The following is a 72,089-nucleotide window of genomic DNA, read 5'->3' as shown; positions in this document are numbered from 1 at the left end:
TCATCGGGAACTTTGTATTCGGAGTCGATCATGCCGCGGTATGAAAGGGCCGATCTGCAGAATAAATGCTCTTTCCATTCTGCCCACCATAACTTGTATGCTTGAGTGATAAAGGCAGCTGGGACCCATTCTGACAGATCTACATCTGTATCGGCATTTGGTGGTAGTTGGGCTACTCGAATCCACTCAAGAAAGTTGGTGATGGGTTCTCTGGGTTTTATCACATCGGCATAAGGAAGTGCAATCGGCAACTGGCCGAAAGCTAGCTGACGAGCTAATGCCGATGGATTGTAAAATTCATAGGTTTGGGGGGAGGTTTTTGTGCTACCAAAGAAATTCACTGGTATTACTCTGGGAGTCACAATTGCCATCATCACCTCATTATCCCTGTCAAGAGCTTCATCAAATAGATTGAAGGTTAGAGGGAGCATACTGTCTGGGTCATCATAAGCCAACCATGTTCGTTCATCTCTGGCCAAACCCTCATACAGAGTCTGGAAGAATTGGCCGATCTGATCCGGATTACTCCCTGAACCAGGTAGAACTATGACAGCTTCGCCAAAGTTCAAGGGGGCACGTGTTGCCGATTCCTCTTCACCCAACACATGATTTTCGGCTATATCTCTTGGGAAGTGTTGTGTGAACAAGTTGAAATCAAGGCGCTTATGCAGGTGCAGATTGAGCCACATGTTAATAAACCACCAAGGGCCTCCCAAGTTGCCGATGGACTGGCCAAGCAGGAGTTTCTGGGCTACCTGATGGAGAAGATGGTAAACAGCGCCAAGCAAGTATCGGCCGAGAGGAAATTGGCCACCGTTAGCCAGTCTCTCTGGTGCCGATAGATAGACGGAAGTCGGTCCTGCCGATCGACCACAGAATACAAACTTGTCCAGCCACATGTTCAGAAAGGTGGTTTGCTCCTTTATGGTGACAGGCCCTTTCCCACGATACTTCTGAATGTACCCTGACCAACCGCCGATAGCGCGAGTCTCCACTTTGGCACTAGGGGCAGTATCAAAAAAGTGGGTCCTATCGGCAGAAGATATATCTAGACCAGTGAGCATGGCTACATCGGCAAGGGTAGGAGAAGCAGGGCCGTGGCCAAAGACAAAAGCATTGAGGGTGTCTGACCAAAAGTAGGACGCAGCTATCAGCAGTGACTCGTTCCTGTGCATATCGGCAATGGATAACCTAATGCATTGGGCTAGCTTCCTTTCGCCCCACTGGACTTCATAAGAATTGCTGACTCTCAAGAACCAGTCTTTCCACCCTACGGTAGGGCTAGGCCAAGACCGGAAGGTGTCTTTCCACAGATCTGAAGAAAAATTTTCGGCTCTAAAGGGGATCCTGTTGGTTTCTGCATTGATAAGGTCAGTTGGATCTGGATCTCCTAGAGGGCCGAGACATTGGAGGTGTGGTTGATCGGTGGGGATGACAATTTTATTGGACAACTCCTAGTGATTTTGGGCGTAAAAGAAATACACAGAAAAAAAGGGAAAAGGAAGATATTCAGTAAAATGAATTACGGATGAACAGGGATACGAGGAAAAATATATAGGAGACGGGATGGAGATCTGACCTCAGGAACGACGAAGCTAATGACCATCTTGCCGCGAAGAGAGCGTTTGAGGGCACCAGAGTTGATGAGTAGGAGTGCTTGACGGAGGTCTTGGGAGTTTTGAATGGCGCCGCCGCTGGAAAAGTAAGGTTGGGTGGTGGAATGATGTGATGGGGAAGGAGTACCCGAGAAGGAACTATTTATAGGACAAAATGGGCAAGGGCAAATCTGACTTATCTCTTTGCCAAATCCGAGAAATCCGAGGGTACTCAGGTAGATATGGTAACTGTTCGCACGATAATCGAGGGATTGCGCAGGTGATTTGATGGGAGGCGGTCATTATCTGAAGATATTTTACTGTGCGAGATCTCCTGGTCGGTCCATCAGCAGCGTTCTATAACGGTCATATTGCCTATGGGCGGATAGAGGGGAGGTAGCCGTTTGTACGAACATCCTGGTCAGTACATCGGCAAATCTTTGTAACGGTATTATTGCCGATGTACGGTTGAGAGAGAAATGCCCGTTTAGGAAGTTGGGGATTTCGAGGAATCTGCGAAGGAATAGGATCAGAGTTGTTCAGATTGAGGTTGTCGGTTACCAGATTAGGAGCATTAATTGCGGGAAAAGGTATCATTACTGTAGAGAATTTTGGAGCATTAATAGTTTTTTACTCCGAAATTGGGGGGCATGTGTTGATACCGTTTTTGGGCACGTGTCTAGGATGACGGGATAAGGTGGCAGTATGCGGTTTACAGGGTGAGTTGCCGATGAGGATGGTTGCCGATGAAGGAGAGGTTGAATGTGACTAGGTCCGCAGGCAGTGATGTGTTTATGCCGATGGCTATAAGGGGGAGTCTGCCGATGACCATGGTAAGAAGTCTGCCGATGACCATGGTAAGGAGTCTGCCGATGATACGGAGGAGGAGTCCGGAAACTGCTGATCGGTTTATGGAAGAATTTTAGTTCGTCACGGGAGATAGCTTTGTTATTTCCTTATTTATTTAAGTTGTTTTGTATACAGATTCCGTGTAATTTGGAATTCGAATTCTAGTCGTGTTTAATTGTAGCTCTTTGAGCAGGGTATAAATATGAACCCTAGGGCCTTGTAATGAAATCAATCTATCAATCAATCAAACACACGTTTTTTACTCATATTCCAGCATCTACTTTTCGACGACTTCGTCATACTTTTTCCTTTTATTACGAGTTCTTAGGAATTCGTCGACATAAGCTCGGCGTGTTCTCGAGTTCCGCGTGAGTACCTCTTAGCCGTGACATCCGGGCGCATCGCTGTTGTCATGACTAAAGTATTCGAGTTATCACCTTTGCCGATAGTGAGGTCAAATCGGCTGGCACGCCTTAACGTTTGAATCGGGTATTAGCCCTTTGTGTTTGCAGATCAGTTTTGCATCAACACACGCATTTCTATAGGATGAACTTACAAATGTGCGCCTTGATTTGCTTGAAAGCGTGTCGTTCATTCTTCATCGTCTCTCCACAATCCTTCACTGTTTTCTTGAGTTTCTTCCAGCTGTTGGTGTACTCCCTGCTTTCCCTTAGGTTCTCGCAAGTATACAAGCCACCTGCCTTTGATCCCAAGGGTTGTTTGGCACACTGCACGATCGATACAAAAGCATTAGAACACGTATGTACCAAAAGCATGATGGAACTGCCTTCGTATTTAAAAAACTAGACGTCCTGTGGGCTCCCAAATCGAAAAACTTGATGTTGCACGCTCGCGCGGCCCTGCTCGGATGGGTTTACCCTGCTCCGCGTTCGTTTGGCTCTCGCCATTAATGACTCGATGCCTTGGTACTCGTCGTCGCCCAGCTCTTGCACCGTCGCAAGTAAAAAAGGCTGAAGCACGCGCGTCACGCTCATATCGTCCTCCTACAGCAGGCGTTGAGCGCACCGCGTCCCAACGTCCTCTCTACAGTAGCACTGAGCCCACCTCACCTAGCCAAAAAAAACATGTACCTAGCCAAAAAAAACACGTGTGACCAAAAAATGGAGCCGTTAAGTGCACCGCGTCCCATCGTCCTCTATGTAGCAAGCGCTCACCTACGACTAGGCAAAAAAACACGCATGACTAAAAAAATGGGGCAGGAAATTAAACCCACCACCTCACGGCCAACGCCTCAATGCACTAGCCACCTCAACTACGACCTATCTCGCTTACATTGCACCAACAACCCTATTCAATAGAGGCACCTCAACTACGACCTATCTCGCTTACAGTGCACCAACAACCCTATTCAAGAGAGGCATAAAAGGAAAAAATACTCCCTAATTAATCACTCCTTGGCTACTGCACTCGTGTCTAAAACGTCAGATTTTTTAGGTATGGAGGGAGTATTATTGAGAATGGTTAAAGTTACCTTGGAGCACTCACAATGCAAGACTCTATCACAAAGTCTAAGACAATTAATTACATATTATTTATGGTATTTTGCTGATGTGGCAGCATATTTATTGAAGAAAGAGGTAGAAAAAATAAGACTCCAAGTCTTATTTAGACTCTAAGTCCACATTGTTCGAGGTAATAAATAACTTTAGACTCTATGATAGAGTCTGCATTGTGAGTGTCCTTATTATACCGTATCTTATTAGGTCATGCATTTATCAACGAGCATGTTTCTGTTAAGGCCATCTTCAATGCAGGTTTCATGACTCAGTTTCCAACACACATATTTTGAAAACAGTGCAAGACTCTATCACAGAGTCCAAGATAATTAATTACATATTATTTATGGTATTTTGCTGATGTGGCAACATATTTATTGAAGAAAAAGGTAGAAAAAATAAGACTCTAAGTCTTATTTAGACTCTAAGTCCACATTGTTCGAGGTAATAAATAACTTTAGACTCTATGATAGAGTCTGCATTGTGAGTGCCCTAACAAAGACTAAAATATAGTGGTGGTTAAATATTTGGTATAGCAAATTGTTTGACGAGTACCAAAAATAAAAACTTATTCTCAAATGGTATATATAAAAACAGTAGCAGTTCAATATTTTTTTCTATAGATAAATCTAATTTTAAGTAAACAAGCAGTTTGTGAGCACCTAACTCAAAGCAATTAAGTATTCTAAAAAGCACCAAAGCAACTTGAGTTCTTAGTTTCAGGTTGATAAAATATGGAAACTAAATTTGATTAAAAAAGAACTTTGTAGATAACTAAACTTTGCCTTGCCTATGGTTTCTAGCAGTATAGATGACTTTCTGGATGTGGGCAGCAGCAAACTAATTACTAGATCTGCAGGTAAAGAAAGCAAATTTGAAACCTTCCCCTTGGTGGAATATGGAACCAATGGATAGTTGGATACCGATCTGAAAGCGATGGATTTGCAGGTAAAGAAAGTAAATTTTATAATTGTTTGCCCCAGTCAAGCATTAGTAGAGCAGGTGGTCCTAAATTTATACTAAATTGAAATCCTTTTCCTCCTTAATTAGCCAGATAGTGAGTAGTGAATGGAGGCATTGATTAAACTGATAGATTGTGTTAAAGAAAAAGAAGTTATGGATTGTTCTCTAGAAATTATGGAACATGGATTATGGGAAAGGTGCTGCAACATCCTTTTTCTGACCTATGGATTGTTCTCTAGAAATTGTGGAACATGGATTGAAAATTCAGTTAGCATTAATATAGAACTTCTACTGATCCCACTTATATAGAACTTCCAATCCCAGCATTAATTATATAGAACTTCCAATCTCAGCGTCCTTTATCGAAATTCAGGTTACCTAAAAGAGAGAACAGATAGAAATTAAGTAGAAAAGATATAAAATGCTTTATTCTTGTAACAAATGAGAAAGAACTAACAAATACTAAAGTGTTATATAAGTAGGCAAACTATGAAAATTGTCTCTAAATCTTGCCTCAAAATGCCATATGCAGTAAACTTTACATTGTTCTTTTAACACCTATCTATTACTTACGTTGACTGCTACAAGGATCGATGACCAAAGTTTTGATGGGAAGTGGGGAGGGTGCGGGAGCTATCAGTGACGAATCTAGGAAAATATTTAGGGGAGGCTTCTGCTACCTTAAGATAATTTCAGCCCCTTCTTAAAGAGTATCAATGATAAAAATTTATAGGAGGGGCTAAGGGGGGCTATGTGGGTTCTACGGCCGTAGGGGGGGCTGGAGCCCCACCAGCCCCACCATTGGCTCCGTCGCTGGGAGCTGTAAAGGTGGAAGTAAAGGCGAGCGATCGAACACGGTGTGGACAATAGGAGTCCAGACGTTTTAGTTATAGAGATATGATGCAAAAGTTTTGAACTTGCTTATGATCTGGACATGATCTTTCTAACAGTGAGATCTTATCATCTGGCAACCAAGCAGTGTCTTAATTTGACATCTTGGTTTAACGACACATGAATTGTTCTTTTTGTCTTGTTTTTAATGTTGAGAGACTCTGCGGTTTAAACCATGGTCTAAAGTCTGACCGAGAGGTTGCAACATCAGCTTCACTCTATGCGGCCATCCTTGCTCCTGCCACCCTCAATGATACACATCCGGGAGTACTAGTTGGTAAGTTCTCCTTTTTCTTATCATTGTGTGAACATCACTCAACCTAGGTTGATAAGGACATGACACCTTCCTATATGACTATTGATTATAAGGTGGGCTCATTTCTATATTTGCATAGTGATTTTTGGTACAATTCACTTGGTTTCAAGTGTACATGTCATTATTTGATTGTAGGTACAAATATGTCTCAAAGTGCAAGTCCATCAAAGTTGAACTTTCGGTTCGTCGGCAGCCCGATAGTGCTTTATTGGAAAGGCCATAACTCATTCATCCGAAGTACGATCGAGGTTAATGAGCACTTAGTGGAAAGCTTGTTTGATAAGCTTTCAAATAGATCTGGTTCCACCTCAATATCACGTTGGCAAGGCCTCCAAATCATCATGATATTCTGTCATTATTTCTACTGGGAGCTACATCATCATCATGGACTTTTTTTTTATTCTTGGTACCCTAGCCGAAGTGGGAGTACACCCCAAGGAGGTAAGCAAGGTCATCCAAGTCAAGTTAGAGGCTTAATCTATATCAACTTCGAGTCCATCTCGGGCTCCAGAAGCACGCTAGAGTAAAATGGACATCTAGGACGCATTTGAACTCTGTTTTCGACGATCCACATATAGATGGAAAGTTAATTTCATAAGTTAACCAATGGCTTTAGTTTGAGGCCCACAAATTCCCTTGGAGTCAACCGGAATTATCAAATCAAGTTGTCGTCCAGAATATGCCATGGCACTCCTCGTTGGCGTCTTTTGGACCGTTGGACCTTTTAACGTGTTGGGGCACCTTATGGACGTGAAGTGAGGTCCTTGGACTTCCCTTAGGCTATATAATCAGTAGCCATCGTCTACGTTAGGGTTTGAGTTTTGCTTTAGATCAATCTGTCATCGAACAGTCACCATTTTTTGTTTGCGAAACCCGAACTTTGAGTGCTTAATCATATATCTGCAATTGTCACTTCAATTGAGTTGCATTAATCTTGTTCTTGCTTGTGTTCTTCGATTCGCAACAAGGATTAGCCTTCGTGGCGAGGTCAACTGAATTGTGATACGGTTGATAGCCAGAGGAGATGTGGTGCTAAGATTACAGGGTTCGAGTCTTTGTGATCTCAAGCCGAATCGGTGTGTCGCCCTCCAATCAAATCATTGTTTATTTTGAACCTGACGGAAGATCAGGAACATGTCCCACCATAGGTTGAGTTTGTGACTAACCATGACATAAGTTAAGTTGTGTGACATGTCTCTTGGCTTGTTGTGTATAGGTGTGGAGTTCAGAAATGATGGTCAATGGCGAGGAGAAGGTCAAGTAGGGACGTGCCTTGCCGATGGACCGAGAGCGATGAAGAACGGACGTGGGGATTGGACCGAAGAATTAGGAGGCTAGGTGTCCAGCTGCAGTGGATGACATCTGAAAAGTGCAAGTATACATAGGAGTGACTGTGTTAACCAAGTCAAGGCAGCAAACGTACAAATCAAGTGAAGCTCAAGAGGACTTGGCCGCCGGCCAGTGGACGATAACTTTAACACGTGTCGAGTGACATGTGTCGAGTGACGGAGGACGCGTATGAAGTAAGCTACTCGTGCCAGTTTGGTGGTACAAGCCTCAAAATGATCGGTGACTGGTGTCATAGGTTTTAGTCTCAAAACCTGAATGACACGTAGAGACCTAAAAAGTTCACGAGGATATCAGCATATAGCCTATTTACAAATCCTTATTATACTTGCTCCCGTAGGTGAGTGATCCCATGATGGCTTCTGGGAACTGAAGCTTTCGTGCTGCCGTAAACCCGCGAGCGTCGCATGTACCCGGACGCCCGTGGTCCCAGAACAGGCGATTGCGAGAAGCACAAGCACGCAAACCTCGTGTTTACGGATAAAAGAAACACGTACGGAGTTGTATATAGCATCTAGAAGTTAAACCACGCCTGTACAAAACTCCGCCGAACAAGTGATGAACAATATATATACAACTTTTGTAGCCTGGGTGATGGACAATATTCAGAGCTCCGGCGGAGCGCCGCCCTTGAAAATATCTCTTCAAATTCCAATCATTGAAACACATTATGAACATTTGTCTAAGTAAAAAATATTCCTTGCAGATCAATAATAACACATCATCTCAAAAGGTCTATGTTCTGGCAATCAAGATTTTAAGCGAGGCCATTAGAGAGACAGGAGGTCCGAGTCAATTTATAAGCATGTATCACGATTCTCCCCTATTTTATAGTTTTATTTCTCCTGTTGTATGGTGTATTTAGTTCCAGAATTGTTTTATTGTTCTAATAGTTTTATGTTAACAGTGATAGCTCACTACCACTATGCTCTGTTACTGATAAAAATAATATTGAGCATTTCATGGTTATTCAGCCTCTCATATACGGCAACCTTTCTATCAGCATTGGTTTTATCTTTTTTATAGTTAACAAAATGATAAATACTTAACATGGATTTTAAACAACAGGAAATTTCTCTAAGATTCTAAAAAAAATTGGTAAAATAGCAATTTTCGTCCCAAAACTATTGCCGAAGGCTCAGTTTGGTCCTTGAACTTTTAAATTGTCCACTTTAGTCCTTAAACAATGGATTTACACCTCAATATTGTCCATACCCCTTCATGTATCGTCACATGGCCAGCACTGCATGCGAAATGTCACCCCTACCCCTCGCTCCCTGCTTTACATGTTGGTCAGGCTCCACAGTGTTTCCAAGAGACTAGAAAAATACTTAACATGGATTTTAAACAACAGGAAATTTCTCTAAGATTCTAAAAAAAATTGGTAAAATAGCAATTTTCGTCCCAAAACTATTGCCGAAGGCTCAGTTTGGTCCTTGAACTTTTAAATTGTCCACTTTAGTCCTTAAACAATGGATTTACACCTCAATATTGTCCATACCCCTTCATGTATCGTCACATGGCCAGCACTGCATGCGAAATGTCACCCCTACCCCTCGCTCCCTGCTTTACATGTTGGTCAGGCTCCACAGTGTTTCCAAGAGACTAGAAAAAACCAAGAAAATAGGAGTAACAATGAGAGGTGGACAATGACAATGTGTCCTAACATTAATAGGAAATTCAACAAGATTAGGCATACCCACTAGACCAGGCGTTGAGCCTTGCACCTTGCCGACCACGGTTCAAATCCTCTCCTGGGCGAATTTGGTGGCTAGAGGTGGTGCAGTTTATGTGCGCGTTGAAAAAATCTCCTCGTCTGTCCCACACCAAAGCATAGGTCAAAGGCTAGCCTAGTCTCACGTGAGCTGCGGTGCCGCTATGGATGGGGCGGAGGTTCGAGGGTTTTCTTGACCAGCGTGAGAAGTTCATCTTCTTAAGCATGATGCTCGGGGGCTGTCTCCCCCCACGGGTCGAGTTTTTTTATAGGACACAGTACATGTCTTGTGAAATGGCGATGCTGGATTTAAATTGAGAGAGAAAAATAGTGGTTCATAATAGACCTGAGAAGCAAGACATGCTCATGTAGGTGATGTCAAATGTCTAGGATTTCATGCTAACATTGTGCTGCCTTATTCAAAAGAGCCTAACAATTACATGCATATGTGCTTATCACTTGAGCACAAGCTTGGTATCAACACTTCCTAGTTTTCATGAATTCGATAAAAACTAGCAGCACAAACTGGGAGTGTTTGGATGCCACCCAGTTTCTAAGAGCCAAATTCTTAAAACCTAGGTCTTGTTTAGTTCACCCCAAAAACCAAAATCTTTTCAAGATTTCTCGTCGCATCGAATCTTGCGGCACATGCATAGAGCATTAAATATAGATAAAAATAAAAAACTAATTGCACAATTTATCTGTAAATCACAAGACGAATCTTTTAAGCCTAGTTACTCTCATGTTTAGACAATGTTTGTCAAATAAAAATGAAAGTGCTACAGTGTCAAAATTCAAAAACTTTTTGATCCAAACAAGGCCCTAGTAAAAATTAGAGGGATCCAAACATGGCCTAAATACAACCTAGGGCCTTGTTCTGTTCTGAAAAAAATTTGGTTTTGGATATTGTAGCACTTTTGTTTTTATTTCGCAATTATTATCTCATCATGGACTAACTAGGCTTAAAAGATTCATCTCGCGATTTACAGGCAAATTGTGCAATTAGTTTTTGTTTTCGTCTATATTTAATGCTCTATGCATATGTTGTAAGATTCGATGTGACGGAAAATTTTGAAAAAAAAAGTTAGTTTTTGGATAAACTAAACAAGGCCCTATAGGGATAAATACCAAGTAATGGTTCGCCCGGAGGATCTCAGCAACTAGTATGTAGAATATCAAATCCAACAACTCCGCTGCGAAGTTTACTGTCAATTACTGCCCAGAACCCGTCCCAGATGCCCTGAAGGCTGAAGGAACCAAGAAACGGCGCACGAAGCCAAAGACAATGCGACCTTTTTGTGGTGGGCACGTACGAGATGTATTCTTCTTGACATTCGAACATGCATGTTCGTCAGCATTCCGAGATTCCCATCCACCGCACGCGCGCGCGCACGAGAACTTCGAGACATTTTCACTCCATAGTGAGCGCGTGAAGGATGCTTTGCTTGCAACGAAGTACTTCCTAGCTAAGCTAGCTGAGCTGTTGTTTCGCGTGACAAAGATTCCACTCATCCACTGGCTACTCAGGTTTCTTCTTTGCGGAAAGAAAGAAAGCTAGCTCATTTCTCGTGTACTCTATCAGCTCAACTGCTCTTCCAGTCCAGTCTTTACTCCAAAAATTTTTGCAAAACAGGCACTGTAGCACTTTCGTTAGTATTTAACAAATATTGTCTAATTATAGACTAACTATGATCAAAAGATTCGTCTCGTCAATTTCGACCAAACTGTGCAAATATTTTTTATTTTCGTCTATATTTAATACCTTATACATACGTCTAAAGATTCGATGTGACGGGGAATCTGAAAAATTTTGCAAAATTTTTCAGGAAAGCCTTCCGTTGCGCCTTCCTCGGTGAGCTCCTAGTAAGTTCGTCGCAATTTACCACGCTATATCCATCCCATTCTCTCCTATAAATTCAGTGGCGCCCGTACCCTAGCTTCTCAATTCACAACCATCACCGATCATTAGTGATCAAGTTCATACCACATACCCCTCCAACGTAGAGACGTACGACTCAGACGAGATGGAAGCTGCAAGGAGGAAGCCGGCGCCGGCGGCGGCCGCGATGGCTCTGACGCTTCTGATGATCGTCACTTTGGTGGCCTCTTCCGGTCGGGGCACAGTCGTCGCGGCGGCACGTCTGCAGGGCGAGGGAGGCCACCACGTTTCTGTCTCCGAGTCCATCCCGCCGACGGTAGCCGAAGGGAAGTACGCCGCCGGGAGCTCCAAGTGCACGCATGATCCCAACAAGCCCAAGACCGGTCCTTGCCCTCATGAGTGATTGACTGCAGCTCCAGTAACCTGATCGAGATACAATTGGTGCTTTTCTCCCTCTTACGTACTAGAAGTAACAATATATATATATAGTAATGATCATCGGTGGTCACCATTAATTATATTAGCCTGATGATATCTTAAAGGTTTGAATGGTTGATAAATGACATAGGACTACATACGTCCCGTCATCATCATCATAATCTATTTATGGTGAACAACTCTACATATTATTATGTATACATGTACGGGGATTTGTAATGCGTCGTGTTAATATTATGTTTTCCAGACTATATATATTGAGAGTGGTTAAAATTACCTTATTCTCTACCGTACCTTAGCTAGCTCAAGCTTGACTCCTCTTGTGTGCTGTTGTGCAAATAAAATAGTCAGTGGGCCATGTTACTACCCCTACCGTTTTCAAATGTATGACATTCGTAACAAACTAATTAGTTCAAATTTTGTAAGTACTCTCCGTTCCTAATTACAAAAAATTTTGAATTTTCTAAATACATTGCTTTTACTATGTATCTAGACATAGTAAATTATATAATATACATAGTGTATATTTAAGTGCATAACAAAAAAAATATATAATATCTAAGTGCTTATATAATATTTTGGCCTCTTGTATATTTAAGTGCATAACAAAAAAATTATATATCTAGACATAGTGTGTAATCTAAATAATTCCTTGAAATAGCATATGAATTAGCCGCTTCTCTATCACTAAAATATTAAACTAAAATAAATTCAAATATAATATACCCTCAAATGTACTTCTAAATTACTAGTGTATGCTATAATTAGTAATTTAAAAAACCTAAACCGGAGCAAATATATGTTGTGTAATCATAAATATCAAGTATACATATAGCTGAATGAGCAATAAATATACATTTATATGTTTCGACAATCATGCAAAAAATATATCAATAACACCAATTACTCGTTTAAAATTATATTAATATCCGTAACAATGATTTGTGAAAGTTGTTTACTTAAATAAATTTATACATCTTGGTATAGTAGTAAGCACTCTAATTTTTTTTTGTAGAAAAGCGTTACCACATATATTATTTTTAGTAGAGGAAATTCAACATCTTAAGCATTGGAGGAGATAAAGCGAAGACCAAAGACGGTTGTGGCCTCCTTGGTTTTTCAAACTCACTTGGAGCAAATAGCGCTTGTTAAGGATGAATATATTATATTCTTAAGGTTGTCATTTGTTGGCCCATCATAGATCTCGCATCAAGTTCTACCACCCGTCTTAATTGACATGATGATATAGGTATTCAAATCCATATTTTTATTAAGCGTTTAGTATAGGTATTCAAATCCATATTTTTTAAAAAAAATATAAGTGGGAATCTTCAAATAAAAGGTACAATAAGCACATGGGATAAGTTATCTTAATATGCAGATGAAAAAATTGTTGGAACTATAAATTTGATAAATACCTAAATTATATTCATGATGCCATCAGACATTCACAGCAACGAGAACCATCATAACTTGAGCTAGTGTTTCAACAAAATACATGTATATTAAAGACACATGTACTGTGATGCAAAGAAAAATAGGAATAAGGATGGATAAAATACATAGTGTCTGTAATATGGGTAATGTGTTAGAAAATGAACAAATTTAGCAAGTTCCTTGCAAGTCACGTCCCCTGGGCAAGCCCATTCCAAATTAGCAAGAACTATCCCTAACTTCGCATCATGCCTTTTGGAGTGCCCTATAGTCCAGAGCCACGACAGTGAAAGTCCCCTTCCCTTATAGGTCCCGTCTCTCTTTTATAATAGCGGGTGCAGACAACATTGTTGGGCCAAACCTCTTATCCACCCATAGTCGTATTATCACTATTATTGATGGGGCGCCATCTGAAGAATGTGCATTATTTAGACAATGCACAAACTTTTCAAATGAGTGTCAAAGTTGATTGTCGTTGACCCCAAGCACTGAGTTTTTGTAGAATATTTATCATCAGTAGAGGAGTTTTCAGTCTATTTGTTTGAGCTTATTTGTCGAATCTGTCAGCTATTTAGTAATATTTTTTTTTTATATCAAATCAGAAAGTAATACTTTCATGACTTTGCCAAGCGAACAAGCCGACGTACCTCTGGTCGCAAATTTACACTATGCACTTCACGTCATATTGCCACGTATACTCGATAAAATATTGTGCTGTGAAACCACGGTGCTGCAGGTTAAGGTCCTGTTTGTTCCACCAACTAAATTTTAGTTACCTAAACTTTAGTCACTTTAGTAGCCAAAGTTCCAAACACATTGACTAAAAGTAGCTAAAATAGTTTAGTTCAATTAGTCACTCAAGAGTAGCTAAAATAATTTTAGTTTACTAAAATTTAGTAAGAGAAACCAAACAGGCTCTAAGATCCCTGATCCAATTTTTGTTGAGTGGCAGAGCCCGACAGGGATCTGTTTTTTCTTTTAGAAATTTTGAAGAGAACATACAGGGAGCCTAGTACTGTTGTGCTTACCGACTCTTGTTGCTTCCATGTGCAACAAAAATAGACTGTGTACCAAGCTTACATTCGTTGGCGTGGCAAATTAAAATGAATCCAAGAAATAACAAACTCCCAAACATAGCCTCCACAAACGTCTCCCCGCCCTTCTTTCCCCGGAATCCACACTCCCCAAATAAACAACCTGTCTCGCCATTGCCTCCCGCCCTTGCTCCATCCTCTCTGCCTTGGATGATGGAAGGCAGAGGGTGACGGCCAGGAGGACGCGGCGGTCAATCAATAAAGGACAAAAAAATTTTGCCCTAAAAAAAGACTAGAAAAACAAGCTCCGGCCATGTCGTCGTCGGCGTTCGGCGACTTCGGTCCGCTCACCGAGCGCCGCAAAGCCGAGAATGCGCGGAAGCAGCGCAGGCGCATCATGATCGCCGCCGGGACCGTCACCATCATCATCCTACTCATCGTCATGGGCAGCGCCGCGGTCGCGTACAACGGGAAGAAGTCGTCCGGCGATGGCGGCGGCCACAAGTCTTCTTCTTCCAAGGGCTCGTCGTCGCCAGCCAAAGGCAAGTCGGACTCGGACTCGGAATCGGAGTCGGAGTCGGAGTCGGCGTCGGACTCGAAGACGGACCTGAAGGCCGTGTCCAAGAGCATCAAGGCGATGTGCTCGCAGACAGACTACACGGCCGCGTGCGAGAAGAGCCTTGGCAAGGCCGCGAACGCCAGCTCGTCGTCGCCCAAGGACATCGTCCGCAGCGCCGTGGAGGTGATCGGCGACGCCATCAGCCAGGCGTTCGACCGCGCGGACCTGATCCTGAGCAACGACCCGCGCGTGAAGGCCGCCGTCGCCGACTGCAAGGAGGTGTTCGCGGACGCCAAGGACGACCTCAACAGCACGCTCAAGGGCGTCGACGACAAGGACGGCATCTCCAAGCAGAGCTACCAGCTGCGCATCTGGCTCAGCGCCGTCATCGCCAACATGGAGACGTGCATCGACGGGTTCCCCGACGACGAGTTCAAGGCCAAGGTGAAGGAGTCGTTCACCGACGGGAAGGAGCTCACCAGCAACGCCATGGCGCTCATCGAGAAGGGGTCATCGCTCCTCTCCGTACTCAAGGGCGGCTCGAAACGACGGTTGCTCGAGGAGGAGGAGGAAGGCGCGGCGTCGGCGTCGCAAGCCGGGCCAGCACTCGACAAGGACGGCATCCCGGAGTGGGTGCCCGACGGTGAGCGGAGGGTGCTCAAGGGCGGCGGCTTCAAGAACACACTCAAGGCGAACGTGGTGGTGGCGAAGGACGGCAGCGGCAAGTTCAAGACCATCAACGAGGCGCTCGCCGCCATGCCAAAGACCTACGACGGAAGGTATATATATATATAGTGCGCAGGGCGTCGTGTCGTGTCGTGTGCAGTGCAGTGGTCAGGGTTGACGAGTGGCCATGCATGCATATTTGTAACTTGTCGGTGAATCGTACTCCTATAGATACGTGATCCAAGTGAAGGAGGGGGTGTACGAGGAGTACGTGACCATCACCAGGACCATGAAGAACGTGACCTTCTTAGGTGACGGCTCCAAGAAGTCCATCGTCACCGGCAAGAAGAGCTTCGCCGACGGGATCACGACTTTCAAGACAGCAACCTTCAGTAAGGACGATCGACGCCGCCGTGCATCATCATATCGGCTGACAAATTCTATCAACTGACGCGCCGGCCGTTTGGCACGTACGTATATATATAGCTGCGCAAGCCGACGGGTTCATGGCGATCGGGATGGGTTTCCAGAACACGGCCGGCGCGGAGAAGCACCAGGCGGTGGCGCTGCTGGTGCAGTCTGACAAGTCCATCTTCCTCAACTGCAAGATGGAAGGGTTCCAGGACACGCTGTACGCGCACTCCAAGGCGCAGTTCTACCGCAACTGCATCATCTCCGGCACGGTGGACTTCATCTTCGGCGACGCGGCGGCGGTGTTCCAGAACTGCATCCTCATCCTGCGCCGCCCGATGGACAACCAGCAGAACATCGTGACGGCGCAGGGCCGCGCGGACGCGCGCGAGGCCACGGGGTTCGTGCTCCAGAAGTGCGAGTTCCAGGCGGAGGCGGCGCTCCGGGACGCCGGCAAGCCGGCCATCCGCAACTACCTGGGCCGGCCCTGGCGCGAGTGCTCGCGCACCGTCTTCATGGAGTCGGAGATCCCGGACTTCATCGACAAGGCCGGGTACCTGCCCTGGAACGGCGACTTCGGGCTCAAGACGCTGTGGTACGGCGAGTTCGGCAACACCGGGCCCGGCGCAAACACGGCGGGGCGCGTCAACTGGCCGGGGTTCAAGAAGGTGATCAGCAAGGCGGACGCGAGCAAGTTCACGGTCGAGAACTTCCTGCACGCCCAGCCATGGATCGACCCCACAGGCACGCCGGTGAAGTACGACCTGTTCACATGAGGCCGGACAGCCGGCCGGCGGCCGGGGGATCGATCGGAGGGCACTTTTTTCACGGTGGGGGATGGGCGGAGGAGGCTGCTGGCGCGCGGTAGCAGGCCATGCACTTCGTTTGTTGGGTGTCGGAGGCAAGGGGACCGATCACTGCATACGTGCTACAAGAGTGGAAAATGCACTGTCGTCCAGTTTAAGTTCGCGTTGGTATGTATACTGGCTGCTATGTGAGTTTTGTACCTGTACATGAAGTTTCTTTTTTCTTATAACACGTATAGCAGATTAATTTGGGGATTCTTTTTACGGAGGAATTGAAGAACAAGTGCATGCAGTGTATACTGGCAATTTGGTGTGAGTTTTGTGTATCACACCACACTGCTAAAACCTTTTGTAGTTTGATTGAAACGTGTCTTTATCCATGTAGGAGTATCCTTCATATCCAACGGTCCACCTTGCCGTTCCTGTTTTGCAACTGCACCGCCCAAGGTGCCCAATGCAACAATGCATACGCATGGCGCAGATTACAAAGAGGCGCGCCTCTCCGTCTTTTTCCGTTCCATTGACCGCAATGCAGAGCCCTGTGATTACAAATACCAGAGCCCCTCGGCCCTCGCGCCTGGCAACGCAACCCATACGGCGCACACCACACAAGCACACACAACCGTGCCCTGATCCCACCATACCACAGCACGATGACGTTCCGCTTCGTTCTCGTCGGCCAAGACGACTCCGGCAGCAGCGAAGCCGGAGCGGGGGACCTCGGCTCCTGTACCGTAGACCTCCCTCGCCTCTCCATCTCCAGCGTCGGCGGCCACTACCTCCCCGCTGCGGCCGTGACGGGCGCCCGCGCCCTCCACTGGATGCCCTTCGCCGCTGCGGTCGCCGCCGCGCGCGCCCTGCTGGGCGCGTCGCACGAGGACCTCCGCCTCCGCGCGCACCAGCTCTCGCACGAGCTGAGCGGCGCCTTCTTCGACCGCCAGGCGGCGGCGGCGGCGAGGCCCTTCGCGGCTGTCTGCGGCGCCACCGCTCGGTTCCCGGAGGACGGCCTGTACGTCTGCGCCGACCTCCCGCCGCTCGCGCCGGCGCTGCTGGACGTGCAGCGGGCGCTGGCGCACGTAGGGGCCAAGGAAGCCAGCCACGCCACCTGCTACTGGTTCTTTGACGCGGTCGCTCTCGTGATGCGGCTCCTGGTTGAGGGCGACGCCGGAGACGGTCGTGGCACTGCGGTTTTCGACCGTTCCAAATTCGAGCAGGTTTTCGCGCTCAAGTGGGTGGACTGAAACTGATCGACCTTGGACACTGCGCTCCAGTAATAAGTCTCTCACCTCCTCCTTCTCCGATTATCTGCCGGCGTAGTGACGGCGAGGAGGTGCCGGTTGGTCAGGATCCCTGCCTTCTGTTTCCTCTTTCCTGTGAGGATGTAGACGCGATGGCTTTTTGATTCCGCCGCCGGCGTACTCGCTCTCCGCCATACGTGGCCGATCTCCCCCGCTTCTCTTGCGCTTTACTCTAGTCAAGTTCTATTAAAAAAAAAAGCTTGTTATCGGGCTACTAGTTTGGTGCTATAATGTTTGTTTCAACGAGTCAGTCGACTGTATTGTGGTAATGCTTGAATTGTTTTATGAATTGATCCAATTTCTCTGCGTTGTTCAAGCTCTCGGTGAGACTACTGCTGATCGGTAGAAAAGTTATACTGCTCCAAGCCTCCAACTACGGCTGTGCACTGGAGACTTTTAGATCTGATTTCTAATTTGATGTTGATGGAAACACATGATATTGTGCATACGACACCTACTCCTGTTTTGTAGGGATCTACTCTGTCTTGAAGGTCCGCACATGTTTTAAAATTCAAAGTTTATTTTGTCACTGACTATAACAATTCATATAATCATATAAAAAATCTATACAAAACTAGTTACTTCCTCCTAGAATATGTGACATTTTAACATGTAATTATTATATTTATCCACAAAAGAATGTAATTTTCTTAGTTAACATAAAGTTTGACTAAACATATACTATCCTCGAAAGAATGCAACTATGGTATGCGTATTACTCTATCCGTCTCAAAAAGACCATTGATGTTGACTTTCAGACATCTTATTTGATCATCCGTCTTATTAGAACTTTTTGTATAAATATCATATATTTTGATATGACTTATTTGATCATTAGAGATACTTTAATAATGATTTATCTATTTTTAGAATTTGCACAAAAAATTGAATAAGACGGGCGGTCCAACATGATTGGTCAAAGTCAACAACAGTGGTCTTTTTAAGACGGAGGGAGTAGTTAAAGTACTTCACATTAAACGAAGCTTCTAGTAAATAATATTCACATTTATGACTTCAAATTAATTTGTAACGAAAATATATTTTATAATTAATTTAATGATATTATAAAGTGTTTATGTGATATTATAAATATTTATATCTTTTTATTTATAAATTAGTTAAACTTGGTACACTAAAACATGACAGTGGGTGGAGCCCTTTATAGTGCCCTAGAAGCATGTAATACCCGATTTTAAGGACAAAACCATATGTGAGTTTTAGAAGTCAAATCTCACATATAGCTACAAATAAGGGGTAATATCAAAAGACAATGCATAAATATATAACGTACTTAGTATAAAAGGGATAACCTTCAGTAACAAACAGCGGATAGACAACTCTAAACTTCGGGTATTAACTCCTCTCCACAGGATCAAACTGACTGGTTGATCACAAGCCCAAAACTTCTCCTGAGGTGTGGGGAAAATTGCAAGAGTGAGCACATATCGTACTCAACAAGTATAACCAGGGGTTCATGAGGCTCAAATAGCTGACACTGGTTTGACTGCATTTAGCTTTTATATGTGGATAGCATATTTATATTTATATTTAGATAGCAAATGTCAAGGTAGCATAGTAAATCCCATAACCACATGATCAATGTATACAAGAATTAAGAATAACACATATAAACAACATAATAAACCATCACTTATCATCATTATTCATGTTCATTAGCGTCCATCTATTCCGCCAGTTTTCCGGGTCGCCCGTATCCGTGGGCACGGCTAGTATACCAGATTTAACACTCTGCAGAGCTTGTACATCTTTACCCATGAGTCATGATTTACCCTTTCGCCCGAGACCCGTCGACCTCTTAGCTCACTTTCAAGGAAAGCCGGCAGGGTTCACTATGAAGTTTTTCAAAGGTTCGTCTAACAAGTTAGGGCCGTAAGGTTTCCTTTGCACGCAGATATAGATACCCCCTTCCAAATGGCACAATGACGCGCAGCCAATACACATAAGGACGGGGGCTCGCACTGTGCCCAAAACGGTTCAGCCCCTCCGCCCTTTCGGGTAACCACTAACAAGCTAGAAAAATTACTCATACTTGACTAAAGCCAGAGCCATATAGCCCTCATGGTTGTACGAGTTGTCCCAGCTTTTGCCAAGGGATAAGTCCTTATGGAGGATCAAGCTCAATCCAGCAAAAGCCAGAGTTCTTTCCACCCTTTATATTCAAGTTGCTAGAAAGCTTATTTTATTGTTTATTGTATATTCAAATATTCATGTTACAAGATCATGGATTAATAATCAAGCACTAGCAAGAACTACCCAATGCATATCCAAATAGGTAACAAGGAATTCAGGATAACAATCATCTATGATTTTGCTAAGGTCATCAAGGTGGACACATGTATATGATAAATGTTATATTAATTGTGTATAGGTGACAAGGATAATCCCAAGTTATACTTGCCTTGATTAAAGCTCTCCTGAGCCTGCTGCTGATCGTCAAAAGCTTGACCTTGATCACCAACGTGCGGCTCACCGTCTAATCCCGATCATCAATCAACAACACGCAATTCCATGTAGACAATCATACACGAAGCAAACAAGCTATAATTAGAATCATACATCAAACAGTGGTAAAACAAATATAAAAGTTTATCAAAATATTCTACGCAGCATTACGATCACACAAACGTAAGGATCACGAAAATCGGAATTAAAACGTAGAAGTTATGAATTTTCTAAGATTTTATATAAAAAAATAATTAATTAAATAGGATCACGAAATTAAAAAGTTTTAAACTGAGAAAATGATGTTACTAACATGTAGAGTTCATTAAAACGAATGAAACGCAATTTGAATATGTCAAAACGGAGTTAGAATAAATATTTTATGAGCAAAACAATTTCAGTGGCAATTCTGTAAATACCTGAAAACGTATTTTGAATCAACTCAGCGGAGTTTACGTTTCCAAAACTGAAAGGCGTATTCCATCTGTTCGCTTTGGACCGCGGGTTCAGCATGAAGTCTTCCAGGGACTCTTTAGCAAAAGTGCGAGTGAAGGGTATCATGAAATCTGGATCGTTGGATCTGCGATGGATGGCTCTGATTAGAAGCAGGAGGGGAGAGAAAGGGTGCTGCCGGAGCAGAGAGAGAGCACGGCGGCTCCATGGCCGGAAAAGAGCCGAGCTCGCCGGAGATGGTGGAGAAGGCACTAGGAAGCTCGGTTTTCGACGGGAAGGGTCTGGGAGCAAGAGAGGACCCTCGCAAACTCACCTAGGGTGCTATTGGAGCTCGGGCGATCTTGGGGAAGGCACGCGACGCAAAACCGCGGACGGCTCTTCCTGTGTAGGTTCGGCGCCGATGTGAGAACAAACGAACGCGGTAGAAAATTAGGGAAGGGACTTGGAAGCTTCGTTACCTCGACGCGAAACTCGGCACGTGGTTGCGGGCGAGAATTGAACAACCCGGAGCGAAACCCACGGCGGCGGCTTCCCTGTCCTCTCGGCGAGATTCGGAACGGAGCTACACCACGCAATTAAGACCGAAAGCATGCAGGGAAAAAGAAACGGAGGCGGTGGAGGTACTGGTCCTACTTAACGGATGCTTAGGCAGGCGATTTGGCAACCAATCCCACATAAATCGGGATGAGCTTCCGATTCGGTAGGAGACCTGCTCGGTCACGTCGAAGAAGAAAGGGGAAGGAGAGGGCGCTGCCGCGTGGGCTCCACCGATCAGTGAGAGAAGGAGTGGGACCCGATCGTCAGATAGATAGAAGAGGGGAAGGCGCGCAGGCTGCCTGCGGGCGCTTGGGCCGGCTGAGCGTGCGACTGGGCCGCGGGGAGAGAGAAGGGAGAGGTTTTACTTTTCTTTCATTTTTTTATTTCAAAAACCGTTTGAAATTCATTTAAAAATTCTTTTGAATCATTTTGAATTTTGAGTTTAAATACACTCATCAGAGTAAATAAAATTCCTTGACATGTATGCTCAAACATGTTTCTTCGTCCTATGATGAATTTTAATTTAATGAAAAATATTATCTCTCTATATTTCATGAACACAAAAATACAAAATTAAATCATTTTCACTCTATTTCCCATAAAACAATTTTTAGGGTGTTACAAATCTACCCCCTTAAAATGAATCTCGTCCTCGAGATTCGGAAGAGCACGGATTCCAAAAGAGAAACAGGAAAAGATCTAGATAACTCCTTCCACTTTACAACTTGCATACCAAAGACAAACTCAAATTTTCCATAGAATACCTATTATTCATAATTGATCAGAGTCCATCTTGACTATCAACTTATTGACTTACAACTCAAAGACATGATAGCTTAGCATGGATTTGCCTCCTCAGGTAGGAGTCGACCACCTTGATACTCAATTCCTTCTTCAAAGACGAGATGATCATACACTTCTCACATCGGGATGAGAGGCGTCATATTATGCTCCTAATATATGGGACACTACACTCCCCGTCATCAAGTGACCAATGTCAGTAACTCAGCATAAATAGTTGATCGTAGTCATAGAATATCTCAGAAGACAATTATCACTTCAAAATGTATCATCCTGTGATATCAGGGTACTACCCCCCTTAAGACGAGATTGATTGGGGGACAGGGACTGGTTCTCCTATCCTTTTTTTGGATGCTACACATCATAGTCTTTTAAATTCCTTGTACCAAGTCTCTTAATCCAAGGTTAATTTCAACACTAAGTTCCATCTATTGGTACCATTATCGCCATTAAGTTGCTTCACTTAAACATAACTCTTAATCCATGGGTATCAGCAATGACATATATCTCCATTAATATTCTCTAAATAGGATGATATCTTGAATCAAAACCCAATTTACCAAGCACTTATGATCCTTACATATGGTCCAACATTAACCAATTCTTCTCCATGTAACCCCTTTATTTAGGCTACCCCTCTTAGGAAAGGTCAACTAGGGGACACAAGAAAGGTATCTTGTATATTTTCCAGACAAGTTAACTAACATTAAGAACTTCTGACATCCCGAGGCACTTATGTGTAAGAGAAGACCAAATATCCTCAAACTTTCTCATGATATGAAAAACACCAGCGTAGTAAAATAGACATAACTCTTATTCTGTGAATCCAATAGAGTTGAAGATTATATCGTTAGAAAACTTATGAAATTCCCTACAACTTTCATGTAGAAGTCCTCCTTAGGTTCTGTCTTTAAGCATAGGTAAAATAACCAAACATAATATCCTTCCTGATAATGTCTCAGCAAAGGTGCAGTAAATTCCAGAAATTATATCTCGAGCTACTTAACTCATCTGGAGATGATCCTTACATTTTTGAAAAGCTTAGGAAATCCTCTACAACTTTCGTATACCATGTTTTCCCAGATTCTATCTTTAACTTGGCCGAAAATAGGGAATACCAAAACTGTCCAGACTTTGATACAGAACAGAAACATCCAATTGTAAATATCATATCTTAGGTTATACTTAGCCAAATAAGTTCCAGCTTATACCGTTGGAAAGCTTAGCAAGTCGTCTATAACGTTTCTATAGAGCACTTTTCCAAATTCTATAGTTATATTTGTCTCAAACAGCAAGTTCCCGAAACTGGTCCAGATTCTGGACAGCACATCTGTATCATCTTTTGATTTTTGTAACTTCCAAAACATAATAGCTATGAGGGTGATTCTTGCGGTCAGAGAAAGATCTTGAAGTCTAGTTGTCCCCAGAAAAATTTAATAAACTTTGCACGATCGAACCTTTAGATACACCAGCATTATTGCAAACTGCTCCAGAAATCAGCAAGGGATAGAAACAAGAGATAGCCAAACCCAACTACTTATTTCATTAATCCTTATACCTTAGGTCTATAAACTAATGAAATTATGAAGTAATTCTACAAGATCATTGCAATCACTACAAAGATCCAAATCAAACATAAGCATAATAACAAACCAACTAAGCACACTTCACTCAACTTGCGATATTATCGTTCTCTTCATTAAGGGCAAAGATCCTAAAACTTATGTTTCAAAGACGCAAGATGGTGATAAGAAAAGGTTCTAATAGCATACCAAATCAAGGAGTGAAGGTGAGAAAAAGTACTTTTAAAATAAGCAACAAGGTAGAGACAAATAGCAAGGATAGAGATATAGTATGGATAAAAATACCAAGATTTATAGAGCAAGGATTTTATGACAATTCCAAAACCTTAAGACGACCAATTTCAAACTAGGCTTGCGTCCTACAGTCAGCATTGCTTTGATACCACTTTGTAATACCCGATTTTAAGGACAAAACCAGATATGCACCGTATGTGAGTTTTAGAAGTCAAATCTCACATATAGCTATAAATAAGGGGTAATATCAAAAGACAATGCATAAATATATAACGTACTTAGTATAAAAGGGATAACCTTCAGTAACAAACAGCGGATAGACAACTCCAAACTTCAGGTATTAACTCCTCTCCATAGGATCAAACTGACTGGTTGATCACAAGCCCAAAACTTCTCCTGAGGTGTGGGGAAAATTGCAAGAGTGAGCACATATCGTACTCAACAAGTATAACCAGGGGTTCATGAGGCTCAAATAGCTGACACTGGTTTGACTGCATTTAGCTTTTATATGTGGATAGCATATTTATATTTATATTTAGATAGCAAATGTCAAGGTAGCATAGTAAATCCCATAACCACATGATCAATGTATACAAGAATTAAGAATAACACATATAAACAACATAATAAACCATCATTTATCATCATTATTCATGTTCATCAGCGTCCATCTATTCCGTCAGTTTTTCGGGTCGCCCGTATCCGTGGGCACGACTAGTATACCAGATTTAACACTCTGCAGAGATTGTACATCTTTACCCATGAGTCATGATTTACCCTTTCGCCCGAGGCCCGTCGACCTCTTAGCTCACTTCCAAGGAAAGCCGGCAGGGTTCACTATAAAGTCTTTCAAAGGTTCGTCTAACAAGTTAGGGTCGCAAGGTTTTCTTTGCGCGCAGATATAGATACCCCCTTCCAAATGGCACAATGACGCGCAGCCTATACACATAAGGACAGGGGCTCACACTATACCCAAAACGGTTCAGCCCCTCCGCCCTTTCGCGTAACCACTAACAAGCTAGAAAAATTACTCATACTTGACTAAAGCCAGAGCCATATAGCCCTCATGGTTGTACGAGTTGTCCCAGCTTTTGCCAAGGGATAAGTCCTTAAGGAGGGTCAAGATCAATCCAGCAAAAGCCAGAGTTCTTTCCACCCTTTATATTCAAGTTGCTTGAAAGCTTATTTTATTATTTATTTTATATTTAAATATTCATGTTACAAGATCATGGATTAATAATCAAGCGCTAGCAAGAACTACCCAATGCATATCCAAATAGGTAACAAGGAATTCAGGATAATAATCATCTATGATTTTGCTAAGGTCATCAAGGTGGACACATGTATATGATAAATGTTATATTAATTGTGTATAGGTGACAAGGATAGTCCCAAGTTATACTTGCCTTGATCAAAGCTCTCCTGAGCCTGCTGTTGATCGTCAAAAGCTTGACCTTGATCACCAACGTGCGGCTCACCGTCTAATCCCGATCATCAATCAACAACACGCAATTCCACGTAGACAATCATACACGAAGCAAACAAGCTATAATTAGAACAATACACCAAACAGTGGTAAAACAAATATAAAAGTTTATCAAAATATTCTACGCAGCGCTACGATCACACAAACGTAAGGATCACGAAAATCAGAATTAAAACGTAGAAGTTATGAATTTTCTAAGATTTTATATAAAAAAATAATTGATTAAATAGGATCACGAAATTAAAAAGTTTTAAACTGAGAAAATGATGTTACTAACATGTAGAGTTCATTAAAACGAATGCAACGCAATTTGAATGGGTCAAAACGGAGTTAGAATAAATATTTTATGAGCAAAACAATTCCAGTGGCAATTCTGTAAATACCTGACGTATTTTGAATCAACTCAGCGGACTTTACATTTCCAAAACTGAAAGGCGTATTCCATCTGTTCGCTTTGGACCGCGGGTTCAGCATGAAGTCTTCCAGGGAGTCTTTAGCAAAAGTGCGAGTGAAGGGGTATCATGAAATCTGGATCGTTGGATCTGCGATGGATGGCTCTGATTAGAAGCAGGAGGGGAGAGAAAGGGTGCTGCCGGAGCAGAGAGAGCACGGCGGCTCCATGGCCGAAAAAGAGCCGAGCTCGCCGGAGATGGTGGAGAAGGCACTAGGAAGCTCGGTTTTCGACGGGAAGGGTAGTGAGAGCAAGAGAGGACCCTCGTGAACTCACCTAGGGTGCTATTGGAGCTCGGGCGATCTTGGGGAAGGCACGCGACGCAAAACCGCGGACGGCTCTTCCTGTGCAGGTTCGGCGCCGATGTGAGAACAAACGAACGCGGTAGAAAATTAGGGAAGGGACTTGGAAGCTTCGTTACCTCGACGCGAAACTCGGCACGTGGTTGCGGGCGAGAATTGAACAACCCGGAGCGAAACCCACGGCGGCGGCTTCCCTATCCTCTCGGCGAGATCCGGAACGGAGCTACAGCACGCAATTAAGACCAAAAGCATGCAGGGAAAAAGAAACGGAGGCGGTGGAGGCACTGGTCCTACTTAACGGATGCTTAGGCAGGCGATTTGGTAACCAATCCCACATAAATCGGGATGAGCTTCCGATTCGGTAGGAGACCTGCTCGGTCACGTCGAAGAAGAAAGGGGAAGGAGAGGGCGCTGCCACGTGGGCTCCACCGACCAGTGAGAGAAGGAGTGGGACCCGATCGTCAGACAGATAGAAGAGGGGAAGGCGCGCAGGCTGCCTGCGGGCGCTTGGGCCGGCTGAGCGTGCGACTGGGCCGCGGGGAGAGAGAAGGGAGAGGTTTTACTTTTCTTTCATTTTTTTATTTCAAAAACCGTTTGAAATTCATTTAAAAACCCTTTTGAATCATTTTGAATTTTGAGTTTAAATACACTCATCACAGTAAATAAAATGCCTTGATATGTATGCTCAAACATGTTTTTTTGTCCTATGATGAATTTTAATTTAATGAAAAATATTATCTCTCTATATTTCATGAACACAAAAATACAAAATTAAATCATTTTCACTCTATTTCCCATAAAACAATTTTTAGGGTGTTACAAAGCATCGATCAAGGGTTAATTACATTATCACAGTGCTAATCCTGGGGTTTACGTAGTCCTTTTGTTATATTTTCACCATTATCGATTAAGCATGGCAACACTACCAACATATAAATAATGATTACAAGAGTATAAGAGTGTAAGTCCCACTATGATGTAGCATAGATGATTGTGTTGCATTATTGCAGTTAATAAAATGCAATATCCTATGCGAATAAAAAACAAGATATTCCAGTATAAAATGAAAAAAAAGGGTCAAAAATATGGTTTTTGTCCCTTTTTATTCACCTAAAACGGGGAAATAAAATACTATCACACCAAAGGCATTGTTTAGTTCACCCAAAAACCAAAAAGTTTTCTAGATTCTCTGTCACATCGAATCTTTCGGCACATGTATGAAGCATTAAATATAAACAAAAATAAAAACTAATTGCATAGTTTAACTGTAAATCGCAAGACGAATCTTCTGATCTTAGTTAGTTCATGATTAAACAATATTTGCCACAAACAAACGAATGTGCTACAATAGCAAAATCCAAAATCTTTTCACATCGGCCTTAAACCGATTAATATGAAAATCGGAAGGGAACAGAACAATAAAAAACGATCGTAATAAACATCAACACAAATTTAAACAGATTATAAATATAGAAATCGAGATGGAACATAACACAGTTCACTTCAACTTGAGCCCGTTTGCTTTTCTTTTCAGCCGTATTTTTTATGTCAACCAATAGTATTTTCTCTCGCGATAAATCAGCTAACATTTCAGTCGTTTCGGACCGGTAAACAGACTCAAAGGAGGAGAGGGCGCCCAGCCCATCCTAGCCCCCGAAGCCGTAGAGGGTGCGGCCCTGGCGCTTGAGCGCGTAGACGACGTCCATGGCGGTGACGGTCTTGCGGCGGGCGTGCTCGGTGTAGGTGACGGCGTCGCGGATGACGTTCTCCAGGAAGATCTTGAGCACGCCGCGGGTCTCCTCGTAGATGAGCCCCGAGATGCGCTTCACGCCGCCCCTCCGCGCCAGCCTCCGGATCGCCGGCTTGGTGATGCCCTGGATGTTGTCGCGGAGCACCTTCCGGTGGCGCTTCGCGCCGCCCTTGCCCAGCCCCTTGCCGCCCTTGCCGCGCCCCGACATCGCCGCCGCCGCCGCGACCTCTTCACTGACAGAGACAAACAATTGGGGAATTTTTTTTTCTGGTGTGCGGGGGAGCTTGGGAACCGATGGATGGAGGATGGGGACGGGTGGCGAGGAGTAATATAGAGACGCGAGGCGAACTGGGAGGCGTTGGATGGGGCCGCGATCCGCGTGAGGGGCGCGAGGCGTGGCGTGGACCGTTGGATGGGAAGGACTCGACTCCTATTGGTGGGCGAGCGGGATGGCGGATCGAGGAGCGCGTGGGTTTCGTCCGGAGTTTTTGGCGCTGGTGCGCGCGGGGATGGGAAATCGCACGCAAAGTTTGGGATTTCTGGTGGGAAACAGCAAATTTTGGGTTTGGCCGTTGGCTGCGTGGTAGCGGGTAGCCTGGTGGGCGGTCGCGGGCTGCTAGATGCTGGGCTGCGAGCCTGCGAGTCTGATTTTCCTCTCTGGGCTGTATAAAACTAGCTGTTTTTTTTTAACCTCCCTCACATTTTAAAACAGTTTAGGTAAATTAGACTAAGGTCAAGGTTCCTAATCGGAAGGTATCTAAGAATCATAAGAATAAAATAAAAATTATATAAATATATATATATATGCATGGAAAAATAATGCAATTAAAAATTTTAAAATCTTATTTAACCTTAGAAAAATTATTTTACCTTGGAGGATTATGAAACCGGTTTCATATTTATTTTCTCTAAAATCATTATCTATCTTATAGTACATACCTTGAAATGGTTTAAATCTTTATGGACTCAGTTTAGTGCTTATTTGCTAGTAGACTCTCTCGGTATCTATTATAATTAGTTGATATTGATCATCAAGAGTAGTACATAGAAACGGCAGTGCAGCGTCACCAGAATTGTATGTGCGGAAGGGTGCATGCAGCCATGCAGACTAAGGGTGTTTTCCCTTGCTAAATTTTACTTAGTATTCTTATAAATTTGGTAAAACATAAAAAACTCTCTCCAACAACTCTCTAAATCAACTTGGTATTTATTCCAACTGTGTATCCAAGGGTGCCGCGTGCGTAAATTTCCGCACTTGCTATCGCGCGCGTATAGCCGCGCTCGTGACCGCCTACGCCCCGCTCGCCCTCGCTCGCCGGACGCAGAGCGCGGGAGCTCGCCGCGCCGTACGTAGGAGGCGGAGAAGGACCGTGGCAGGGGCCGCGGCCGGCGGGGAGGCGGGGGCCGGGCACGGAGGCCGGAATCGGAGTCCGAGCGCGAGCGGACGCCGTCGCCGCGTCGCGAGTCGGAGTCGCAGGGAGGCGGGGGCAGGGAGCGAGGCGCAGAGGTGAAGAGCCAAGCAGGCCGAGTCGAGCTGCTCGCTTGCTGCGGCCAGGGCTTGCCAGTTTGGGTCCATTGTTGCTGGAGGCGGAGGAGGAGCACACCGGCTTTGATTCGGCGTTGAGGAGGATGCCCCGCTCACCACTCGATCCGGTCCCGTCTGTCATCCTCTATTTTTACCAAGCGAGAATAGCAACTTGTTGGAGATAGGTCTTTTTTTACTTGCCAAATAAAAAAGCAACTTCCTAAAACTCAAGATTTACCAAGTGATTTTTTCTAAGTTGTTGGAGATGCTCTTAGGTGACAAATGGAACTAAACTATTTTAGCTCTTTTAGTCAATGTGTTTGGTACTTTAGCTACTAAAGTGACTAAAGTTTTTAGCTAGTTAAAATTTAACAAGAGGAACCAAACAGGACCTAACATAACGAAAAAATATCCAGATGCGAGACATACATAGTCCTAGCGACATTTTGCTGACACTTGTGCATAGTCGGACGATTAACATCGACTAATTAAAATAGATAATAAGGGCTTCTACTAGCAAATTAAACACCAAAATGAGCCTGTAAACATTCAAACATTTTCAAGCAAGGCACCACAAGACACATCGAGCATGATTTTAGAAAATAAATGTAAACCTAGTTTCATAATTTTTTGATGTTATGAATTTTATAAAAATAAACCAGATTTTAGGATTTTTCAATTGCATTATCTTTTCCAGGTAAAAATATTTGGATAGACTGAAACTTTATTTTTATGATTTTGGATATCTTTTAAAAAAACTTCAAGTCTAATTTACCTCCCTAGACTTTAAACCTAGTTTGATTTACCCACCTCCCCCGTTTTACCAGCAAAACCACCATCGAAACTAATGAAGGTGCAAAAACAAACGCTTTCAAAAGTTGAAGGAGGTCAAAACAATGGTTTATAGTTTAGGAAGGGAAATTGTACAATCACACAATAGTTGAGGGAGGTAAATTGGACTTTTTCTTTTACACAGCAGTGTTTCCAACTTGGCCAAAAAACATGTCTGCATTTTATTATGAAGCAAAGGCACGTGACAAAGTAGAGTGAATCCGGCGATACACAATTAACAAACAACTCTGTTACAAGTTTACGATGCAATTATCGAGGAATTCACTGTGTCATAATCATACTTAGGATATAATAGAGCCAAGTGTTCGATAAATCAAATTATAAGAGTCAAGCTATACAATAAATGTGTTTTATTTATCTAATAAAAGTTTTATTACTGATATTTTTTACAAATGTTAGGTCTTCTCTTTCCTAATCCTTTTCACATTTATTTTATATTCGGGCCGCCTATCTAATAGTTAGGGCACTCATAATGCAAGACTCTATCACAGAATCCAAGACAATTAATTACATATTATTTATGATATTTTGCTGATGTGGCAGCATATTTATTGAAGAAAGAGGTAGAAAAAATAAGACTCCAAGTCTTATTTAGACTTTAAGGGCACTCACAATGCAATACTCTATCACAGAGTCCAAGACAATTAATTACATATTATTTATGGTATTTTACTGATGTGGCAACATATTTATTGAAGAAAGAGGTAGAAAAAATAAGACTCCAAGTCTTATTTAGACTCCAAGTCCACATTGTTCGAGGTAATAAATAACTTTAGACTCTATGATAGAGTCTGCATTGTGAGTGCCCTTAGATAGTCTATAGCAGGTTTGTTTGCTAATTTTAGCTACTAAGGTCTGTCTCGGTGTGAGGGTTTCCATGCCCCAGTTTTGTGAGATTTCATGTGCTTGAAACAATGTAGATAAGTTTTATTTCTATAAAACTTATTTCGTTCTATTCTACATCATCTTTCTCTTCATCTATTTGATGCTATATTGAGCATATTTGCTTGGCAGAAAATTCATGACTGAAAGTATTGTTCGTTAATTTATTATGAGAAAAAATATTATTGAATGACCGACAAATTTATCAGATGAGTTCAAACGAACATACTATCATAAAACTTTTATCAAGACTTGTCTAACTTTTAGCATAAGTGGATTCAAACAGACCTTTACAATATAGAATTTGAACGGAGTGAGTACATCTCTAACGGTGAATTGGTCGGATAAATAAAGGTAACTCCTTCGGTTAATTTGCTTCCACGTACGCGACGCCGCGCGCTGACGACCCCTCCGCCTAAACGCGTGGAATTCGTAGGAAAAGACTCCATCCGATCTTCGGTCGGATCGAGCCGTGTGGTGTCTCGTGTCCTGTCGTGCCTTGTGCTAGTGTACAGACTCGGCGCCTCGATCGGCGGTGTAAAAAATTCTACCGTGCATGACGTTGGAGGATTGACCGGCGAGGCGAGCGAGAAGCACATGTGGCCCTGTGCCGATCCAGGAAGAAAATCACCTGGACGCCGCCCGCTGGCCTTCGTATACCGGCGTCCGGCGAGCGACGACCGGGAATCGGTTTGGTGATACGTGCTTTTCAGTGTCGCATCAGGGTCAGCAAGCACGGCACGCTAAACACTATAGTGATCAGCAGAAGAGACGCCCGATTCATGGTCCATCACTGGAAACACTGCCCCGCGAAGGAGACGCTGAAAGATGCACCTCAGCTTCCCGTTCCCGGCCGCCGGCCGCCGCGCCGCTAGCATTAATTAGCAGGCATGCTATTAGTGTAACTTGAGAGGTGGAATTTATTTATTTTATTATATTTTTATTATTGTCTACGGTGGTTCGTCGGTGTTTCCTGCCTTGTACACCAGTTCATCGCCCCTGCATGTGCGATCGGCGCTGGTCGCCAGCCCCTGCAGGCTGCTGCTGGTGGGTTTTTGCATTGGTCGCTGCTGTGGCGACGACGGGTGCGGCACGCCGTGCTCCGACGACCGGGTCTCGGCTGACGGAGTGACGACGGCCACGGGCACACAGGGACAGGGTGGTGCCATCTTCTCAATTCTTCACAACAGGTACGGTTGCGGACCGCCGAGTCCTGACGACCCTGCTGAATCACCTTCAGAACCCCTCCAATCCCGTCCAACGCGGTACTACGTATCCGAGTGCGTGCGTGTCAACTCCGCCGTGCACGCCGCGCAGGTATCTGTGTGATAACAAAATTAGTGAGTGACTTATTAATCAAATGAACACGGCTTGCTCGAGCTGGTGCTGCGTGCCTTTCAGCCTGCAGAGCCAGCAAGCAAGCGCGGGCGAGCACGGCACTTCGCTCAGAGTCAGAGGAGACGTCCGACTCGTGAACTGAGACTAGTATACAGATGCATTGCGAAGGAGAAGATGCTGAAAGATGGATCATTCGAGCTCGATCCGCTCTCCGCGCTGGAATGTCGACTTGGCTTCATTTCATCAGTCATCTGAGCTCAACAGTGGACACGGCACGTTTTAGCTAGACTAGAGAGCCGCGCCGGGGGGTTCCTGATTACCCGTTTTTGGGTTCACTTCGTCCGTGCTTCCCGTATCAGTTGTGAGTCGTTCATCGCTCCGGGTAGAGCTGACATGTCGTCATCTGGATGCGGTTGTTGCAGCCTGCCGGCCGCTTAGCTTGCTGCTTCGGTCGACCCTTCGTCAAGGTTACCTACGGACTACGGTAACGGCGCGCTGCTCCGCCCGGGCCGGTGTGGTCTGCAAAAACATTCCATAGGCAAGGCTCCCTGGAACTCCAACTTTTGTTTTAACTTTTTAAGGTTCTGTCTATTTTCTACTCCCTCTGTACCTAGATTAGATGATGTTCTGAGCTCTCTCCGTGCTTTCGCAAAGAATAACGACGGGCTCTCTCTGTACTTTTGCAAAGAATAAAACCGAAGCCTCCAAAGGGGTCTGATGAGAATGACGCCGTAGCCTCCAAAGGGGTCCGATGGAACTGGACTGCCCTCTTGCCTTTCGGTCTTCCGCCCATATCAATCACGCGCGTCCGGGTGTCTCGCGGTCTTCTACGGTTCTACCCATCTCCCACGCTAACGGACGCGAACGGCACGTCCAAGTAAAAAAAGCGCAGGTCACGAGAATCGAACACCCGCCCTCGCCCACGAGCGCCTTAAAATCAGCCCCACTAACCAGTAGAGCAAAGAAACTTTTATGTCTAGGACACACCCACGCCTCTATTTAATAAGGGCAAAACCTGAAGATTACCCCCTAATTAATGACTCCTTGGTAAGCACAATTATATCCTAAACGTCATGTATTTTCTAGTATGGAGGAAGTGTTTTGTGCCAAAACTTTATCATTTTTTAGCTTATCTTTTAGCAAAAAAAAAATTTAAATAGCAAGAGCAAAACTTAGACTGTTAAACTTCTACTATTTGGGACTCAAAAGACTTAAAACTAGGTAAAAACGTCTGGGCCGCGAGCTGAACGCCCACTACCCCGGCACTCACTTCCGGCAATGTGAGGAATGAAGTCGTGCGACCTCTACTCCCTCCACCGCTGCCCTAGACCGCCATTGCTCCCTCCGCCGCCTTCCTCTTTCCCTCAGGCAGTAGGGTCGACCACGTTTCCTCGCCGGCCCCACCCATCCCCGGTAAGGCGACTGTCGTGGAGAAGACGACAGAGGAGTCATTAAATGAAGATAAATTTGTTTGGTATAGTGCTAAAACATTTACCACGTTAAACACCTTAATCTAAAGTTTGAATGTCTAAAGTTTTACAGCAAAATATTAGGAGCAAAAATTTTGTCATTGCAAATGCATCTAAACACCCCTCTAATTTAATCTCTAACAGTCGGTTTTTTTAAAAAAATGAAACCATCTATAACAGTCAGTGGAGTCATCCCAGTGAATCTCATTTTTACATGTGCATGCATACTTATCAGAAAGAGCTAGTAGTTATTAGCTAGAATTAAAAATTAGCCTAAAATGCCTGGGTTAGCTAGCTAGCTGGCGAATGGTTGAAACACGCTAGTTTGAGTGCATCGTGGCAACTCCATCGGATCTTCACTTCCTTCAGAGATGCGTCGCACGAAGATTCCCAATGCATGTGCTTAGGCCTGTTTAGTTGACCTAAAATCTAAAAACTTTTTAAAATTATTTATAATATAACATCTTTCGACACTTACATAAAAGCATTAAATATATATAAAATAATAATTAATTATATAGCTAAATAATAATTGTCACACACAAACGAAAGTGTTACCGTTTTTTAAAATTTTTCAGCTGACAAACTATACAAGGCCTTACTCCGATGAAATTCATGACACCAGCTCGTTGCCTCTTTTTTTTTCAAAACTTATTACAGGTGGCGAGTCTCGATCTCAGCCGATTTCTTCTTCGAATGCCACAAGAATAAATTGTCCCGCCAGCTCCTCTAAGATTTGTTTAACGTTTATAAAGTCAAATGGCGATCACAGCTCCTGTTTTAAGCGAATAATAAAGCAGCAACGGCTGGCAAGCTTCCGTTTAGCCAGCCCGGCCCGGCCACGACGACCTCGACCATGAAGCCGCCCACGTCCACCGCCACCTCCTACCTCCTCCTCGCCCCGCTCGCGATCCTCCTGCTCGTCTTCGTGCTACCCTCGCTCCGCCCTTGGTCCCGCGCCGGCTCCTCCTCCGACGATGGCCTCGGCGTCCTCTGCGCCCGCCGCGCCGGCTTCGTCGACGTCGTCGCCGCCGCCGCGCCGCCACCGGCCGAGACACGTCCGCTGGCGGAGTCGTTCAGCCTGCTCGTGGGCGTGCTGACCATGCCGAGCCGGCGGGAGCGGCGCGACATCGTGCGGATGGCGTACGCGCTGCAGCCGGCCCCGGCCGCGGAGGCGGAGGGCGTCGCGCGCGCGCGCGTGGACGTCCGCTTCGTCTTCTGCCGCGTGACGGACCCCGTGGACGCGGCGCTGGTGGCGGTGGAGTCGCAGCGGCACGGCGACATACTAGTGCTGGACGACTGCGCCGAGAACATGAACGACGGCAAGACGTACGCGTACCTCTCCTCGGTGCCGCGCCTCTTCGCGGCGGAGCCGTACGACTACGTGATGAAGACCGACGACGACACGTACCTGCGCGTGGCGGCGCTGGCGGGGGAGCTCCGGGGCAAGCCCCGCGACGACGTGTACCTGGGCTACGGCTACGCCATGGGCGGGCAGCCGATGCCGTTCATGCACGGCATGGGGTACGTCGTGTCGTGGGACGTGGCGGCCTGGGTGGCCGGCGCCGGCGCGGACGGGATCCTGGCGCGCAACGACACCCGCGGACCCGAGGACCTCATGGTCGGGAAATGGCTTAACCTCGCCGGCAGGGGCAAGAACCGGTACGACCTCAAGCCCAGGATGTACGACCTCAACTGGGACATGGACAACTTCCGGCCGGACACCGTCGCCGTGCACATGCTCAAGACGAACCAGCGCTGGGCGGCGACGTTCAGGTACTTCAACGTCGTCACCGCCGGGATCACGCCGTCCGAACTGTACCATCGGCCGTGATCGTCGTCATCTTATCGACCGACCAACACTTCGTTTTTTTTCTTCTTTTCTGTGCTAGTACTAGTAATTGTTTGCAATCAGTCCGTGGCAATTGTTAAGAGTAAATTCTTTGGCAAGTGTTGGTGCGTTGGTCGTGCGACACACGAATGGACTGTAAGGGAGCATTTGAGTCACGTCCCACTCCCACGTCATGTCAGCCGATGGTTCGCCCGTTGACGCGATCCAAACCGCCGTGCAAGTTTCTTTCCCGGCGAGGCGACGGCCAGAAAAGGATTGGTCTTTGGCCTCGCTCGTGACGTGACATCGTCGCCGCTGATTCATTGATCTACGGATCAGAAGACAGCATTGCCAATCTAGTCTTTGTCTTTGTCGTCCTTGGAAGGAAAAGGATGCCAAATTGCCAAGGCATGACCTGTGTAATATATGTCTGATTCCTGTCATCCTCTACTGTCCCTGTGTATGCTCCGCAATGATGAACGACACTGCATGTTGGAGGCCGTATATTACTTGTTCTACATTTTGTTACTGCCTACTGTTACGGCACTATCAAACTCTTCTGGAAAAGTATAATGACTGCGCGTGGAAGCTGTGCCTTCAACAAGTAGCAAGCACACCAGTTGTTATTTCCTTGTTTTATTTATATTTGGCAGGAAAGGAAAAACTCAAATGACCAAATGTAAATGCATGAATCAGAATTCAAAAGTTTCATTTCAAAAGGTCAGAATGGTCATGCTTTGGGGTTTTCAACTAAATATGACTTTTTATATTATATTCGAAACTGGATACTAACTGTGAAAACAGCAAGTTTTTTTACGGACAAATATTTTGAGTTTGGCAATTTTATGTAAAAAGACTATGATACTAACTATTCATTATTTGATTCATCGCCAAATTTTATATCACACATATCGATACTCTTTTCTATACACCTGTAGATAATTTGAATAATTAAATGTGAAACTATATTCATTTTGCATACCGCAATGTAGGGGCTGACATGCACATACTTTTTTTTACGAGAAAAGAGAGCCATATATAACTTAGAATAGTTTGAATTACAATCATGAACAATGAGATGCTCAACACAACCTGGCATATTGCATTGCAACACCGTTGAGTGCCTATTTCGCTTAGCCAGCGGTGCATGCTCATGAGCTGTACGATTTTGCTCTCTCTTCAGGCCTTGTTTGGTTGTAGTCGGATTCACATCAATCCACATGTGTTGGGGTGGATTTGAGTGGAATTTGAACTAAATTCCACCCTAGTCCACTCCAACACATGTGGATTGAGGTGAATCCGATAACATCCAAACAAGGCCTCACGTGGATAACCTTCCACTCCTACATTTCCATCACCAACAGCCATGACTTCCAACATGGTGTGTTCTATGCCTGTTCTTGGGCTCTCTCTCTCTCTCTCTCTCTCTCTCTCTCCTTGATAGGAAAGCGACTACATAGCTGCATTCGATTGTACATTACCATATGTACACACACTTGCTAAACCTTGCTACTTGAACGTTGTTGCTCCTTTTTGGGGTTTCTAGTATTTGTTAGGTCGGAGGTTTTTTGACTGGTTCAGTCATGTGTTCCCTCGGTGAACATATGTCTGTTCTTTTTAGCATGGTTTTTGGATCATAAACATAAACTTTGTAATTTCGTTGCCTTCGGTAATGAAATTCGGTTTTACCGGTATGGAAAAAATATGTACACACACTTATCCGTATAAATAAACGCATACACACTCTACTCTATAAGCACACCTCAAAGACTAAGGCCTTGTTTAGTTCACCCCGAAATTCAAAAACTTTTCAAGATTCTCCGTCACATTAAATTTTGTGGCACATGCATGAATCACTAAATATAGAAGAAAACAAAAAACTAATTGGACGGTTTCTCTGTAATTTACGAGATGAATCTTTTGAGCCTAGTTAGTTTATGATTGGACAATATTTGTTACAAACAAACGAAAATGTTACAGTACCAAAATCCAAAATCTTTTCAGAACTAAATAAGGCCTAAACCCGCTTATCTTGAAATTGATGAAGTACACAGTTTACCACTAAAATCTTAAAATGACTTAAGAAAATAGAGACACAGTACATATGTCAAATCAAGGATTTATATTTGGGTGGATAGATTTCACCACAAGTGAACTTGTTTATGCACGAAACTCAGTCGCTAAGAATAACTCCCGGCCACTAATTTGCAACTAGCACTATTGGCCCAACATTTGGATAATAGCTGGATAATTTTTGTGCCAACCCTCAATTTTAGCTTGTTCGGAAAGGGTCAGAAAATACTTTTACAAATTAAGCACTACAACATTCACTTTTCCAATTTTATTATACGATGATGAAGGGCCGGAAGGGACAATTCTAGCCCTTGTTTAGTTCCAAAAAATTTTGGAAAATCGACACTGTAGCAATTTCGTTTGTATTTGATAAATATTATCTAATTATGGACTAACTAGGATCAAAAGATTCGTCTTGTCAATTCCGACCAAACTGTGCAATTAGTTTTTATTTTCGTCTATATTTAATACTCACGTCTAAAGATTCGATGTGACGGAAAATCTAAAAAATTTTGCAAATTTTTTTTAGGAACTAAACAAGACCCTAGTTAGCGAGTAGTCACAAGCGTACACAGGCTGCTTCCTTCGGAGCAATTAATTTTGCAATGAGATGTCATGTCGTGACACGAAAACAATGTGAAATAGCCATCACAACCAAATCGCCGGACGTGCCGGCGTGGCATAATATAGTATAGTATATAGCACAAGGTTGGTGCGATCTCAGCTTCGACCATATGACCAAGCAGGCAAAACCAACCATGGACGCCATCAACTGATTGTGCTTCATCAACACCATGCAAGCAGTAACCGACAACGAATCCTGTCCCCGGCGGCCGTCCCCGAACCTGTCGTTGTGGCCGCCTGTCACACTCGCACAAACAGGCAAGCTGCAAGCGACTAATTAAACAGCACGGCCGTTCCGTGCCACGCCACGCCCTGCCCTAGCCCGGAATCTCTATGGTCTTACCAATGATTGCTCGTGACCTGTGACCGTGTTTTGTTTACTCCGTCACGACTTCACGAGCTGCCGATAATCCAAGGCCACGAGAACAGATCGAATCTAGATAAATTTAAAATACAGTTCGAAGGCGTTCCAGACTGCCACCTAATCATGCTCGCGGACGTCGAAACTTCCCCTTCCCATCACGCATTCACAAAAACACAACTAGTACACCATGCTCTGTGCCCTCGAGCCGAGAGTAGTCTCGACGTCGCGTGGCCGGTATGCTATTTCACCGTTTCTCTACCGTCATGCACGAACGTTTCAACCAACATCTCAACACGGACACGGCTTGTCAGTCGCACGTCGTCTCGGGGCGTGCGCTTTATATATAAAGCCGACGCGCGAGGCCGGGGGCCGCCGGGCACGCGTACACGTTTCGCTTCGATTTTCACGGAACCGGAACGAAACGCTAGCTAGCTCTTGCGTTGCGCCATGAAGACCACTTCGTCGCACGGGCTCCACACCGCGTCGCTCTGCACGCCGTACCTCCTCCTGGTGCCGCTCGGCCTCCTCGCCCTGCTGCTGGCGCTCCCGAGCCTCGGCTCCTCCCACACCCGCTCCCAGGGCCTCGGCGTGCTCTGCCGCGGCGCGACGGAGTACTCCGACGACGGCGCCGGCGGCTACCACTCCGTCGCGCCGACGGGCGCCGACGACGAGAAGAAGAAGAAGGCCTCCGTCGTCGTCGCCGCCGACGCCGACGCCGAGACGACGACGCCGGAGCTGAGCCTGCTCGTGGGCGTGCTGACCATGCCGAGCCGGCGGGAGCGGCGGGACATCGTGCGGATGGCCTACGCGCTGCAGCCTCCTCCTTCGCGGCCGGCGCGCGTGGACGTGCGCTTCGTCTTCTGCAACGTGACGGACCCGGTGGACGCGGCGCTGGTGGCGGTGGAGGCCCGGCGCCACGGCGACGTGCTGGTGCTCGACTGCACGGAGAACATGAACGACGGCAAGACGCACGCGTACCTGTCCTCGGTGCCGCGGCTCTTCGCGTCGGGGCGCTACGACTACGTGATGAAGACCGACGACGACACGTACCTGCGCGTGGCGGCGCTGGTGGAGGAGCTCCGCTCCAAGCCCCGCCACGACGTCTACCTGGGCTACGGCTTCCCCGTCGGCGACGACCCCATGCCGTTCATGCACGGCATGGGCTACGTCGTGTCGTGGGACGTCGCGCGCTGGGTGTCCGCCAACCAGGACATCCTCCGCCACAACGACACGCACGGGCCCGAGGACCTGCTCGTCGGGAAATGGCTCAACATCGGCGGCAGGGGCAAGAACCGGTACGACCTCAAGCCGCGGATGTACGACCTCAGCTGGTTCATGGACAACTTCCGGCCGGACACCATCGCCGTGCACATGCTCAAGGACAACCGACGGTGGGCGGCCACGTTCAGGTACTTCAACGTCACCGCCGGCATCAACCTGTCCCACCTGCCGTGATCGACTAGTTAATCACTTCGATTTTTTTGTATTTCTGTGACTGACGTTGACTGATTGTGCCAAGGTGGCGTGCGTAAGCCACATTCCTTTCTTGTACTATTTATTTATATTACTATTATTATTAGTCCTCTGATTGGGCATCGTCAACTATCAACGTGCCATACTGGCATGAAACTTTGCTCCGCCCATATTTTGGCTATTACCAATTCAGTTTCTCCATTCTCTTTTCTGGTATGATCATTATTATTACTATAGAAAATTAAACAAATGCTCACTCCCTGCGGCAAAAGACTGCCCTCTTAGACATTGACAAGCTCACAAATAGTAGTAGTATTCAGTAATCAGTATAGCCAAATGCAGCACACATCTCTGCGATTTGATGACGTCTGGTTACCCTGCATAGCCAAGATTGTTTTGGTAAGTTCATGTTTGATTGACACATATAAAGAGTCGCAAGCTTGTGCAATGGACTGTGTTTGTATGCCTGCACTGACTTGATGTGGTCACCTAGCTGGTCTCGCCATCGCTGGTGATGTCGTTACCGCCATGCTAGAAATAAGCCTAGTTCATCTAGTTGGATGGGAAATGTGGTCGTGCACCCGGCCACTCAGGTTCAAGTTCTCCTTAGCTTGAATTTGGATCTTGTTATCTTTAAAAAAGTTCTTACCACAATGCTCAGTTAGCGTGGGATGTAACAAAATGAATAATGCTTTAGTGATCAAAATTAGAGGCAGCTTCCATACAGATCAAAACATCAACTTCTCTTGAAAGTTAGAAGACTCTTCAGCATTATAAGAGGCACTGAGCTTAAAGACCAAGAACCATTACCTCAGTAGTAAGTACAGACAGGATTGCAACTAGCTCGACTTTGCCACCTGTGCTAGTCCACGTGATTTTTTAGTCAACCACGTCAAAATCAAAAATCGAATCTTGCGGCATATTTATGGAGCACTAAATATAGATTAAAAAGTAACTAATTGCACAGTTAGGTTGAAATAACGAAAGGAATTTTTTAAACCTAATTAGTCCATGGTTGGACAATAATTACCAAATAAAAACGAAAATGATGCAGTGCAAAAATTCAAAATCTTTTCAGATCTAAACGAGGCCTAATCAGGTGTAACAAATTTTCTCAAGTCATAAGAATATGGTGTATTGTCATTTCTAGGATTAACGTTAGCCGGCACGATCGAACTGGCGAATCTAATTGGACACTCTAGGAAGTTGCTTCGTGGATACTCCTAGTCCTCGTGGACCAGAAGAATTGGGGCACCATCCTCTAAATCCCGAGAGTGTTGACAATTAGGGCCAGGGGGAACCCATCACAAGCTGAGTGCTCGCTTGCGTGAAGGCATGCCATGAAGCCAGGCCTGCACTGGCTACTAGTTCAAATCTCTGTGTGTTAGATAGACTGGTAGCTAATGCAGCGTGAAGTCCTTTTTGTGGAACTCCACAAACTTAAAGCCCAAGGTTCCTCAAAAAAAAAAACTTTTTAAGGCCCAATGTGCACAACCAAACATGGAGGCAATCCCTGCCAACATTGGCGCCAAGCTAGTGCATCTTCAGGACCTCACTGACGATCAACCTGTTGTTGCCAACATTGGCCTATTAGCTCCGGCGGTCTCCGGGAATCAACCATGCAAGCTTGGAGTTGCTGCCGTCGTTCCAGCGTCTTTGTGCAACCTGTCATTGTACAAGCTGCATGGTCACGCACCTATGGTACTGGTGACAAACTACATAGAATAGGAGTTTTTAGCAGAGACACCCTTTTTTTCCATCTCCAATCTTAGCACTCACCAAGTTCTACCTATCCAGATCAGATTTAAGGATTTGTGCAGCCTCCTATTATGGGGAAGCTGCAATCAGTGAACATTTGGGAGTTCATCACTGCAACGGCTAACTGCAGTCAGTTGAAGATATTGATTATCAGTAATGACTCTTTCAGTGGGTGACTGCCAAGTTCAATATCAAAATCTCTCCGCAACTCTCCGATATTTAAGTTACAATAACATCGCTGCAAGCACCCCCTCGAACATTGGCAATCTTGTCAACCTTAATCGTACTAGAGATAGGGCACACGTTCATGTCTAGAGTTTTTCCATGTTGCATTGGACGGCTACTGAACATGGTTTAATTAGCTTTGAAATAACAATGGCTTGTCCGGCTTAATAGTTCATCCAACAATAACTTAGAAGGGACAATTCCAACAAGCCTTTAAGAAACTAAAAAAAAAACATTGGCATTCTTGATCTGTCAGCGAATTGAACAGGTCAGTCCCAAGGGAGATTATCGAATTGAACAACCTCAAGCCTGTTCTGTTAGCAAACCAGTTTTCTGGTCCGATACGTGAACCTGATAGTACTCTAAACTGCATAGTTTTGCATTATTGCTGCTGGATAGGAATTCATACCTCATTCTCTGAAGAATGTAAAAGGTGCCAACAAACTGAACTTGACCATGAACAGTTGTCGGGTGCAATCCATGATACTGGTAGGGCAGGAGCCTACAACAATACTGGCACCCAATTTCTCAGGGGAAATCCCAACAATTTTGAAAATTTTGAAACTGTCATACATGGATGTGTCCTTCAATCAATTTTTTGGTGACCATGAATCCATGATCCTGATATAGAAGAATCCAAACAGAGGACTAGTATTGAGTTAGCATATAGTATTTCTGAAACAGCATCCGACACTTAAGAAATGCCAAGCAAACTTGTACACAACTATCAGATGCTGGAGCTCTCGAATAGCATTATAGCCATGTCCATGGCATCATCATCGGTAGATCACAGATTTTTCTACATACCTCATCGGTAGGACTGTCTAGAAATTTAATCCATCAAGGAAAATGAATTAGGAAACAAGCAATTCCATCTGATTCTTTTTAAGCACTACAGATTTCACACTTCGATGCACCCACAGAAATTTCATGTGTCAAACTTGTTTCAGATATTTGGTATAGGTTTGCCCATATAAAGCGGCTCACTGCTGGGCACAGTTCTGCAGTAAGAGCATCCATCCTGATAGAGATAATAACATGTAGAACAAGGACCGAGTGATGTGGAACAGTGTTTCACAATTCTTAACAACACAATTACACGCAGATCATCATCACCAACATCCATCGCTTGCCCTACCAGATAAACCGAGCCATGTCTACCAGCACCACCCAGCCATCACTACTACGAACCTAAGAAGAGGTGAACTTGGTGACAGCCTTGGTGCCCTCGGAGACGGCGTGCTTGGCGAGCTCGCCGGGGAGGACGAGGCGCACCGAGGTCTGGATCTCGCGGGAGGTGATGGTGGGCTTCTTGTTGTAGCGCGCCAGCTTGGCGGACTCGGCCGCAAGCTTCTCGAAGATGTCGTTGATGAAGGAGTTCATGATGGACATGGCCTTGGACGAGATGCCGATGTCCGGGTGCACCTGCTTGAGCACCTTGAAGATGTAGATCTTGTAGGTCTCCACGGACTTCTTCGCCTTCTTCTTCCCCTTCTTGCCCTCGCCGCCCTCCTTGCCGGCGGACTTGCCCGCGGGGAGCCGCTTCTCGGCCTTGGGCTTCTTCCCCGCCGGGGCCTTCTCCGCCTTCTCGGTCGCGGGCTCCTCCTCCGCGGGCTTCTTCGCCGCCGGCTTCTTCTCCGCCTTGGGTGCCATCGGTGGTGCGGATTCGGGACGGTGAGGCTGTGGTGAATTCGCTCGGTCGATTTGGGGACGGGAGATTTCGTTGGCTGTGAGGAAGAAAAGGGGAGGGCTGCGGTGTATTTATAGAACGGAGCAGCGGGCGCTGATTGGCGGAGCGGCATGTGCCGCGGATCGCCGACGTGGACGGGTGGGATGCGTTGGTGCCATCGCAAGTAGACGGTGGCGATGGGTTTTTGCCGGGGATTACTGACGTCGTTGGAGTGTGGGCCCTACGAGGAGACGGATGGAACTGGGTTTCGGCGCGCAACGGTGGGCCCGTCCAGGCTCTTTTGGCGGTTGATTTTGGAGTCGGTCCAGCTCTGGCCAGGCCCACTCCTGGACCTACTAGTCAGTCTCAGTTACGTAAACATTTGTGCAGTTGGAATTTGAAAACCTCCGCATCTTGGACCATGCAAATATGCAATGTACTCCCTCCGTTTCAAATTACAATGCCCTCCTCTGAAACGACCTAGATTTTTTCCACAAAGGGAAAAATCCTCAGATTCGAATTATAATGTGATAATTCAAAAATTGATCCATCACATTATCATATATCAGCTGTTATCATAGTCATACATCGTGAAAAACAAGATTACATCACATTTACTTTACAACTCTTGGTCAACCAGCCTATTACATCGTTTTTCTAGCGGAAACACACACGGGTCTATATCAAAGTTGATGTAGCGCGTCAGCGGTGAAGGCTCCTCCTTCACAGGCAATCATCAGAGTCGGCGTAGTTTATCAGCGGGCGTAGCCTTCATCTCCGAACCAAACTTGAGCGCAGGAACAAGACCACCTAATCCTTCTATTCTCCGTAGTCATCGTCATGGACCACGTTCAAAACCTGCTAAACAATTTTTAGTACGATTTGTACTGGCCACTGGCTCCCACCCTATGCTTTTGCGTAAGCTTTGTGGTAAGTGGAATGCAAGGGTGATTCAAGAGGCCTATATATATGGCTGTAGTTTTTCCTATGTAAGTTCATCAATATTATATAGTAATAATTCATCAAGTTTTATTCCATCTCTTCCACACATCCATCCATCCATCCCATCACACACATCTCACCACACTCTCACTCTCTAGGCGGCAAGTACGACTCCCGCTCGTGCCTTGCCTCATCGGCCAACGCCGGATCCAACACAAACCCAGGGGAAGGTAGAAAGGACTCCTCTCACTAGTCAAGTGAAGCGGAAACATAGGAAAGGTCCATAGCCGTAAACGGCATATGTATCGATCGATCAACCAAAAACTCTGCAGAGGTTTGCACTACCCACAAGATCACCATCATCGAAGCTGTACATCGTCTAGGCTGATACCGGGCTGCCTTCCAACTAAACACGATGCCACCCTACCACTCAGGACTGGGGCCATGCCGGAGTACCACCGGCATGCTGAGACTGTGAGACGTAGTACCGGGCCCCCAAGGTCACTACGCTGTCTTAGGAGGGTGTGGGTCCCAGGCCCGTACCTCCCTACACTTTCCGCTAACAACCTAGTAGTAGTGGCACCGCCCTAGCTGGTCGTACATCCGTCCCGTTCCATGGCTAAGGCGAGTGGGAATGCAAGGCTTCCTACGAACCGGTTCTCAGGACATCTCAGTCCTTAGGGTGACCGAACAGGACATCTTCACGAGGGGCCAACCGATGCCCCGCTCGACGGGACATCCGATTACCCCGTGCTAAACAGCACCTCCCATCCCGGTGCTTCGTCCCACGAAGACACTCCACTCCGGGACCTCTCCCTGTCACATGTACCCGCCACAGGTATCTCTCGTGGAGAACGCCCAGGTAGCGTCCTCCGGCAAGACTTGTCCCAAGACTCGTCGTAGATCCTGCTCGGTCGACTCGACCCTCACCACACACCCAAGACACACGCCAAGATCTCCCCAAATCCATTATCCATTTCTTAACCAGTTATCGGCACCACGTGCCTGATCCACTCACATCCAATCCTCCACAATGCATCACATCACAGATATAATGCGTAGTAGAAGTAGTAGCAAGTAGTTTGCAAGCGTCTAACCTAACAGCGGGTGTGCGAGGGTTATAGGTTGCAACAAGGCAATGGCTCACAAGCATTTCTACCATGCAACCTATCTCAATTCATTTGCATAAAAGTAAAGCACTAGCATCTACATATTGTATGTCTAATAGGATTCTACGAGGTTGGGTGGGACGTGGCACCTGTCGAGTGACATTTCCAAGATCCTCAGTTCACTTGTAGTTGTACTCATCCAAGGTCTTTCTCCTATCTGCATGTCCTTCCTTCAACTGGTTCCGATTCGATCAACGCTACCCGAAGCAACTACCTCGTAAACGACAAACAAGGCGAAACAATCAATCCACTAGTCCTAGAAAGACTGTGAAAAGAGGCGACAAAACACTGAAGGACAACTACACTGAAAGAGCACCAAAAGGAAAACGGCTTAGCCCTCTCGGTGGGTGTCCGATCCCTGGGCTAAAAGAAACGGAAATGGTTGTTCACCAAGTACAAGCTTGAGTCTTAGCCTAGCCGGTACTTCCCGGGTCGATCGTGTCGACCTGTACGGCTTTAATAAATGGCTTAGACTCTAACTCATTCTAAGCAAACACCACAGCTTACGGTCTTTCGATCCAAGTGTCATAGAGATCGACAGGAATCGTAAAGACTATGAGCACGAGAAGTTCCGGTCTCTCTCAACCCATACGCCATTGTAGTTGGAGAGAGCCAAGAGAGGGTGGAATAAAGAGAGAAGAAGAAGGGAAGTGGTCTACTCCTTCCAATACTCATGCCACGGCAAAAGACAGGGCATAAGAGGGAGTGACACACCAAGGACACGAGTGCTCAAACTACTTGTAGGGCGCCACAACCTAGGTGCACTAAATGCACTAAGACATCACTAAGGTTCTTAGCGGTGCGGTTGTCACCGCGAGAACCAAAGAAATGCTACGGTTGATTAAGTACAAACATACAAGAGTTTAAGCACAAAGAACCAAAAAGGCAGGGAAGGGATACGAGATTCATCTTCGTGTGACCCACTCGCCATAGCAACAGCGAGAATCACGGGATTGGAAACGAAACATCAAACAAGCAAAAGAGGCTTAATCCACATCTTACTGGATCGATGGGATTGAGAACAAGAGAGAAGAAGAATGAATCACACTCTTTCGACCAACTCGCCATGGAGCGAACGACGATTGGTTAAAAGAGATACGACCCCACGATCTACTCCAACTCATAACACTTCTCAACCTAGGTGCTTCTGAATCGGCACAAGGTCATTTCCGTAGTTTCAGGCGATGCGGTTGTCATCGCGGGAACTAGGGAAATGCCCGGGTCTAGGTGGCATAAGCATACGAGACAGAATAAATAAACACGCGAGAAAAATGGGATAGGCTCAATGGCCATGGCGAGGCGTCTCGCGACCATGAGCTTCACCTAACGAGTTGGCCTCCGACTGTTCCACGAAGGTTGTCCCCTAATTCGTATCCCACTCGACTAGGTCATTTAGGTCTCGGGTGTGCGGGTAAGAACCGCGTCGTTAACGACATCGAGTCCACGATGACCACGTCCGAGGGACGGGAATAGGAGCTAACGACCGTAGCGCAACGAAGTCAACTAAACACGGGGAGACGAGTTACGCTCGGCATCGCGATCACGGCGGGACGAACCCACGATCGAAATGATCAAACGCACTACCACTTCCCCGACCGGCTCGAAGGCTCAGTCCTCAGGCAAATAACAAAAGAAAGAACGACGACAACCCGAGAAGGGATATGCTTGGCACTACGACCATGGCGAGACAACTCGCGATCGCAACATTCAAACACATCACTCTCTCAACCGGCTCGAAGGCACGGTTCACAACCAACCAACCACATGACACAAGAACCAACGCACAAAGAACCACAATGCCGCGACCAACACAAAGACAAAGTAGAGTAGCACATTTCCATAGCGACCAACAGAGATAGATAAACGGATAGATAAACAGACCGGCACGAAGGCACGGCACAGGCATAGAATAAATAATTCATGTATCGACAAGTATAGATAGATGGATAAAGATGAATCATATAGCAAGTGTATGAAAGCAGAATAGGGTTTTTGTTGGCATCGGGAATGACGCCAACTAGGGTTCGGGGCTCGACCTTGGAGCCGATGGGCTGTGGTAGCAGCTGTTGTTCTTCGGATGCAGCGAAGTGGTGGTCATGCTTGGTCGCGCGGCTTCGTCATTGGCCGGTGCTCGGCAAAATGTTGCAAAGGCGATCAGCGGTGCTGCGAGGTTCCACTCATGGTAGCTCTAGCGTTGCGGCTTCCGTGGGAAGGTGTAGCAGGTCCGAGGCCTCCCTGTGACAGCAGTAAAACATGGCACGAAGGCCGGTCTCAGCAAGGACAGCGACAAGGTCAACCACAATGAGGAGAAGAACAAAGCTTGCCTACTGTCTCACCAGCGGCAGTGGATGTTGCCGAAGATGGGGTGCTGCTGCTGCTGAGGCTGTGCTGCACGTGCAGAGATGAACGGTGGCCAGCAAAAGGAGAAGTTCGCGGTCACCATGGCACGCTGAGCACGACGTCGTGGTCGGGTTCGCGATCACCATGGCCGGCGCTGACGTGGTGACCGCGGCGAGCTCGGCGGTGGCGCGGCTGCTCGACTTGGCGAGGACGACACGGGGGCGATGGGGCTCGAGCACGGCGTCGTCGTGGTGGCTCGGGGACGGGGCTCGGCGTGCCCGCGGTTATGCCGCGACACACCCGCAGTGGTCGGCCGTCGTGGGCGTGCTGGGCTCCTGCTCGGTGCGGAACGCTCGGCGTCGACGCTCGGCTCGGCGGCGACGGATGCGCGAGGGCGAAGCTTGACGAGGTGCTGTCGAAGTCCGGCGTCGCGGCTCGGGTCGAGGACGCACGGCGGTCGTGGCGCTGTCGTGGTGGAGCTCGACGAAAAGGGAGCACTCGCCGCGGCGTCGCTCCTGGACGTGGCGACCGTGGCGAGCACGCGGTCTGATGGCGTCGTCGCGGCGGCCGGGGCGAGGGCGAGGCCGAAGCTCGGCGCGGCGCGGCGCGGCGGCTCTGGCTCCGGGGCGAGGTGGTGCTTGGCGTCACTGGGTGGTGGAGCAGAGCGGCGGCGTCGTGGGATAGAAGAGGAGGGCGGCGGCTCGGGCTCTTATACGCGTCGTGGCCTAGGGTTCCAGGGGTGCTAGGCGCTGCGGGCGGTGATCCTCGGCGTCCGTGCCGTTGGGCGGGCCGCGTGGCGCTCATCTGGCAGCAGCACGGGCGTCCAGGGCACGAGTGCGGCGCTGCAGGGGCGCGGCGACGGCGTCTGGGAGCCAGGGGGCACACCTAGGGTTCCAGGGGTGCTGGTCTTGGGCTAGGTGGGCCTTGGCTGCTGCGCGGGCCGTGGAGTGGAGATGGGGAGCTGGCTGGGCCGCGCGGTTGGAAGGGGGATGGCGCCGGTTGGGCCTCTGCCTGGGCCGCGTGGCTTGGAGCTGGGCCGCTGGGTGGCTTGGGCCAAGGGAGAGGTAGCTGGGCCGCGGAGAGGGGAGGGGGTGGGCCGGCGCTGCTGTCCACGCTATGGGCCAGGGAGGGGGGCGCTAGGAGGCCTGGATGGGCATGCACGAGGGGGAGAAAGGAGAGAAAAATAAGAGAGGAGGAGAAAATGGTTTTCTATTTTTGATTAAACACAATGGAATGAAAACAAAAGGAGTTGGAGAAGATTCAAAAGGAGATCGGATAAAATCCAATGGAGTTTGAGACGTACTCCAACGGAAAGATTGAGAAGGGATTCGCTTCGCCTTTGAGATAGGCTCAACAGAGATTCAGAAAGACTTTGCTACGGATTTGTGCACTCCAAAAGAAACTCAAAACCCTAAACAAGACCCAACTTAAGACGACTCGCGATTAAGAGCACTCGTCTACAAACGATTCTATATGAATGCGACGTTTTGTTAGCGGGTTAGGATCGAGTTAGACCTAGAAACTATATGCTTCACACGATTACAGGAAAAATTTTAAAAAGTTCGTATTTTTGGTTTTTCGTAAAAATCCGGGATGTTACAGTCCACCCTCCTTAGAGGAATCTCGTCCCCGAGATTTAGGCGTTGCTCGGTTGGTGAAGAAGCAAGGGTGCTATTCCCGAAGTTCTTCTTACTTCTGAGTTGTTTCACTTTCAGTATGATCACTCCACAGACCTTTTTCCAAAATTGGGAGTGAGTCATGTTCCGGGTGTATCCACGTCACTTGCAGTTGTTGGGTATCCAAATTTTCACACCAGGGCATTGGGTGTCCAAGAATCGCACGGGGTTGATGAACATCTGGCTCTCAAAGAGTGCTTGGCAGGCTTAAACGTAGCTAGGGTTGTCAGCTTTCAAAAGCTGTTTTTCGTGCATTACTCTTTGCAACAAGCTTTTGAAGGAAGGGATTTTTTTGGGAAACAGGTTTCAAAAACAGAGTGAAAGCGCTTTTACAAAGTCGAGTTTTTTTTTTGAGACTTCAAAATGAAGAGAGCTTTTGAAGAGGGTTGAAATCAATGCAAGTTTTGAAAACCAAATCTTCTGAAGGTTTTGTTATAAAAGATTTCAAATCGAGAGATTTTAAAATTCTTTTATTTTATTATTACTATTTTCCTTAAAACAAGGTATTGCTCCTTTTTTTTGAATTAAACAAACTAGTTTTGAAAATGATTAGAAATCATTTCTCATTTTGAAGGTTAAAGCTTTAACAACAAAAGCATTTTCTTTTAAAACCTGTAAGTTCATTTTGGTTTTGCTAAAACTTTTCCTTGAAAGGATGCAAATAAAATCTTTTCGCAATGGTTTTTGTTTAATAAATCACTGGCAATTTTTTTTTTCTTTTAAGACAAGATGGATTTTTAAAGGAATTTGGCTCCTGAGATAAAGTCAAAGGCCTTTAAAACAAAACTGAGCCAAAGTTCTTTGGTTTGAAAACCACTTTGTTGATGAAAAAGGCAAAACCTTTATTTTATTATATATATATATATATATTTGGAAGAGGTTTTGTCACACCTTTTGCAAGATGATTTGTTTTAAAATTGTTTCATAAAATAGCTTTTGAATAAAATTAAGTTGAGAAAGGAGTTAAAATTGCTTTATTTGTGAAAAGGGAAGGTATTGGGAGAGTTTTGAAACACTTTTCCATTTGAAATAGAGATGCTTTTGTTAAAAAGGGAAATACTTTAACCAAAAAGGAGAGAAAATTTTTCAAACCAAGTGGCAATTTTGAAGACAAGTTTAGTTGGAAGCCAAAAACAGTTTTGAAATAGATGGGCAAGACATGATGCACCAGCTTTACACCCATTTTCAGCTCTGTTAGCCAGGGTCACCTATCTAGTCTCAGGACGGTCTTAGGTTTAGTCGGCTAGGTTGGATGGGATCCAGAGTCTTTCTCGCATAAAACAGGTTCTATGACTTACACTCAGACAACAAGAAGCAGAAGAAATGCAACAACATAAGATCCAAGCACTCAAACAGCATTACAACTCCTAATGCATAGTGTTGACTTGAGGCGGCTCACAGACCTTCAAAGTCTCACACGATTACCGATCTAGCGTGGGCGGGTATGGGAAAGGATTCCAACGGTCAACTTTATGAAACAGGGAGGTCAGTTAGCAGCAGAATTCAAGGCGGAGGGGGAAAACAAGTGTTAGCATCTATAACTCTACAAAAGATAGAATGTTTGGCTTCTAAACTAGCGTTTGGTCCTAAAGGTCTCGTCCTAGGGTCAAGTATGGCTCTGATACCAACTGAAACGACCTAGATTTTTTCCACAAAGGGAAAAATCCTCAGATTCGAATTATAATGTGATAATTCAAAAATTGATCCATCACATTATCATATATCAGCTGTTATCATAGTCATACATCGTGAAAAACAAGATTACATCACATTTACTTTACAACTCTTGGTCAACCAGCCTATTACATCGTTTTTCTAGCGGAAACACACACGGGTCTATATCAAAGTTGATGTAGCGCGTCAGCGGTGAAGGCTCCTCCTTCACAGGCAATCATCAGAGTCGGCATAGTTTATCAGCGGGCGTAGCCTTCATCTCCGAACCAAACTTGAGCGCAGGAACAAGACCACCTAATCCTTCTATTCTCCGTAGTCATCGTCATGGACCACGTTCAAAACCTGCTAAACAATTTTTAGTACGATTTGTACTGGCCACTGGCTCCCACCCTATGCTTTTGCGTAAGCTTTGTGGTAAGTGGAATGCAAGGGTGATTCAAGAGGCCTATATATATGGCTGTAGTTTTTCCTATGTAAGTTCATCAATATTATATAGTAATAATTCATCAAGTTTTATTCCATCTCTTCCACACATCCATCCATCCATCCCATCACACACATCTCACCACACTCTCACTCTCTAGGCGGCAAGTACGACTCCCGCTCGTGCCTTGCCTCATCGGCCAACGCCGGATCCAACACAAACCCAGGGGAAGGTAGAAAGGACTCCTCTCACTAGTCAAGTGAAGCGGAAACATAGGAAAGGTCCATAGCCGTAAACGGCATATGTATCGATCGATCAACCAAAAACTCTGCAGAGGTTTGCACTACCCACAAGATCACCATCATCGAAGCTGTACATCGTCTAGGCTGATACCGGGCTGCCTTCCAACTAAACACGATGCCACCCTACCACTCAGGACTGGGGCCATGCCGGAGTACCACCGGCATGCTGAGACTGTGAGACGTAGTACCGGGCCCCCAAGGTCACTACGCTGTCTTAGGAGGGTGTGGGTCCCAGGCCCGTACCTCCCTACACTTTCCGCTAACAACCTAGTAGTAGTGGCACCGCCCTAGCTGGTCGTACATCCGTCCCGTTCCATGGCTAAGGCGAGTGGGAATGCAAGGCTTCCTACGAACCGGTTCTCAGGACATCTCAGTCCTTAGGGTGACCGAACAGGACATCTTCACGAGGGGCCAACCGATGCCCCGCTCGACGGGACATCCGATTACCCCGTGCTAAACAGCACCTCCCATCCCGGTGCTTCGTCCCACGAAGACACTCCACTCCGGGACCTCTCCCTGTCACATGTACCCGCCACAGGTATCTCTCGTGGAGAACGCCCAGGTAGCGTCCTCCGGCAAGACTTGTCCCAAGACTCGTCGTAGATCCTGCTCGGTCGACTCGACCCTCACCACACACCCAAGACACACGCCAAGATCTCCCCAAATCCATTATCCATTTCTTAACCAGTTATCGGCACCACGTGCCTGATCCACTCACATCCAATCCTCCACAATGCATCACATCACAGATATAATGCGTAGTAGAAGCAGTAGCAAGTAGTTTGCAAGCGTCTAACCTAACAGCGGGTGTGCGAGGGTTATAGGTTGCAACAAGGCAATGGCTCACAAGCATTTCTACCATGCAACCTATCTCAATTCATTTGCATAAAAGTAAAGCACTAGCATCTACATATTGTATGTCTAATAGGATTCTACGAGGTTGGGTGGGACGTGGCACCTGTCGAGTGACATTTCCAAGATCCTCAGTTCACTTGTAGTTGTACTCATCCAAGGTCTTTCTCCTATCTGCATGTCCTTCCTTCAACTGGTTCCGATTCGATCAACGCTACCCGAAGCAACTACCTCGTAAACGACAAACAAGGCGAAACAATCAATCCACTAGTCCTAGAAAGACTGTGAAAAGAGGCGACAAAACACTGAAGGACAACTACACTGAAAGAGCACCAAAAGGAAAACGGCTTAGCCCTCTCGGTGGGTGTCCGATCCCTGGGCTAAAAGAAACGGAAATGGTTGTTCACCAAGTACAAGCTTGAGTCTTAGCCTAGCCGGTACTTCCCGGGTCGATCGTGTCGACCTGTACGGCTTTAATAAATGGCTTAGACTCTAACTCATTCTAAGCAAACACCACAGCTTACGGTCTTTCGATCCAAGTGTCATAGAGATCGACAGGAATCGTAAAGACTATGAGCACGAGAAGTTCCGGTCTCTCTCAACCCATACGCCATTGTAGTTGGAGAGAGCCAAGAGAGGGTGGAATAAAGAGAGAAGAAGAAGGGAAGTGGTCTACTCCTTCCAATACTCATGCCACGGCAAAAGACAGGGCATAAGAGGGAGTGACACACCAAGGACACGAGTGCTCAAACTACTTGTAGGGCGCCACAACCTAGGTGCACTAAATGCACTAAGACATCACTAAGGTTCTTAGCGGTGCGGTTGTCACCGCGAGAACCAAAGAAATGCTACGGTTGATTAAGTACAAACATACAAGAGTTTAAGCACAAAGAACCAAAAAGGCAGGGAAGGGATACGAGATTCATCTTCGTGTGACCCACTCGCCATAGCAACAGCGAGAATCACGGGATTGGAAACGAAACATCAAACAAGCAAAAGAGGCTTAATCCACATCTTACTGGATCGATGGGATTGAGAACAAGAGAGAAGAAGAATGAATCACACTCTTTCGACCAACTCGCCATGGAGCGAACGACGATTGGTTAAAAGAGATACGACCCCACGATCTACTCCAACTCATAACACTTCTCAACCTAGGTGCTTCTGAATCGGCACAAGGTCATTTCCGTAGTTTCAGGCGATGCGGTTGTCATCGCGGGAACTAGGGAAATGCCCGGGTCTAGGTGGCATAAGCATACGAGACAGAATAAATAAACACGCGAGAAAAATGGGATAGGCTCAATGGCCATGGCGAGGCGTCTCGCGACCATGAGCTTCACCTAACGAGTTGGCCTCCGACTGTTCCACGAAGGTTGTCCCCTAATTCGTATCCCACTCGACTAGGTCATTTAGGTCTCGGGTGTGCGGGTAAGAACCGCGTCGTTAATGACATCGAGTCCACGATGACCACGTCCGAGGGACGGGAATAGGAGCTAACGACCGTAGCGCAACGAAGTCAACTAAACACGGGGAGACGAGTTACGCTCGGCATCGCGATCACGGCGGGACGGACCCACGATCGAAATGATCAAACGCACTACCACTTCCCCGACCGGCTCGAAGGCTCAGTCCTCAGGCAAATAACAAAAGAAAGAACGACGACAACCCGCGAAGGGATATGCTTGGCACTACGACCATGGCGAGACAACTCGCGATCGCAACATTCAAACACATCACTCTCTCAACCGGCTCGAAGGCACGGTTCACAACCAACCAACCACATGACACAAGAACCAACGCACAAAGAACCACAATGCCGCGACCAACACAAAGACAAAGTAGAGTAGCACATTTCCATAGCGACCAACAGAGATAGATAAACGGATAGATAAACAGACCGGCACGAAGGCACGGCACAGGCATAGAATAAATAATTCATGTATCGACAAGTATAGATAGATGGATAAAGATGAATCATATAGCAAGTGTATGAAAGCAGAATAGGGTTTTTGTTGGCATCGGGAATGACGCCAACTAGGGTTCGGGGCTCGACCTTGGAGCCGATGGGCTGTGGTAGCAGCTGTTGTTCTTCGGATGCAGCGAAGTGGTGGTCATGCTTGGTCGCGCGGCTTCGTCATTGGCCGGTGCTCGGCAAAATGTTGCAAAGGCGATCAGCGGTGCTGCGAGGTTCCACTCATGGTAGCTCTAGCGTTGCGGCTTCCGTGGGAAGGTGTAGCAGGTCCGAGGCCTCCCTGTGACAGCAGTAAAACACGGCACGAAGGCCGGTCTCAGCAAGGACAGCGGCAAGGTCAACCACAATGAGGAGAAGAACAAAGCTTGCCTACTGTCTCACCAGCGGCAGTGGATGTTGCCGAAGATGGGGTGCTGCTGCTGCTGAGGCTGTGCTGCACGTGCAGAGATGAACGGTGGCCAGCAAAAGGAGAAGTTCGTGGTCACCATGGCACGCTCAGCACGACGTCGTGGTCGGGTTCGCGATCACCATGGCCGGCGCTGACGTGGTGACCGCGGCGAGCTCGGCGGTGGCGCGGCTGCTCGACTTGGCGAGGACGACGCGGGGGCGATGGGGCTCGAGCACGGCGTCGTCGTGGTGGCTCGGGGACGGGGCTCGGCGTGCCCGCGGTTATGCCGCGACACACCCGCAGTGGTCGGCCGTCGTGGGCGTGCTGGGCTCCTGCTCGGTGCGGAACGCTCGGCGTCGACGCTCGGCTCGGCGGCGACGGATGCGCGAGGGCGAAGCTTGATGAGGTGCTGTCAAAGTCCGGCGTCGCGGCTCGGGTCGAGGACGCACGGCGGTCGTGGCGCTGTCGTGGTGGAGCTCGACGAAAAGGGAGCACTCGCCGCGGCGTCGCTCCTGGACGTGGCGACCGTGGCGAGCACGCGGTCTGATGGCGTCGTCGCGGCGGCCGGGGCGAGGGCGAGGCCGAAGCTCGACGCGGCGCGGCGGCTCTGGCTCCGGGGCGAGGTGGTGCTTGGCGTCGCTGGGTGGTGGAGCAGAGCGGCGGCGTCGTGGGGAAGACGAGGAGGGCGGCGGCTCGGGCTCTTATACGCGTCGTGGCCTAGGGTTCCAGGGGTGCTAGGCGCTGCGGGCGGTGATCCTCGACGTCCGTGCCGTTGGGCGGGCCGCGTGGCGCTCATCTGGCAGCAGCACGGGCGTCCAGGGCACGAGTGCGGCGCTGCAGGGGCGCGGCGACGGCGTCTGGGAGCCAGGGGGCGCACCTAGGGTTCCAGGGGTGCTGGTCTTGGGCTAGGTGGGCCTTGGCTGCTGCGCGGGCCGTGGAGTGGAGATGGGGAGCTGGCTGGGCCGCGCGGTTGGAAGGGGGATGGCGCCGGTTGGGCCTCTGCCTGGGCCGCGTGGCTTGGAGCTGGGCCGCTGGGTGGCTTGGGCCAAGGGAGAGGTAGCTGGGCCGCGGAGAGGGGAGGGGGTGGGCCGGCGCTGCTGTCCACGCTATGGGCCAGGGAGGGGGGGCGCTAGGAGGCCTGGATGGGCATGCACGAGGGGGAGAAAGGAGAGAAAAATAAGAGAGGAGGAGAAAAGGGTTTTCTATTTTTGATTAAACACAATGGAATGAAAACAAAAGGAGTTGGAGAAGATTCAAAAGGAGATCGGATAAAATCCAATGGAGTTTGAGACGTACTCCAACGGAAAGATTGAGAAGGGATTCGCTTCGCCTTTGAGATAGGCTCAACAGAGATTCAGAAAGACTTTGCTACGGATTTGTGCACTCCAAAAGAAACTCAAAACCCTAAACAAGACCCAACTTAAGACGACTCGCGATTAAGAGCACTCGTCTACAAACGATTCTATATGAATGCGACGTTTTGTTAGCGGGTTAGGATCGAGTTAGACCTAGAAACTATATGCTTCACACGATTACAGGAAAAATTTTAAAAAGTTCGTATTTTTGGTTTTTCGTAAAAATCCGGGATGTTACATCCTCTATCTTAAATTATAAGTTATTCTAAAAAATTTAAAGAGTTAAAGCATTTTAAGTTTGACTAAATTTGTATAATAAAATAATAACATTTATAATATTAACTATGTACTATTAGGTTCTTTATTAATTATATTTTCATAGTATACCTATTTGATGTCATAAATCTTTATATTTTTTTTTTATAATTTTAGTTAAACTTTAAATGCTTTAACTCTCCAAGATTTTTAGAATGACTTATAATTTGGGACGGATGAGTACTTACGTATATTTGCATATTTCAAGACACACTTATGACATGATGACGTGGACAAATAAAATACTTATGTATCTTAGTGATGTGGGTATTACAATTGTATGGTAGTGGATTTTAGTTATGTGTGATAGTGAATTGCTTAGTTGGACAGGTTGCATGTTAAGATAAATACACTGACTTGTTGACGTTGACACTACAATTGCATGGGTTAGTAGATTTTTAATTATTATTTGCATATTTCTAGACACACCTATGACATGATGACCTGGACAAACAAAATACTTATGTATCTTAGTGATGTGGGTATTACAATTGTATGGTAGTGGATTTTAGTTATGTGTGATAGTGAATTGCTTAGTTGGACAAGTTGCATGTTGAAAAAAAATACACTGACTTGTTGACGTTGACACTACAATTGCATGGGCTAGTAGATTTTTAATTATATATGATAGTGGGTTGCTTAGTTGGACAACTTGCATATTGTGAGAAATAGATAGTGGGGTTTAGCTTTATAGGAGTATAAGATAAGATATCCAGTATCTTGCATTTAATTTAGATTGATAAATAACTTAGAGCATCTCCAAGAGATTAGCCAAAAACACTATTTAAATTTACTGATTTAGCTATTCTCTAAAATAGATTTGAAAAAAAATATTAGAGTACTCCAACAAACTATGTAAAGGATGGCTAGTGAAGTAGGCTATTCAAAAGTAGAAAGCGAATAAGGTGGGATGGAGAGTCGTTTACGAAGTCTAATAGAAACTTTTTTCCTTCAATAATAACTAAATTTACCTTTAGAAAATAATTTAGCTAATCTATTGAAGATGCTATTATAAGCTGGCCAATAATAATTTATCACATCCTCGTAGTCGATTTGGTACTGACCAATTAGGATTCAAGCAAAATTGGCTTGGCCAGTTCTTGAAAACTCACTTAATCGGTTTTAACATTAATAGAGTCTGCTTTGTGTGAAGCAAGGGTATTTGATGATAAACATTGATGGTGCTTATGATAAAATAAAAGGTTCTAGAGGTACGGGGGCTGCGGAGACTCACGAGGTGCCTTCATCGTGGCGTCTAATAGCTATATACCCCATGTTTTTGAAGCAGCGGCTTCGGAGGCAGCTGCCCTTCGTGATGGTCTTCTCTTAGCCCAACTGAAAGGACCAAGGATGCGCCTAGAGGGTGGGTGAATAGACGTTTCTGAAAATTTACAACTTAAAATACGGAAACGATTAGAACTGGAGTTTTCCAAGTAAATGAAAAACTCCACACAAAGATAATCAGAGAAACAGTTGTAAACAATATTAAATAAGTCTAACACCTGCACCACAGAGATTAGATCGCATAAAGAAATATTTTTGACAACTCGCAAATACCGGACGCGTCCGGTATCAACTCGGACACGTCCGAGATACACGAGCACACAGCACTTAGTTGTTTCTGTTCTCCAGCTTCTCCTAAACCTACACACAGCTTGTATGATGAAGTAAAGATATACAATACCCTGCAAGAAGGTATCCAACACAGATAATACAAATTAAATATATTCTGCTGTGCTGGCACAACTCGGACACGTCCGGCTTAATCTCGGACGCGTCCGGAATTCACGAGCAGAGGATATTCAATCCTTGTGCTGTGAAACTTCTTCCTTTCCCTGCAAAAACCTCAATCACAGTATATATGAAACTTGAACCCTGCAGAGAAGCTCACACAAAGAATAAGACACAAATTTTAAAAGTAATACAAAGGGAGACACAAAATTTGTTTTACCGAAGTTCGGTCTCCGTAGAGACCTAATCTCCGTTGAGGGGGCTATGGGTAAGGCACTCGATGACCTAGAGAATACCACTAAGGTCACTCTAGCTCAAAGGTCCTCCCTAGAGGATACCGCGAAGGTAACTCTAGCCGGAGTCTCTTCCAACTCCAACTCCTCCTTCCACTAGTTGATTTCTTCCCTTGCGGAGGTGAAATCCGACCTGCACAAACAATCCGAGGCAACCACAAACACTTGGGTGCTCTCCGGCGACGCCTAACCGTCTAGGACCGAAGAGTCCAAGAGTAACAAATGCAAATCACGAGATAGACAATATGCTCAAGTGCTCAAGAGGTGGCTTGCTCTCAAAACCGAAGAACTTTCAACCCACAAGTTGGATTTGTCAATCTAGACCAAACACTCACAAAGAGAGGGTTGTGGAGAGTTAGCAAAGCTCAGCAATGTGTCACCAAACCAGTAGAATCAGCAGCCCTCAAAGAGGAGGGCTGAGGGGTATTTAAAGACAGTTTTCAAAACTAGCCGTTGGCCATACCGGACGCGTCCGGTATCATATCGGACACGTCCGGTATCATATCGGACACGTCCGATATGAACGAGGCCAACAAACTTACCCCTGTTAGCTTGCTACTCCCAACCACGGAGAAGCCTACGTCGGAACTCCCGACGTACGTCGGAACTTCCGACAAGACAGCACTACTGACGTGCACCGGAAGTGCTGTCGCGCTCCAGAACAACTCCCTGGTCACCGCAACTCAAAAAGTTAGTATGCGCAACAGTACTCATACCGGACGCGTCCGGTATCATACCGGACACGTCCGGTATGCACGGCCTGTGCACATTGAGTTCAACTCTCAGGTTAGTCTCTCTAAGACCTCACAAGGGTTGACTTGAGCACTAGAGAGTATTAATCCATGATCATGATGCATCCCTCTTAATAGTACGGCTTTCCTATCAACTCAAGATCAAAAGATAAATCAAATTTAAACCACTTGAGAAGCTTCCATCAAACCAAAGCCTTTCTTTCAATTCTTGATAAGCTGAGGATGTCATCATGTCAAACTTGTTTTCATCTTGAGCATAGCCATCTTGAGCACATGACTTGGTTCCATTCAATAGATATATTTGACTCCAAATGTACCAAGTCATTTCCATTAACTACTTCAATAGTAGATTTGATCCTCCACAACAACATGACCCTTAGAGCTTGATTAGTACCTCAACTAAATGCAAGTAAATCCTTCTTCACCCGAGCTAGGTTTTTCGGTCGTCAAGCCGTCGCTTGCCCTTCACCCTTGCTTAGTACCTCGAAGCCTTTCCTTGCTATCTTCACCATCTCAAGTCTTCAAGTCATATTGTGCTTTGAATCATCCAATCAACTTTATACTTTTCATTTTTGCTTTCATATGAGTGATAGCTATCTTCACAATAAATAAGCCTCTTTCAATAATTCCATTTGCATTGTTGTTTTGTGCTTGAACTAGATTGCTTCATACAACAATACATAATTTTGGCTTTTGTAGACTTGAATCAAATCCTGTGAGATAGCTTTTCCCTGTTTCACACTTAGCAAGATCATTAGTTCCTTTAATCATGGTTGCCATTCAATCATCCAAAACACATTAAGTGGCTTAATGCACTTACACCAACAAATTGGATGTAGTCAAGTTGAGGTCCAATCCGATTGTATGGAAGTCGTTCAAACTATGCAAGACGGTGGGTTCTTGGCTATATCTGCACTGGCTATTTATGGTGAGATTATTTTACTATGGAAGGAGTTCAATGAGATATCCATTAGTCATTGCAGTGGATTATGTAATTTTGTAGCTCATGAGCTAGGTAGGCTAGCTTTATCATATAAGAGTTCTTAGATATGGGTAAATGATCCCCCTTCATCTATTTTTCAAGTTGCTTATAAACAATGTAACAGTCTTTGTGAATCAATAAAGTTTGCCTGAAGTTTCGAAAAAAGGACAATAAGTAAGTTTTTTAATTTGTGCAGAATAGTGGACCAAAAGAAAAAATCAATAGTTGAAGTGGCAACAGACGATAGAAGGATAATTAACATTAGTAATCGTCTTCAGAAAAGATAAGAAAAAGTGAAGCGGGAAGGGTCACAAAGAGCTTAGGGGGTGTTTGGTTGAAGGTGATAAAATTTGACGCACTGTAACATTTTTATTGTATTTAACAATTAGTGTCTAATTATGGATTAATTAAGTTTAGAAGTTTGGTCTCGCAAATTATCCTCTAGTTGTTGTTTTAGTTTTGCAAATAGTATATATTTAGAACTTTATGCATGTGTCCAAATATTCGATGTGATGTGTGATAAAAAAATTACCTGGAACCAAACAAGACCTTATTTTGGGCTTGGTTCCCGGGGCTCTAGCCAATCCTCAAATTGTTGATACTTCTGTCTAGATTTTATCATCACCTATTGATCATCCGGTCAATCCTCAAATTGTTGATACTTCTATCCAGATCATTCACCTACTGATCATGACTAGTGAGGCCAGTTTGCAATAGTTCAAGGCTCAAAAGAATAAAGATTCTAGGGAAAAAGAACATAGCATGTTTAAAACTACAACTTCTCAAAAGCAAGAGTGGAGACCTATGGCCAAAGCAGTGATTTTTTACCGGCTAATTTGGTTTCATCGGCATGTGTATGTCGCATCTTGAACCATTTCCGGTGTGTGTAGTTATGGATGTTGATGTGGTTTATTTGTCTTCTGAGTATTTCAATGTTGGTCAAGATAATGAAGAGTTTGCTTAATTAGTTTTTGAGGCCTAAGAGTGCCATATTTTTAAAACCAAATGAAGCGATGAAACACTTGAAAGTGTTATATGCGAAGGACACCTAAATGGAACACTATTTATAGAACACTTATAGATGGCAGAACCATTGTATTTCTAGTGCCATATTCTATGTTTAAGAAGTTGAGCGGATCTAAAGATGAACTTATGTATACCTAATAATAAATTATAAAAATTTCGGTTCACCACGAAATTCTATTCACCAGTTCATCCATATAGAACTATGATTCTACCTCTATAACTCTCTAATATATAATTGCAAAAATTTCCACCGCCAATCTGTCCACCCGTTCTGAATCTGTCCGCCCCTTCCAGAATCGGGCACGTGGCTTCAACGCTGGTGGAGGAAGAAAAAAAAAGAATAAAAGATTTTCTAAGATTCTCAATACAAAATCTATTATACACATAACAACACATTGAGAATAAAGAAAGTATAGGGGCTTAGGTGCAAAGTGTTTGTCCTATTAGTTATTTTTCTTTATTATTTAAATCGGCTGAAAATTGATAAATACGTAGTAATTCATAGAAAAATCTAAAAATTACAAAATAAATTTTGTTTAGCTCCACATATGTAGATCCATGTAGTAAACAAAAAATATCACAAATTTTAGCACATTTTGTTTGCTGAAGATGCTTGCCTATGGGTTTTAGTGTAAAATTGAAATTGTAGTTATCTTGCTCCAATTATTATGAAAATTTTATGGTAGCCTATTTAATGTGATGCTTAATTTGTGGTAAAAGTTTTAGCACTATTTCTACATATCTTACTGATTTACTAATTTACCTAGATTATATTTGAGGATGCTTCCACTACCTTTGCACGATGTGTTGTTATGTTATATGAACACTTCATAAGCTCATGTGTTCATAATCTACATACATTTAATTGATATATCTATTTCATAGGAATCCTAAATAAAGCTACCAACAAACTTCTCATGTTTTACTATAATACTAAGGTATATTAAAGAGGTAATATTAGAGTAAGACAATGTTTGACTAATTTCTATTATTATTATTAAATAAATATGTCTCTAAGCCACATATCATTGCAAATATTAACTATTTGATACCATAGATGTCATGGTTATCAATAAAATAAATTATGGGCTGTAAATTTTATAAAAGGATAAATATAAAAAGATATGTAACTATGTCGTCACTTTCTATGGCCATTTGATGTTTTTCCCCGTTGCAACGCACGGACATATTTGCTAATAAAGATAAACATGACCCTTAACGATGTTGTAGGAGGTCAGTCCCATGGAACTCGCTACCGGGAGTCAAGATGGTAATGGGGAATTCCCCGTGTCGGGGATTGACCCACCATCCCCATCCCCGCGGGGGGAAAATTTCCCCGTCCCCGTCCCCATCCTCGCGAAGGTCATTGGGAGACATTTTTCTCCTATCCCCGTTCCCCGCGAGAATTGGTCCCCGACGGAGATCCCCGTACCCGACACTGAACAAGATAAAAGCAAGAGAACAATAAGCATGACTAAGACATGATTATCAATTGTGATCTATAATTCATACACACATCATAATAATAGCATACAACTAGTCACATTATTAGTTTCTCAGTCATAGTCTCATAGATCATGGCTTGCAGCCATCTAAGTCCAAGCTAATAGCACAAAAGCATACAACAACATCCAGCAGGACCACAAGGCTACAAGCAAAGCAAGCACATGTTGTCATGGAACTTGCCTTAGTAGCAGCAGCACAAAAGCTCGAGCACATGGACATAGGCGAGGAAGAGGAAGTATTGGGCGAATCCATGTTTAGGAAGAGGAAGCAGGGGACCTGTACCACTCGAGATCTGGAAGCTCGAGCTCAATCTAGAGCGAAGACGCGTCGACACGCCACGTACGGAGCCACGGACACAGTCGTGAACTCGTGCAGCTTGTTGCAGCTGTAGGCAGCGGCGCTGCGCTGGCCGCCTGGGCGAGAATGCCTGGGAGGATCTGGCCGGGATGGGATGGAGCTATGGCCTATGGGAGCAGGGAGCGGCGGAGAGGCCCAAGCAGCTGGCCGGTGGCTGGGTGCCTTCCTGGTTCTTGCGGCTTGCCTGGGTGGGATTGGATTTTGGTCTCGGATGGGAGGAGGCAAGCTGCGACTCTGCGAGCAGCTCGGTGCTGGCTGGGTCGTTGTGGGATGGGAGCAGGTGACCACCTAGGGTTAGGGTTAGCTGTTGCAATATATACTTGCTACTAGTTGGGCTGGATGTTGGACCTAGTGTCTTGGGCCTCTGCATCTATATTCTGTATATTTGTATTTATTAACGGGGCGGGTATGCGGTTTTCGGGTACGGAGACATAGGGAACATCCCCGAACCCACCAGACCCGATGGGGAGAGAATTTTCCCCATTAGTCTCCCCGTGGGGAGTAAATCTCTCCCATCCCCGATCTCCAGTAGAGGAATTCCCCGCGGAGAATCGGGTTTTGGGTCCCCATTGCCATCTTGGATCGGGAGCAAGACACTACCTACAATTTTCTTCATCGCAGAGGTATAAGGTAATTATAATGTGATGGCAGGGTATGAATGGATTCATAATAACTAGCACTAGACTTGAGCATTTTATGGGCTAGGGCAAAAAAATCTCATTGGCTCTCCAATTTGGCAAGCCGCCCACACGGTTTATAGTGTAAGATAACTAATAAAATAAATATTTGGGACTTAGCTCAGGCAAAGAAAATGCTTTCTGTGCAGCGGGATCTATGCCCAGACCTTGTCCACTAAAGCTCATAGACGAGCCAAAATCCATCGGGCTTGGGTTGGACTGGCCGAGACTCTGTCTAATTAGCAAGGTCCTAAGGTGCTTCAATTATTAATTCAATGGGAAGGCAACAAAGTAGAGGTTGTACATACAAATGCATCGATTGATATTGCTCTAGGCAACACACCTCTAATTTGGGCACATGCCAGTGTTTCATGTGTGACAAGTTTGGATATTTCATACTATGACTTTCTTAGTGTGTCTAAAGATGGTTCAATATCTTCTATTCAAAAGTCGGTTGAAAATAGGGTAAATTATATCATGTAAATCAATATTCCCTCTATCCCTTAATGATGGTCGTTCTGGAGTTTGAACTATATCCTCAAATATTGGTCGTTTAGACTACCCAACACCTATGAACTAGCTCTGCAACTTTATCCTATCGCCCCATCTCACCTTCCGCTGTCCTCATTTGCTTGTCTCATATCCCTTGTAGCAACGGTATTGTTGACACTCAATTTGAAACCCGACTGAATTGGGGACCCCACGTGTCACATTCGATTGAGGGCATCACATTGCACAAGAAATAAATCTACTATCTTTTGCCATCTTCTCTCCAAACTCTAACTCTTTGTTCTTCCTTCATCTCAACAATGATCGAATCTACAGTGTGCGGACGCTAGGGCAACCTAAGTGTGCTTGCCATGACAACTTGACGGGGTCCCTTCCAAATGTAGCGTTCTTGGTTTATCTAGTGACCCTGTCGTGTCCGACTTAGCCGGCTTTCAAATCGGATTAACTGAGTCTTTGCATGTTGCACGTGCCAATACTTAAGTATTTGGCATATCTCTAAGTGCCGACAAGATAATTTAAAGACAATTCCCGGACTTGTAAGCCGTGGGAATAAAGGATGCATCTTTTTGCTCATTCACACAAGTAATATTCTCTCTATCATGAAACAAAATGTTATTCTTACTTTGAGAGAAGCCAAACAATTTGAACTTAGAACTTGTCAAAAAAAAAAGATCTTAGACCAATTTTATAGAAAACATACAAACATTTTATGACTCTAAAGAAATATTATTAGATTAGTTACGAAACATGTCTCTTAGTGAAGACACATAAATATCGATTCCATTTTCTATAGATTCGATCAGTCACAGGAATGTTTTGACTTGGTAATGAATTGGACTATGGAGCCCGTTGGACTCCAGAGTAAGCAGGCCTTCGCCCTTGCTAAAGGAAAAGTCATACGTCCCGTTACTGGGCCTACTTCTGTACCGCTAAATTGGATTGCTATATCTCTCGGCCCACAGTAAATCTGATGGGCTGGGCCAGCATTTGGAACACAAGAGGTGAAAACGGGGACACACGATCCCGCTTCCGCCTTCGTCCTGTCCCCCATCGGTCATCCATCGGCCATCGCCGGTCGCCGCAGATATCGAAGCGAAGGAACAGGGCATCAAAAGACGCAAGAATAATAGTATACTCGACGAAGCCGCCGCGTTGTTTGATGCACAGTGCACAGCTTTTCCAGCGGCGCTGAATGACCGGCTCACCGCGGAAATCGCAAATCCACAAGCGGCTGCTCTGCCGCTGCCCGGATCCTGCGTGTCCCCGCCCGCCCGCCCGCCCGCCTGATGAAACATCAAGGCGCGAATCATCGCAGACGCTGAGCGCCGCGGCAGGCGCACAATCTCGTCGACCCGTCCGGTCTCCGTCTCGTCTCTCCGAGGCTCTCTCTCTCCGACCTCCGAGCGTCGCGCAGCAGCGGCATCACCGCAGAGGCAGGGCAATCATCGCGTGAAGTCAAATTATTCACGGCGGCCGGCCGGTCCGCCTGCCTCGAAGTCGAAGCCAGCCATGGCGAATCGATTGCGAAGGCCCGCCCGGCTTTGTGTCAGCGCGCAAGGCGCCCGACGGGCGGACGGATCATGGGTTCATGGATGATGCGATGCGACGGACTGGACACGAGCTTTCCAGGATTCTGCGCAGCGCAGATGCGAACAAAAAACAAAAGCGAGGCAGGGCTGAATCATCGAGTGTTGAGTCTGTGACTGTGCATGGATGCAGGTGAGTGCCCCCCGGCTGCATCAGGATTCCAGGGTGGTGATGGTGATGATCGCTCGAGCTGCTGAATCCAGCGGACGGATGGACCATATGCATGTGTCATATGTGCCTGCCTGAGCCTGACAGATTCAAAGATTTGCATTGATGTGTTGGGCTTGGGCGAGCTCTTATGCTCCTCTAGCGGCACGATCGCCGTTGCCATCTTGGCCGGGAGGGACCGCGGTCCATGGTTGCCTCCACTGCACTTCGCAGAGCGCTATCTCGGAAATGGATGTTCGCAATCGAGTAGGAGTAGTTCCATTCGACAGGGATGCAAACACCCATCAGCAGCTCGATCGGCGACCGTTGGACTGGACTAGACTTGGTCATATAAAAAATTAGTGTGCGTTGCTTGTTTCAATCACAACTCAAAAGTGTGTTTTGTGTCTTTTTTTTGTTTCGGGACGGAGGGAGTTTTGATCGAGCGCGTTCTACAATTGCATCTAGTCCACTCCTTTCTTTGATGTGGAGGGCAGTAATAAATGGAGAATACTATTGTTTTCCGTGGGAGGGCCGCACCGTCAGAGTCAGGATTCGTGCCGTCCGGACTGACAAGACCTGACTGAGCCTACGGACTGGTGGACGCGACCCGCCTCCCGAGCGCGAGCGACGTGATTGCGGCTCGGCAGCGTGCCCGGCGCTGGAGGCGACGTGATTTCTGGGCGGGCGGGCAGGCAGGGCACGGCCCACGGCTGCGTGTGCCTGCCTGGGGGCCGCGCGCGCCAGCGCCACGGGTCGAGTCTGCGCTCTGGCCGGTCTGGTCTGGCGGCCGGAAAAGCCGCTGCCGCCTGCCGGGCGCTCTGGCCACGGTTCGGCCAGCCCTGCCAGCCCAGTCTCACCAGGCCACAGTAGTACGTGCCTGGGGCCATCAATGCGTAAAGGGATCCGATGTCCTGACGCCGTGCGCTCAGCTACGCTGTCCCTACTCTCTGCTGTGCTGACTGCCTCTCATCATCCATATACTAGATTCGATCCGGTCGGACCCAGCATCCGCGGCCAGAGTAGTCGTGGTCGCGGCTGCAGCTGCTGCCATCCGCCACCGCGTGTCCGTCACTGGTCCTCGGCCCCGGCCGTGCACGCCCGATCGAGCCCCGACCCGACTCGTGTCGCACTGTTAACAGCGCGCCACTTGAAAGCGAGCACACGGCATGCATGCATGTATCCATGGAGATGAGCTAGGGTCATCATCATCATCGGCCCAGGAGGCGGAGATCCGATCTGATCCGAGGGGAGATGATATGATGGCCGCACTGCTCATGAGATCTTTGACGGCTTTGCCTGCCGGCGGCCTAGCTAGCCGCCTAGGCCTAGGCCTAGCTACTCGTTCGTTCCTGCAATCCTGCATGCATGCATTCCTGAGAGGTCTGGCATTGGCAAAATGGCATCGGCGCATCGCATCTTGCGTTGCTGCTGCCGGACCAGAGCAGGCTTGAGAGCTGAAGGCTGGCAGTGCTAGCTGCAGCAGCCAGCCAAATGCGTGGCCATGATTCCCCACGCGCGGTTGCGCCCACGCTACACAGCTATAGGAGTAGTACTCGTATCGTAGCTAGGCTCAGCTGCCTCTCCGTCTCCCATGTGCTTGCTTCACCTGTCGTCGCTGCGTCGACGATACGCGCAGCGCTGATCGTCGGAGCCTCGGAGGCGGCACAATCGGAGTGCAGATTTCGGCGCATGTTTTTGGCACATGTGCTACGTTGTACAACTTCAGGTGAAAGAGAGATCGGCCGGGAGCGTACTTGATGCCCTAGGTTTTTGTTTAATTTCGGAACTACACTACACTATAGTATATACATACGTCTGTCTAATAATCTAATCGTGCCACTAGCAGCTACTAGCTGCAGCTCGCTCCGCGAAGTGCATCGTTGGCTGTAGCTGGTCGCGGTACTCTAGTTCACTCCACGCCTGCATCGAGCGCTGAGACGATAAGTTTACAGGCATATATAGTAGTTGGTGTTTAGTACGATGTCCAATGGTTACTGGTTGACCTCACCGCCGCTAATAAGAACCCAACTTGGTGGTACCTGAAACAGAGGAACAAATGCACTCGGGATGGACGCTTTTGTTTAAGCTCAGTTTCAGGCGTCTTCTTCTCCATGCACTTGTTCCGTCCTTGCGTTGACTCGGATCCATGGATCTGGGCTGTGTTGATTCATGTACGGATACCGCAGCCGCCTCACTTGTTTTTTTTTTCTCTCTCTCTCTATATATATACGCATGAGGTTAAGGCGGTGTTGCTCTACGGTGCCGGCCAAGCTCTTCAGGCCATTGCCGGAGACGAGGCCGTCAAGTGAGGTGTCCTCCGAAAGCACCGGACGACTCTCTTTATAATACGTACCCTGACTCATCAGTAGTTTGTAGCAGTTGACTCATGTGATTGCAACCATATTAGTAACATTTTAGAATTTTACTATTTTAGGAAGGTGAGCCACACCATATATATACTCGTTTTCATTCAAACCAGACCTTGTTTAGTTCACCCAAAACCCAAAAAGTTTTCGAGATTCCCCATCACATCGAATCTTGCGGCACATGCATGAAACATTAAATATAGACGAAAACAAAAACTAATTATACAGTTTGCCTGTAAATCACGAGACGAATCTTTTGACCCTACTTAGTATATAATTGGACAATATTTGCCACAAACAAACAAAAGTGCTACGGTAGCGAAATCCAAAAAGTTTTTCACATCTGATCTTCGTGTTAACTCATTTACACAAAGAAATAATAAAAGTATAAGAGATGTGCTATGTATAAGGGTCTATCCCGTGTACATTTTGGATATAGGGTGCTACGGATGGTATTTAGGTCATTAACCCTTTCTCCATGTGTGCTTTGCCCATTAAGAAGGAAAGTGGTACAATCATGTACCAAGGCATGGTTCCGTGTGTAGGTCTAGATGTTGCGTTGTACATTACCCTTACGTTGCTAATTGAAGGGAAGAGTGACACAACTATGTTCTGGCTGCACCCCTGTGCCCCTACCGTGCCGGGCAGGGTGGGATGACACTGGTGCCACGTCAGTGGTCAGCAGGCCGACTGACTGCCACGCTAGCAGGCTTGTCGAGCTGCCATGCATGGTGCTGCAGTTTTGCTTCGCCTACCAGCACAGTAGGCATAGCCAAAGAGGTTTGTAAAAAAACGTGTTAAATTTAAAAATAGCGTTAGAAATAATTAAAAAATCAAACTATACAAGCAGGACTCAATGCGTCCTGTTTTCAGTCAGATAAACACAGAAGACACTAGACTCCTTTTTCCCCGAAACCTTCCTGAAATCTAGTCTAGCATTACAGGTAAGATCGAAAAAGCTTGCGGTCTTTAACGCAATCCTAGTTCAAGGACGCGAAAAAAACCAGCCTTTTGCCAGCCTTGGCGAATTTGTGATCGTCAACACGACTGAATGCCATATGGGTCGATCTTTGCAGCTCATTTTTTCAAGCCGTCCAATCACACGTTTCCAAATAAGAAAAAAGCCATCAAATCTTTATCCAAAATTTGACATTATCTGCCTTATCTTTGACGAAGTCCATTAGCTTTATTTTGGATCAACTGACAGTGTTTCAATCCCATTTGTCCGGTACTCCAGTTCTCCTACCTACGACTGGTAGCATGGCACGATCATGACCTGGAACACGTCAGTGGAATAGTGTCGACCGTATCGAGAAGGGCAAGAAGAATCTTCCATGCCTTGTTTAGTTCTAAAAAATTTTGCAAAACAGGTACTGTAGCACTTTCGTTTGTTTGTGACAAATATTGTCCAATCATGGACTAACTAGGTTCAAAAGATTTATCTCATCAATTCCGATCAAACTATGCAATTAGTTTTTATTTTCGTCTATATTTAATACTCCATGTATGCATCTAAAGATTCGATGTGACGGAAAATCTGAAAAATTTTACAAAATTTTTTGGGAACTAAACAAGGCCTAAGATGGCGACATGCTGGTGCCGTTACTGTTTTCCTGTCAGTCTTTAATTTGATGTTTGCTTCGATGTTCCTCTGTTTTGTATAACAAAATCGACAAGGAACCATTCAAATGGATATCCAAGCCGTAAAAAAAGGTCTTTATGTTTTTGCTCTGGGTAACTGGAGCCAAATGATTTTGGGATTGAGCGCTGTAGTAGCCAGCACAATCTATCATTACCATTAGTGTCCGATTTTGGTGTGCTGAACTAAGAAGAGACTTTCTTAAAACAACTGGAACAACCCACAGTCCAACTCCAGCCTGATTAAATGTTATTACTGAAAAATTGATAAAGTGTAATATTTATTTGTTCATCAATGGTGCTAAGTTTGATAGATGTTCAGCGTACGTGTGAAACACACATTTTAATCTATCTAACAGTTGTTTTAGAAACAACGGCAATAAAAGCTTTGCCACAGTTTTTATTAGACAATAGAAAAGAAAAAAAAGCTTTACAACATTGTTTTAACAACCGGACAGTTTGTGTCCAAACCACTAGACAACTTTGCCTAAAACTAGAATGAAGAACCTCTACAAGACTGCTGCAGGTCTGTTGCTTCTTGTAATGTTGCCATTGTCATTCGGTACCTAAGAATGTCATCTTTGCACAAACCTGCAGCTTGTCTTGGATTTAAGGATTTTTGATGGAAAGTTTGCCTATTTCTCTTCTTCTATATATTCCACCAATAAAGATTAGGATCCGTTTGAACTTTCTTCTCTAATTTTGTCAACCTGCCTTCTACATTTCCACCAGAATTGATGAAAGTGATCTAATTGTGTTCAATCTCGATAAGTGAAACCATTGTTTGATGTTCTCCAAGACCTCTTTTGTGTATGGGAAGTCTTTACAAAGCTATGCTGGTGTTTCATGTTCGATCATGCATAATATACATTTTGGACCATTATCCTATCCATGCTTCATATATTGTTCGTTGTAAGGATTCTTTTATGCAGTAGGGTTCAGTCAAAGAATGTGCCCATACACAAAGATGTGAATAAACTCCCTGTACTCATTCATTCAATAATGATATGTGTCACAAACTGGTCTATAAAACGTGGCTAAAAATCTAGTCTAGTTTCTAAATATGAGTATGAAGTAAACAATATGATTTTGATTCTAACATGCTAAGATGACAGGTTGTAGTAACTAGAATTGCTCCGAAAGCTAGAGAAGGGGAAGAACAATTAGTGGAGAGGTGTTTAGAAACATAGGCTAGTGTTGTAATAAGCAGGAAGTGTTGACATGCCTGTTGCGTTTTTCCACGGG

General features: G+C 45.7%; 5 protein-coding genes across 5 annotated transcripts; 3 read left to right on the top strand and 2 right to left on the bottom strand.

The window, feature by feature from the left end:
- On the top strand, positions 14,144-16,725 carry LOC8060297 (pectinesterase). The gene is made up of 3 exons (XM_002462384.2): positions 14,144-15,315; positions 15,434-15,594; positions 15,689-16,725. The coding sequence occupies exons 1-3, from the start codon at positions 14,291-14,293 to the stop codon at positions 16,387-16,389; spliced, it is 1,887 nt and encodes a 628-aa protein (XP_002462429.1). The 5' UTR covers positions 14,144-14,290; the 3' UTR covers positions 16,390-16,725.
- Positions 27,460-28,071, bottom strand: LOC8060296 (histone H4). Its single transcript, XM_002460205.2, has one exon. The coding sequence runs from the start codon at positions 27,983-27,985 to the stop codon at positions 27,674-27,676; it is 312 nt and encodes a 103-aa protein (XP_002460250.1). The 5' UTR covers positions 27,986-28,071; the 3' UTR covers positions 27,460-27,673.
- LOC8060295 (beta-1,3-galactosyltransferase pvg3) lies at positions 34,510-36,178 on the top strand. Its single transcript, XM_002462382.2, has one exon. The coding sequence runs from the start codon at positions 34,700-34,702 to the stop codon at positions 35,675-35,677; it is 978 nt and encodes a 325-aa protein (XP_002462427.1). The 5' UTR covers positions 34,510-34,699; the 3' UTR covers positions 35,678-36,178.
- LOC8056009 (beta-1,3-galactosyltransferase 6) lies at positions 39,085-40,424 on the top strand. Its single transcript, XM_002462381.2, has one exon. It carries the CDS (start codon positions 39,183-39,185, stop codon positions 40,188-40,190), a length of 1,008 nt encoding a protein of 335 aa, XP_002462426.1. The 5' UTR covers positions 39,085-39,182; the 3' UTR covers positions 40,191-40,424.
- On the bottom strand, positions 43,118-43,924 carry LOC8060294 (histone H2B.3). The gene has a single exon (XM_002460204.2). It carries the CDS (start codon positions 43,842-43,844, stop codon positions 43,383-43,385), a length of 462 nt encoding a protein of 153 aa, XP_002460249.1. The 5' UTR covers positions 43,845-43,924; the 3' UTR covers positions 43,118-43,382.

This window comes from Sorghum bicolor, chromosome 2 (assembly GCF_000003195.3).
Source record: "Sorghum bicolor cultivar BTx623 chromosome 2, Sorghum_bicolor_NCBIv3, whole genome shotgun sequence".
Classification (NCBI taxonomy): Eukaryota; Viridiplantae; Streptophyta; class Magnoliopsida; order Poales; family Poaceae; genus Sorghum; species Sorghum bicolor.
Note: the sequence above shows the minus strand (reverse complement) of the source record. Positions and strands in the feature narration are given on the sequence as shown.

Coding starts and splice junctions, on each gene's coding strand:
- LOC8060297 (XM_002462384.2), top strand. CDS start 14,291: ATGTCGTCGTCGGCGTTCGGCGACTTCGGTCCGCTCACCGAGCGCCGC. Junction 15,316..15,433: donor CCAAAGACCTACGACGGAAG/GTATATATATAT, acceptor GTACTCCTATAG/ATACGTGATCCAAGTGAAGG. Junction 15,595..15,688: donor TTTCAAGACAGCAACCTTCA/GTAAGGACGATC, acceptor GTATATATATAG/CTGCGCAAGCCGACGGGTTC.
- LOC8060296 (XM_002460205.2), bottom strand. CDS start 27,985: ATGTCGGGGCGCGGCAAGGGCGGCAAGGGGCTGGGCAAGGGCGGCGCG.
- LOC8060295 (XM_002462382.2), top strand. CDS start 34,700: ATGAAGCCGCCCACGTCCACCGCCACCTCCTACCTCCTCCTCGCCCCG.
- LOC8056009 (XM_002462381.2), top strand. CDS start 39,183: ATGAAGACCACTTCGTCGCACGGGCTCCACACCGCGTCGCTCTGCACG.
- LOC8060294 (XM_002460204.2), bottom strand. CDS start 43,844: ATGGCACCCAAGGCGGAGAAGAAGCCGGCGGCGAAGAAGCCCGCGGAG.